The 60948-nt window shown below is 42.6% G+C and overlaps 1 protein-coding gene and 1 pseudogene across 1 annotated transcript; both read right to left on the bottom strand.

Moving 5' to 3' along the window:
* Positions 1-19618: 19618 nt before the first annotated feature.
* LOC136120159 (AP-2 complex subunit mu pseudogene) lies at positions 19619-20930 on the bottom strand (annotated as a pseudogene).
* Positions 20931-31240: 10310 nt separating this feature from the next.
* On the bottom strand, positions 31241-31951 carry HSPB3 (heat shock protein family B (small) member 3). Its single transcript, XM_065875122.1, has one exon. It carries the CDS (start codon positions 31810-31812, stop codon positions 31363-31365), a length of 450 nt encoding a protein of 149 aa, XP_065731194.1. The 5' UTR covers positions 31813-31951; the 3' UTR covers positions 31241-31362.
* Positions 31952-60948: the final 28997 nt, after the last annotated feature.

The following is a 60948-nucleotide window of genomic DNA, read 5'->3' as shown; positions in this document are numbered from 1 at the left end:
AAGCAACTGCTTCCCTACCTGAAGCTTCTATTATGGGTTTCACTTCCCCTTGGGCTTCAGTCATGTCAATCCCCCCACGACCACTGGCCCCAGGGATCCACTTCCTCTCTAAAGCTGTGGCGTAAGCTTGGACAGAAATCCACTCACCCCACCCAACATCGTAACACCAGTGTCACATGTAGGGGTTTCAAATGTCTTTCTTAATTTATCAAACTACTGAAAGAAAATGAAAGAGAAAGTATATGAAACATGTAAACCCTCTGGCTTAAATGGTAGAGGTCTCTATTCCTACCATAACTCAGCCTCCAGCCTACTTGGCCTTGTTCCACTCTGCTCCCCGTCTCAGTATTTTTCTCGCAGCTTCTAAAGGGTGTTGGGAGGTACTCATGGGCTCCTCTCCTTGACCCTTCACTCTCTACTTCTCAGCCCATCTCCCTCCATCTAGGAGAAACCGTGTGGCCTACCACATGAGAGCCACCATTAGGTGTATCGATTCTTCTGGGACTGAGGCTGAAAAATGAGTCTAATTGGTTTCTGGTAGAAATGACTTCACCCTCAGGTGGGCCTTGGCTCTTCTGTACAAGGAAGAGACCGTCCCCATGATGGGTCAAATGTTATAAGAGCACCGATCAGGTCTGATACATGTTTGCCCTCAGGTGCCCCCCTGGCCAGTCCCCTGCTTTGCCCTGTGTCCTGGGGCCTGACCGCTCCTGGGTGCATTTCCCAGGCTCCCCTGTCAGTGAATGTCCAGCTGAACTTGGCCATGGGAGGTGCTGGAGGGAGACTGGAGTGGGCGGAAGGGAAAAGCTAGAGTCTATCTGCCCCGCTATTCCCGGGATGCTCGGGCAGCAGCTGCACCTCTTCCTCAGCCGGTTTTCCCGACAGGCCCACCGTTCCCAGTTTCTACAGGTGAAATTGGCCTCTGAGTTCCAGTGATCTGGCCTCTTCTCTTTGACCCTCTAGACTTGGCAAGGAAGTGGTTTCCTGCTGTTGCTAATTTCTAGGTTGCCTCACGGTCCTCAGTTTGGCTTTTTGACTTTTTCTGTCACCTACATAACAAATTACATGCATTAAATCCCCCTGTTTCAAGTAGTCATAGTGGCTTCTGCTTTGCTGGTGGGAACCGTACTGATACAAAGATCTTAATAACGTAATCACGGCATTTTACAGGACGGATCAAACATGTATGATACCGTGGGCTGTGTGTTCTGTTAAGTTCTATCTTAAAAGACCTTTGAAAAATCTGCTTCCCTTTCCTGATTTCTTTTTATTGCCCAGCCTCTCAAAAGTGTACCCCCTCAGGGCTTCCCTGGCGGCGCAGTGGTTGAGAGTCCGCCTGCCGATGCAGGGGACACGGGTACGTGCTCCGCTCCGGGAAGATCCCACATGCCGCGGAGCGGCTGGGCCCGTGAGCCATGGCCACTGAGCCTGCGCGCCTGGAGCCTGTGCTCCGTAACGGGAGAGGCCACAACAGTGAGAGGCCCGCGTACTGCAAAAGAAAACAAAAAAACAAAAAACTGTACCCCCTCACCACCACCACCACATCATCTTAGCCAACTTAGAAGATGCCCTGTGCCCTGGGAGGGTGGAGAAGTAAGAAGCACGACAGGAACCAGGTGTTCCTTTCCTTACCCAATGTACTAGTGATGGAAGGGAAGAAACCAAGCTTCATTTCCTCTCTTCAGTACTTTTCAGCTCACTGTTTAATCTCCTGGCTTCATACTTGTACTCATCTTCTACCACCCCTTCAGAGTAGCCGACCGGGATCTTCTTACATTGTGCAGATCGGCTGACTTCCACAGCATTGAGTTGCCCAAATTCCCTCTTCCATCGGTATTTCTCTCCATTCTCCTTCAGCAAGTTTTTTTCAGGGAGCTTCACATGTCGTGGTTTCAGCTCTTAAATATATATGAAATCTCAAACTCATACTTCCAGGCTTGCTTGTCTTCTAAGCAGACAGCTGGAAGGCAAGAATGAATGAGGATGTGTTTCACGGGCCCTGCCCATCGGTGGCCCAGCCCATGCACAGAGGGATCAGGTGCTGGTTTTGTTCTGCCATATCCTCATATTTACATAATGTCCATTCAACCAAACTGAAACCCTTGAAGCCTATGATGAGCAATATAGAATTGTTCTTGAGTGGGCGGAGCATGTTAGGGTTAATCCTGCCTTTTCTTTTTATCTCTGCATCCAAACCTCTGGCTTTCCAACCCCTCTATCAACCAGCCCCACCTACCTCTCAGCCTCCCGTTGCAGCCTCCGAAGTCCAAACCTTCGCTCTGGTCAGGCTGGTCTCTTTACTGACCACCTTCACAAGGAAGGCTCACCCCAAACCCCTCCCTTGGACTGAGAAATCACAAAGCAGACTGAGGTGAGAGAATGGATTCTGGGGTCAGACTGCCTGAGTTCAAACCCCTGTTCTATCTCTTACTGATGTTGAACAAATGACCACTCTCTGTGCTCTGGTCTCCTCAGCTGTAAAATGGGGGACATAATAATATCTAGATCGTAGCATTGTTGTAAGGAATAAGTGACTAATATGTGTAAAGCACTTAGAACTTTCCCGGCACTTGGGTCACACGTGATTGGAAAATCAGGCAGCGAGGAACTACGTCACCTATTTCTCTGCCACAGCTTGGCTATGGCACCATGTAGTCGTCAAACAGAAAATGACTTTCTAATTTTAACCAATATTTTATATTTTATTCCAATTGCATAGAAGTGCAAATTGCTGCAAGGTTTAGGAAAAAATTGCTCTGCTTGCAGAAGGCTTCTTTTTTCCTCCCTCCTCCCACCCAAATTCTATCCCATTCTTTAAGAGCCAGCATAAGTCCCGTTTCCATGAAACTCTTCTGTTGCTTCAACCTACACCAAATTCTCAGTTCTGGACAGGTTTATATGGTAGGTCCACACCATACAGGTTAGTACTGAATTGCTTTTATGGATCAGTGTGTTCTGTTGGGGTCTCCAAGGGGGTCCCCTCAATAAATAGCTGTCCAGTTCTCAGACTGAGTTCTGAACAAACGGAGAACTAGACCAAATGGTTGGCTGGCAGAATCCAGTCATCACCTGTATTGTTGACCAAGCTAAGTTGGAGGATGTGCTATAGAGTGAGGGTCAAATGAGGCTGTACCTGCGTTAAAAAGATGCACCTCTTCCTCATGGGGTTGTCCCCAAGGTCACCCCACTCCAACTGAGTCACTCCACTTCTCGCGGGGAGGACAAGAATGTGAGGGGCCCTGGATATGTTTCAGGAAAAGTCCTCCCGTTGCAAATCAAGAAGTGGGGAAAGACCCAGCCCTCTAACAAGGTCTTCCCATGTAAATCATAAACTCTTTGTGGGCAGGGCCTGGATCTTAAGCTTCTGCTGCATTCTCTGTAATACTGAGAAGGATGGGCACATAAGAGCTGTGCAATAATAGTAATTCCACGATCTGTTCTAATCACTTCCCACATATGAACTTAATCAATCCTACGAAGCAGCTGGTATTAACACTGCTGTTTTCTTGATGAGAAAACTGAGCCATAGAGCTGAACCCAGTCTGGCCTCAGAGTTCTTGCTTTTAACTACTAGCTGACACTGCCCTGATTGAACTTCAAGGGCAATAGTGCTGGTAGAAGTGGAGATTCTGAGAGTTCAGGAGCTAGATGGGAGCAGCTTCGTTAATGTCCAGTTAAGGGAAGTTCTGTATCAACTAATGCTTAGAGAGAATCATTGGAGAAGATTATATAGCCCAATTCCTGTTTTCTAAACTGTCAGAGACTACCAGAAATCCTGTGAAACGATCAGTGAACTTGGAAGGAAGTCTGTTAATTCATCCTACTGAACTAATTTCTTTATGTAATACTTAGTCATGAGTGCAAAAATGAATCAAAGTGGTCACCTTTGATTGAAAAAGAAAATAGTTTCTGGCTCTGATTCTTTTGTCACTCATATGATTAAACTGCAATTTGTTTTATAATAGGTAAGGAGGTTTTCCTTCATTTCATTGTTTTATAGGATGGTGTGAAAGTTAAAGCCCTATCCAAATATTAATTATATTTGACCCCATGATTTTACATTCTAGGTATTTCTGTGACTTCAGTCTGAATCCAAGTAAAAAAATAAATGTCCTTCAGACGTTTTACCCGTTTACCACTAGAGGGCATTATCTAGTCTTTTATCTCTGAAACAAGCCCTAAGTGTTCTGCTTTGTTTCCCACATGTTTCTCACATATAGGAGGAGCCATAAAAGGCTGTTATCAATCTGTCTCAGGTTTATTATGGGGAAATCATTTAAAGTAGGAATAAATTTCAAGTCAAGCCCGCTGATTCGCTTTATTTGGTGGAGACACCTATTGATTTGGGCCTATTATGGCCTAGCACAGAAGTGCTAGGTGCTTTAGATACATTACTTCTGAATCTCACATTACCCTCCTTTTACAGATGAGGAAATCGAAGCTCAGGAAAGTCATATAACTTCCCCAAGGTCACACAATTGCACAGCAATGACTTAATTTAGGCTCTGAACCTAAATCAGGATTGAATACAAAAGGGAAATTTCCATGATGCCACTGACTGATTTCCTGAACTGAGAAGAGGCCCAGAGAGTTTGGTCCACCTGGTGGTTCACTCTGATGATGGGAAGTTATAAGGAGTTGAAGATAAATGATAGTAACAACTCTAAATGTAATTTATAGCTAACAGATTCTAACAAAACAGCCATAGAGATGCACTAGACCCTTTGTTTTAAATTCCATATAATCTAATCTGTTCCCACCCTGCTTGCTTGAATGTAATTAGTGGGATCGTTTAAGGGGCCAGATAAAACAAGGCAGTTTATTTCATAAAGGAATCGTGTATTCTGTCTTAGGCCTGACCTTCTGCTGACCTTCCTCAGCTACTCTTTCTTGGGTGATCAAGATACAAGTGGGGGCTTCCCTGGTGGCACAGTGGTTGAGAGTCCGCCTGCCGATGCAGGGGACACGGGTTCGTGCCCCGGTCCGGGAAGATCCCACATGCCGCGGAGCGGCTGGGCCTGTGAGCCATGGCCGCTGAGCCTGCGCATCTGGAGCCTGTGCTCCGCAACGGGAGAGGCCACAACGGTGAGAGGCCCGCGTACCGCAAAAAAAAAAAGATACAAGTATAAATGCCTAGGAAAGGGACCATATTTAGTGGTGCCATCTATGGGTCTTGATAGTACGATTTCTGTTATGAAGCGATACTGTAATGACTTCCTATATTTCCACAAACATGGCTGCATTTGACAGTGATGGGCATAAATTTACTCATAAACTCACACTGAGTAATGACTCCATTGAAATTGATCAGGCATGCACTTTATAATCATCTCCGGTATTGTCCTGAATCTAAACCTGTTCACTAAGATCATAATGAGCTTAGAAGTGTTAGAACGCCCTTGCATTTCTTGGTCTAGGTGCTGTTTAATAAGGTGCTTGTATTATTTTCTATGAGGAGAGAGAAAATAAAATTTCAGTCCTGACTGTACCAATTATATATAGAAAAAGGAATCCAGAATCATCCTGTATGAAGCACATCCTACCGAGAGATAAAACTACTTAAACCTTAATCTTCAAGGAAAAGAATAAAGAGCACACACTATCAGTGAGAGTTGTTTTGTATACAGGGCCAAGAATTATCATTTTTGCTCTGTAATCTTAGGCTACCAAGCCATTCCATATTTAGCCTGTGAAATGTAACATCATAGAGCTAAAAAATCTGAAGAAAAAACGTACAAGGAAACTTTATACATTCCACACATATTCCAAACACATTTCAATGGAGTTAGACATCAGGCACTTTCAGTATAGAAATGTCTTCAGCTGGGATCAGGTTTTTAATTCCCCCCTCCTCTGGAATCTTGGAGCAGCTGTTTCCCAAATGAGCTTGTTCGTGTAGATTTGTTTTTTAAATTACTACTTTATTCTAATGATAAATAAGCTAGTTAATTCCATTAACTAAGAGCCTCTGAAAGGAAGCAATAGCATCTAAGGATTTTTTATTATTGAAATATAGTTGATGTACAATACTGTTAGTTTCAGATGTACTACATAGCGATTTGACATTTGCATATATTACAAAACGATCACCATGATAAGCCTAGTAACCCTCTGTCCCCATACAAAATTATTACAATATTATTGATCATATTCCTTATGCTGTATATGATATCCCTGTGGCTTATTTATTTTATAACTGCAGGTGTGTTCTTCTTAATCCCCTTCACCCTCTGGCAATCTAAAAAACAAACAAAAACAGACTCATAAATACAGCATCTAAGGATTTTAAGATCTGTCTGTAGAAGCATGGCCTGCCGTGCAGAGCTGTTCTATCACAATATCAGTGCAAGAAGTAGACCCAAGTGTGCATGTGAAACAGACCCAATTATGGTCTATTTTGGTCACTGGCATTCCAAGGCCTCAGGCCCCTCTCCTGGGCCTGAGATTCATTCTTCCTTATTCAAGGCAGCAACAGCTGCGTTCGACAGAAGCAAGATCTAAATCATAGCAGATCAGGTGACTCAAAGTTTTCATTCTGATGAGATGAGAATGCAAACTAGCTCAGCGATTCCTGGGGAACTCTGCATCACTTTTAAAGCTTCAGGTTCAATTATCATAAGTGGAATGAGTGGAATATGAATAAGGGAATGTGATTTTAATTGCATGTTTTATTTGGAAATGATTGAAGGTTCACATGCAGTTGTAAAAAGTAGTTTTCCTGTACCCTTTTCCTGTTTACCTCTGGACATCTTGCCAGACTCTAGTACAATGCCACAGTCAAGATACAGAGCTGAATATAATTTCCTAGGAAAGCAATACTCCGGGGATCAGACCTGTGGCCTCTTTATCTACGATCTGTCAGTGGCATCAGGGACACTGTGGGAGAAGAGAGGAGTAGTTTCTCTCAGATATCATCCTTAAAACTTAAGTATACCCCAACCTTTGCAGTTATTTTAAATCGCTTCTAAGAGGGAGCTGGTCATGAGCACATCTAATTCTTGTCTGCTGAACACCTTTCACTTTTGCCCTCGCAGAGCCCCTTTCCAACCTCCTCCGCCCTGCCTTGTGCCGCCAGGGCAGCCAGCAGGGAGCTGACTTGTGCGGGCTGCACCAACGACTCCTGGACCGTCTGGCTCCCAGGTGGGTTTGGCGGAAACCCAGAGGGCAGGAGGAGAGTGAAGCCAGCGGGTATGCCCTTGGCCCTGCCAAGCATCCTCGGATCGCTGGGTCCCCCTCGGAAGGCCATGGCTCCTGATAGCCAGCCTTTTCCACAAAGAACCTCCCCTGCGTGCCCTCCCTGTCCTCACCCCTGCAGGCCTGGTGGCAGGTGGTGCCTCAAGGTCCCTCTGGTGCTCGCCCCATCCCTGACCACAATTCTGTCAAAAGAGTCCCTTCATCAAGCGTTTTCTCTCTCTCCCCTTCAGTCTGTCGTCTGTTTTCTCCCGAGACCCCAACCGTTACATTCAGTGACCACCACCTTCTTCCTATTTCTCTCCTCCTCCTTGCTTTATGGGCACCAATCTCCCTGGTTTTTCTACTCAGACATGGAGAGGAAGTCAAGAATGACACCCCAGGAAACCCCAACATTTAAAAGGAGAGCAGTGGTAACGAAGAGAATAGGATGCATGGCGGATACTCCCAGACTCTCAAACTCTTGAGTCCTAGCTTACCAGCACCTTTTTTGTGCTCCAGAAGCTTCTTTCTGGAGGCCCATAGAAGCCCCAAACTAAACACTTCATGGTGAATGCTGTGATGAGCTGCCCAGATCCCTCCTGAGGAATAAAGGACAGGATCACCCAGCTGGTGAGAATATTGTTGGTAAATAGCCTTCAGCGGACCGCCCTCTTCGGGGGCTGCCTTAACTGAAGGAAGCGGCCTTATCCAAATCATCCTCCTCGAGGAGCGGCCTGCACCCCATGACTAGTCAGCGAGTCAGATATAAAGGCCTGGCCTCCTTGGCCCAACTCAGGACAACTCTTATTCCTTATCTATGGCCACATGACCTCAAAACTAGCAACTTAAAGCAACATTTATTATCTCACATTTCTGGAGGCTGGGAATGCAGGAGTGCCTTAGGTTCTGTCTCAGGATTTCCCATGGGGCCGCAATCATCTGAGAAGGGCCCACTTCACTGTTGGCAGAAGGCTTCGGTTTCTCACTACCTGGGTCCCTCCTCTGGGTTGCTCACATAGCAGTGACTGCTGCGTCAAAATCCCCTTTCCCGTGGAAAGTGGGCTTCCTTAGTGATTTCAGCCCATTGCTCTAACTTTCTGGCCCTCTCAGTTCTTAGAACTGTTACTTCCAGCTGTTAAAACAATGACTTCCTACCCCCAAGATTCAGTGTCTCAAAGCTCTAGTTTCATCCCCAATCACTGTCTCTCTTCTCTCCCATCTCCTCTCCTGACCCCGCAGCAGAACAGGGCTGTGGATGCGGTCTGGCCCACACAGACCTGCCCATGTCTTTCCATCACATACCCCTCTGATAGAGCTCAGGAAGGAGGGTTAAGGAAGGGAGAGGGGACTTGCGGGACCCAGCTTACTGTCCTTGTGCTCAGTGTGGGCAGATGGAGGCTGACAAACTCATCTGACAAGGAATTTGCTCCCAAGCAGCAGCTCTGGGTGTTAGGGGTCCCTCACGAGAGAGCTTCATTCTCAGCTTCAGGCCCAGCCCCTGAGCTGGCAGCCATATATCCCATTCCTCTTTGCTGTGGCTTTCCCAGGTAAGGACAATGTTCCAAATATGATCTACTCACCACAGCCAACTCCTGCGCCTTCAGGCACATGTGGGATCCATCTTCCAAACTGCTTGGGGTTTCAGTGGGGATACTCAAACCTGCTTCAGGTGAACCTGCTTCACCCAGCAGTCCCGCACCATAGCATCTCTCCCCCATGTGCATTTCCTCTACCCTGGTAGCACGGGGGCTGCACAGTGAGCCTGTGCCCTCTAACTGTCCAGACAGGGACCGGCACAGGTGGAGACCCACACACCTGTGAGCAGTTCTCTTGTCAGCTCCTCCCTCTGGCTCTGAGGATGAGAGGTAGCCCAGAGCCACCCTGCCCTGTTCTGGAAAATAAGTAGTTCCACATGAGTAACATACTTCTACAAAAGGCGACAGCCTTCTCCCTTTCAGCCTCATATTAGGGTGAGATGTGGTGGTGCTTGTTCTGCTTCCTGGTTTCTCTTAGCAAGCCCTGCTGAGGATGTATGGCCCTAACAGCTGTGATTCTAGGAATTTAGAATGTAGGGTATTTAGCTCATTTGATCCTCAGCTGTGAGCTTTAGGACAGCCTTAATCACCAATACTTAGCAGCTGTCACCCATGTTTAAAATTAATCATCTTTCTCCCAACCACACTCTGATGCCTATTACTTATTTTGGTAAAAGCTTTCACTATCCTTCCTGTAGGGTGATCAACTGCCCTGGGATGACGGAACATCCGTACTGAAAGCATGATACTCCAGAGAAATTAGAAAGGTCAGTCACCTTACTTCCCATGTCAATGACTCCAGCCAGAGGCTGTAATTCAATTCCTCCCTGTCTTCATGGCCCCTGCTCTGTTATTTAGTGATGGCATTCCTCTACCTTTAATAGCCCGAGTATCTATGCCCCCTTTTTCCATTCTGCAACTATCTTATGCTACTCAACTTCATGTCTCACAGGAATCACCTGGGAAAATTTATAACTACTGATATCTGGATTCCATCTCCAGAGATTCTGGTTCAAATGGTCTGGGGTGGGCCCTGGACAGTTACCAGGCAATTCTTGTGTGCATTCTCCCAACTGAATGACTGCTAATCTGAATGATCTTCCCTACTCCAGAGTTTCCCCCTCTAATCCATCCTTCACACTGCAGCCAGAATTATCTTTCTAAAACACAAAGCTGACCATGTTAGAGCCCGACATAAAACTACGCTCTGGGCCCCCCCCTCCCCATTGCTTTCAGGATAAAGCCTTAACTGCTCAGCATGACGGAAGGGGAGCAGAGCATGGGAGATGGCAGCTGGAGAGGGAGGCAGGGCCCGATCATGCAGTACCTGGACCCTTTGGCTGAACTGCTTGCATCGTTTCTGTGCACATCCACCATGCTTTATGGCAACACCATCTTTTGCTCATTGAAAAACTATTTACTGAGCACCTACTAAGTGTGAGGCAGTAGAGATCAATGATGAATAAATCAATCACAGTCACAGACCTTCTCCTCCAGAGCTGGTAGGCTAGATCTCTACAGGGACCACAGCCCAGGGAGAACGGACTACACCCTTACCTTGTAACGTGAATATGCTTTGACTCTAGCACCTGTCACCTTTATTATTCACATGTATGTAACTTTCTAAAAACCATAGCGTCTGTGCCTTGAGGTCAAGAATTACACTATTTTCATTGTTTTATCTACAACACCAAGCAGAGTGCTCAGTATGTACTAAATGCTCAATAAACGGTTTGCTGAATGAAAACAAGGAACAATGGTTGAGTCAGACTTCCCCCCGAAGTACTTGAGAGTCTTGGATTTCACTCCCTTCATCTGTTAAGAATCTCAGAGTTCTGTGCTTTCCGCTAGAATGAATTAATTACGGAAGAATAAGTCATGTATTCAAAATTGTCTAATTTGTCAGATAGGCATCGTGTGCACCTGGAAGCAGGAATCCTCTCTCACAGGGGAAGTGAAGAGGTGACAGAGCTGCTCTTCCTATGGCTCCTAAAAGTAAAACAAACCCTGGGTCATCAGTTAGCATCGCAGTGGGGCTGAGTTATACTTTAGTATGGCCTTTGACTAAGGATATTGGCACATACAAAGACAATCTGAAGGTAAAAGAGGAATGGTCCTTTACATGGTAGAACGACACGGGTGGTGAAGCTTGTTTTCGGTCAGACATTTTAGCCCCTAACTACTCTATTTTGCTCTGAGCCAGAACACTGGAGAAAGCCACAGAAGGCTGTTCGGGGCTCCACTGAGCCCCTGAGAGAACGCCCACTCAGCTCGCCGGTGAGAAGTCGCTGATCCTGCAACTCAGACTGGTAAGACTCAGCCTCCACAATGCTTCCCAGAAGCAGGAAGAGCCATTTCTGCCTCTTCAATGTGTCCTCCTGATTAGTCGGTTACTCTGGAATACACTACGTCATCAGTGGTTTTTACTCGGCTCAAACATCTCAGTGCCAAAACTATCCTCTTTTCTCCACAGGCAGGGCTACACATCAGCTTCACAGCCTTCAGCTCTAATGACCAACTCAGTCTCTCACACTGATCTTCCAAGTCTCTTTTAGTCACATACTTGGTTTCTCTGGTCCTTCACAGAAAGGACCAGAGAAACTCTTGCTAATAATTGGTTCTGACCTTTATTTGGTTTATTTGCATTTGCATGCTCTTCCAACAATCACTAATTAAAAAACTACAGCCACCCAGCAGGGTACTACCAATAACAGAGTTACTCCTCCCTCCACCTGGTGTCAGTGTATTATTTCCCCAGGTTACTGGTTAAGTGGAGTGATCAGCCATCCTGGTTGCCCTGGGACAGAGGGGTCTTAGTACAGGGCAAACTGGGACAGCTGGTCATCCCACATCAGGCAGCTGGCCTGTAACATCCAAGGAATGATACAGGCACTAAAGGTTCTAGATCATAAGGCAGGAGGGACTAAATGCTAGAGAGAAAATGAAAGAAAGAGAAGTAGATGGACAGAAAGTAAGCACGGGAAATAAAGGCACTTGGGGGAGAAGAAAATACAAGAAGAAAACTTAAAATAGGAGAAGACAGAACCCTAGGAAAATTAAACCTTCCAGGTATAGAGAACTATACTTGAGAACCACTGCAGAAAGAATAAAAAGGTAAATAGGAGGACAAGCATTATGCATGCCATGTTGATGAGCAGTAAGTAGGAAGGAAATGATGAACAAGACTTGTTAAAGAATATCTTTTTACACATGGTTATTTCTTTTCTTTCAGAATGTCCCTTCTGAAAGGAACAGTACTCTCTCTCCTGGTGTTACATATAAAACATAGCATTATATAATCTTTGAAGAAAATAAGAACAGGAATAAATCTGTTTAAAAATAATTGCTTGTATGAAAGTAATTTTCCCTTATCCCTCAAGAGGGAGATGTTATCTGCAGGTCAGCCTATATTTAGTCTAGCTCCTTGGGATACTGATAATTTTGTTAAATTAACAAACGTTAATGGAGTGTCTAAATGAAGTGTAGAGTTCCATTTAAAATTCTATACAGTGGTTGTCCTGTTTCCAGGGTTTGTTTTGTGTCTTGTGTTGGCTCAAGCACTGTGGGATGTTTATCATCCTTGGTTCCATGGCATTAAGTGCTTGGAGACCCCCAGGCATAATGGCAATCCCTGGTTGAGAACCATTTCCAAACTTGCCCCATCATAAGCGTCTCAGGGGACACCAATCAATTACAGGTTCAAGGGCTCTCCACCCCCTCTCTGAATCAGTATCTCTATTGGAGGAACCCAGAAATCTGTATGTTTAATAAGAGCCCCAGGTGACTCTTAAAACCAGACAAACTTAGAAAACAATGGCTCTGCATCCCTTTCCCCTGATTTGTCAATGTGATCCCAAGAACTTTTGGTCAGCCACGAGTTTGCCAGGATCTGAGGTCACCTGATAAGCTCCCTCCTAGTCTCTGCAATGCCTGAGAATAAGGACAAAAGAGAAATTTATGTTGTTAAATAGGACTGACAGGTAGGAGAGGACTGATAAAGAAATATGCTCAGTAGGCCGTCTTAACTAGAAATATTTCACATGGAAATATTGTATCCAAAAGCTTGATGTCCCCTAAATGACTTTTTATTCATTGTACTAAAAAGATTATTCTACAAGTCATTTCTTATTGTGACAAAGCTTCTTATCTTGCCACAGTGCACTTTTGAAGAAATGTGTACTTACATTCTACTTCACAGAGCAATGTGAGGTTTTTCAAGACTTGAAGTCAGTAAGCAAAAACATAGACTTGTAGAATTTTAGAAATAACCAAGTAGACCTTAAAAATGGACAGTGATGCTGATCTACTAATGAAGCATTTTTTCTTGTTATATGTTTTCGTCTTTTTATAAAGCATAAAGTCGAGATGTGTCTAATTAACCTATGTAGAAAACATGTCCATGGGAATATGCTTAAAGATATCTGTAATACATAAAATAATGGCTATCATTTATGGATACCAGGCATTATTATATAAGTACCTGACCTCTTATAGGGTGACCAGCCATCCTAGTCTGCGAATATCTCAGCTTTAGCACTGAAAGTCTTGTGTCCCAAGAAACCCCTCAGGCCTGGGCAAAAACCAGGCCTGTTGGTCACCCTATATCTTCATCTCATTTAATCTTCAAAACACATGTGATCAAGTACTATAATTATCCCCATTTTACAGGTGAGGAAACTGAAGCATAGAGGGGTTAAGCAAACTGACCAAAATGACCAGATTAGAAAGTTACAAAGTTAGTACTCAAACCCCCGTCTGTCTATATTTGTTTGCTTTCAAAGTCTACTTTCCTAATTACTCTGTTTTTTTGCCATGAAGTTTCAATCCTTAGAGGTTTTTTATTTTTTAAGAGATATTTCTTCCTTGCCCTAAGAATAAAGTTTATTCATAGACTTAGCACCGAAAGAGCCTATTTAGAAATTCCTGGCAAATTAAAAAAAATCAGTTCCACAAGAAATTAATTGTATCCCATTTGATAGCAACTGAAAATTAAAGCCACACTGAGTTCTCCAAGACTTTGAGCGTTGCTTGGAGAATTTGAGAATACTAGGCTTGGGGAGATGAAACAAGAGCACAAGGACATTCCACCCTTTCGAAGAGTAGTGTTTCAGGAGAATGGTATGTATGTGCTTGGCAACCTCAGTGTAGCATTTCACAGAGGGACATGATGGTGGCTGTCCCATCCAGTCAAATCCACCAGGGGAAGTGAGGAAAGGAGACATGGCCTGCCTTTCCTGGCCTGCCTTTCAGCCAAGACAGCTCATTTGATCTCCCCCACTAATAAACTCTGAGCTTAAATGAAGTTCTGGGCTGCGTCTACAGTTCAAATTGGAAAATAATTTGCAATGCACTGAAAACTAGGCTTTTAGAAATAAAAGTGATCTGTGCTTATTGCATTTTATAGCTCATAACCTCTTAGGATTTTGGGTCCTAAAAATGCTGATTTTTTCAGAATAATCCAATAGAATAGAGATGGGACATGTTCATTGAATGAGTAAAACACTTTTGCCTGTGCTGAACCATCCTTGTGACTCTGGAATAAATCCACCTTGATCATGGTGTATGATCCTTTTTATGTATTGTTGGATTTGGTTTGCTAATATTTTGTTGAGGATTTTTGCATCTATATTCATTAAAGATATTGGCCTGTAATTTTCTTTTTTTGTGATGTCCTTGTCTGGTTTTAGTTTCAGGGTAATGGCCTTGTGAAATGAATTTGGGAGTGTTCCTTCCTCTTCAATTTTTTTGAACAGTTTGAGAAGGATAGTATAAGCTCTTCTTTATATGCTTGGTAGAATTCTCCTGTGAAGCCGTCTGGTCCTGAACTTTTGTTTGCTGGGAGTTTTTCTTATTACAGTTTCGAGTTAGCTTCTAATGATCAGTCTGTTCAAATTGTCTGTTTCTTCTTGACTCCTTCTTGGTAGGCTGTATTTTTTCTAGAAATTTGTCCATTTCTTCCTGGTTGTTCATTTTATTGGCAAATACTTGTTCATAGTAATCTCTTGTGATCCTTTGTATTCCTGTGATGTTGGTTCTAGCTTCTCCTTTTTCATTTCTGATTTTACTGATTTGGGCTCTCTTTTTTTCTTGATGAATCTGACTGAAAGTTTATCAATTTTGTTTATCTTTTCAAAGAGAAGCTCTTGGTTTCATTGATACTTTCTATTTTTTTATCTGTATTTTATTTATTTCCTCACCTTATTATTTCTTTCCTTCTGCTGATTTTGGGCTTTGTTTGTTCTTCTTTTTCTAATTCTTTTAGGTGACAGGTTAGGTTGTTTATTTGAGATTTTTCTTTTTTCTTGAGGAAGGCCTGTATCACTATGAATTTCCCTCTTAGAACTGCTTTTGCTGCATCCCATAGATTTTGTAAGGTTGTGTTTTCATTGTTGTTTGTCTTGAGGTATTGTCTGATTTCCTCTTTGATTTCATCGTTGACCCACTGGTTTTTTAGCAGCATGTTATTTAGTCTCCTTGTGATTATTTGTTTTCCCCTGTTTTTCTTTCTGTGGCTGATTTCTAGTTTCACACCATTGTGGTCAGAAAAGATGCTTGAAATAATTTCTATCCTCTTAAATTTGTTGAGGCTTGTTTGGTATACTAGTATGTGGTCAATCCTAGAAAATGTTCCATGCATGCTTGAAAAGAGTGTGTATTCTGCTTTTTTTGTTTTTCAGATGTACTATCCTATAGATATCAACTCAGTCCAACTATTCTATTGTGTCATTTAGGATCTCTGTTGCCTTATTGATTTTCTGTCTGGGAAAGCTGTCCATTGATATCAGAGGAGTACTAAAGTCTCCTATTATAATTGTATTCCTGTCAATTTCTCCCTTTATGTCTGTTAGTATTTGTTTTGCTCCTATACTGGGTGCATGTATGTCAATGAGTGTAATACCCTCTTCTTGTATTGATCACTTTTATTATGTAATGCCCTTCTTTGTCTTTTGTTATAGCTTTCCTTTTAAAGTCGATTTTGTCTGATACAAGTATTGCTACTCCTGCTTTCTTTTTGTTTCCATTTGCATGAAATATCTTTTTCCATCCCCTCACTTTCAGTCTGTGTGTGTCTTTTACCCTGAAGTGAGTCTCTCATAGGCAGCATATTGGAGTATCTTGTTTTTCTATCCAGTCAGCCATCCTATGTCTATAGATTGGAACATTTAGTTCATTGACATTTAAAGTAATTATCAATAGGTATGCATTTATTTACTCAGCTGGAACTGGGGATCCCAGTATATATGGGGGAATCTTTCTTGCAGCCTTGGTTGTGTAGGAGTTCTGCCAGTTTCCAGTTAGTTTTCCGTGAGAATTGTTCCTCATGCAGATATATCTTTGATATGTTTATGGTGGGAGGTGAGCTCCATGTCTTCTTACTCCACCATCTTGATCCCTCTCCTCTTTTGACATTTTTAAACTTAACCTTTGATTCTTCTCGGCGTACAATAAGTTTTGGCATATCCATATTATGAAGTACAATACTGCCATTAGAATCACGTCCTAAACAAAAACTTATTGACATGCCCACTGAAAATAAAGGTGGGAATTTTATATACCTTTTGTAACTTGCTTTCCCTCCTTAAATTTAGTGAGCATTTTTCCACTTCAGTCAGTATTTTTCTGGAAGATGATTTTTATTGACAGTATAGTGTTTTATAATATGGATAGACTTTAGTTCGTTTAACAAATTTCTTACATTTTCAATACTTCAAAGTAAAGAATGCCCCACAAATTTTTGTGCAAGTTTTTATTGTATCATTAGAGTAAATTCTTTAATTCTTACTCTTCTACTTCTAAAATTATACTGAGCCTTAACATACTATCTGGCAGAAAGATTGTGCTAATTTATGGTACAAATCAGCAGCAAAGAGGTATTGTTTACCATACTCAGCAACACTGAATATCATCATACTTTTTAGTCTCAAACATAGACTAGAAAAAATCCCAAAAATTGCAAATATTCCTTAATTTATAAAAATTTCCTTTTATGTTCTCCTATTTTTTTGTTTTCTTTCTGTTTATTTGTTTAAAGATGCCTTTTTTGTGCCAAATGAAGAATATATAGGTGGATACATCATTCAGAGTTCCGAGGGGAAACAAGAAGCATACTTAGCTTGGATTTTTAAAAAATATATAATAAAGTGATTATTTACAGAGATGTGGGCAGGGCTGAGGGACCAACAAAAATGTTGAGGCACTGTGATATTGGGATTTCTAGTAAGAAATATATAGTTGGTCTTAGTCTCCATTTCTGTTACAAAGCTCCTAAAATCCTTGGAGTTTCCTAGGTGGGGAGAGTCACAGAGTTGTCTTTTGTTAGGTTAATGGTGACTTTTGGAAAGCCCCTTGGTAACCTAGGATGGGGGCTGATGCCAGGGGAGCCAATCATGTGGTTAGAGGTTTGGAAAATTTTCAGTCCTCATCCCTGGAAGAGGAAAGGGGCTAGAAATTGAATTCAATCACCAATGGCCAAGGATTTAATTAATCATACCTATGTAATGAAACCTCCATAAAAACCCAAAAGAAAGGGGTTCAGAGAGTTTCCACGTTGGTGAACGTGTGAAGATTCAAGGAGAGAGGCAAGAGAAAGTATGGAGGCTCCTCACCCTTTCCCCATACCTTGTCCTATGCATCTCTTCCATCTGCCTCTTCCTGAGTTATATACCCTTTTATAATAAACTAGTAATCTAATAAGTAAAATGTTTCTCTGAGTTATCTGAGCTGCTCCAACAAATTAATCCAACACAAGGAAGGGGTCATTGGAATCGCCAGTCTATAGCCAGTTGATCAGAAACACAGGTAATAACTTGGGATTGCAACTGATGTCTGAAGTTGGGTTTAGAGGAGCAATCTTGTTGGGCTGACCCCTTAACTTGTAGGATCTATGGGTAGATAGTGTCAGAACTGAGTTGAATTTTAGTATACCCAGCTGGCATGGCAGAATTGCTTGGTGATATGGGAGAAACTCCCACACATCAGAATTGATGCAGACTTATAGGCACCCAGAGACCAGTAACAATGGGAAGTCATTACCCCCTTGAGCCTGAGGAACAGGGAAAAGGAAACAGAACTATTGGTCCATTGTGGGCTGGAGCCAGAGGAGAGAGGGAAGCCTCATCAGAGCTGCTGACAGACGGAGGCAACCTCTGCCAGAACCTGGAATAGAAACAGCAAGAGTCAAAGATCAAAAATACTCCAATCTGTCTGTCATTCCACAGGCTGCTGTCTTGCTGGTGCTGTCAGTTGGGTAAACCCAACTTGAAACCAGAGAGCTGTCCCCTGGGGGCACAGAATAGGGCAGTGAAAGGCGAGAGAATAAAGAATAACCAGCACAGTGGATATTTATGGGATTTTTTTGTGTTTTATATTTAGTACTTTTAAAATTCATTTGTAATTTTTCTTTTTGATTGTAGTGTGTAATAGAGATAAGCTTTTAATTTAATTTTTCTAGATAACTACAGTTATCTTAGGTGCTTATATTGAATCATACTCTTATTTATCAGCTACCATTATCAAACTAAATTTTTATAGTGGGATTCTGTTCATTGTTTCCTACTCTGTCCCATTGATTAATTTATTTTTGTGCAATAACACAGTGTTTTAATTATCGTAGCGTGACAATATGTTTTAACATTTGGTAGAGCAGCTCCCAAGTGTTCTTAAGTTCTGATGAAAATTATTGGGAAAGAATAGCTTTGAAAACTGAGGGGAAATGTCAAATATAAAAAGCTTTGTTATTCAGATATGTTTTGAAATGGATACTGCTAAGTGGTATGTGCAAATTCTAATTCTCTAATATGGGATCTTAATATATATTACTAGATAATACAAGGAGATTTTTTTTTCTGTTTCGTTATATTCATTAGTTTGTTTTATTTTTTAGATTCCACATATAAGTGATAACATACAGTATTTGTCTTTCTCTGTCTGACTTATTTCACTAAGAATAGTACCCTCCAGGTCTATCCATGTTGTAAATTGCAAAATTTCATTCTTTTTTATGGCTGAGTAGTATTCCACTGTGCATATATACCACTTCTTCTCTATCCTCTCATCTGTTGACTGACACTTAGATTGCTACCATATCTTGGCTATTGTAAATAATGCTGCTATGAACATTAGGGTGCATGTATCTTTTCAAACTAGTGTTTTTGCTTTTGTTGAATATATACCCAGAAGTAGAATCGCTGTAGCATATAATTCTATTTTTAGTTTTTTGAGGAACATCTGTACTGTTTTCCACAGTAGCTGAACCAATTTGCATTCCCACCAACAGTGTACACATCCTCGCCAACATTTTTTATTTGTGATCTTTTTGATGATAGACATTCTGACAGGTGTGAGGTGATATCCCTTTGTGGTTTTGATTTGCATTTCCCTGATGATTAGCGATGTTAAGCATCTTTTCATGTGCCTGTTGGCCATCTGTATGTCTTCTTTGGAAAAGTGTCTATTCAGGTGTTGTTGTTTTTTTTCCATTCTACAGAGTTTATTAGGTTTATAACTGGATGAAGTCACACATGTACAAAATGAAGCTCACCCTATCCCAAAGCAGAGTAGGAACTGAGGGCTGGGGATCCATTTCTGGCCTTTGGGGGAGCTCTAAGGTGAGGGGCAGCCAATCCTCCCACTCCAGAGAGATGTGGCCACAGGGGAGGGGAGCAGATGGGGCCCACCTGGCTTTGGTCGCAGAACTCAGAGCCTGGCATTGGGCTAGGGCAGGCAGATGCATGGAGGAACAGGAGCCTCAGAAACCGCCCTCCCCAGGGAGCCCCGCTTGCAGTGTGGTTGGTCCAGACCTAGACTCGGGCTGGTGCAAATGGAAGGCAGCAAAGCAGGAGGGAGGAGACACTGATGTGTGGTGGTAGAGGGCACCCAGACCTGTGGAACGGGGGTGGTGGGGAGGCAGGCTAGCTGCCACTAGGCAGCTGGTAGTGGGCCTCATAAATGCCACTGTGGCCAATGTAGCGCACCCATTTGATGACATCATGGTCGCTGTAGTCCAGCTTCGGTTCAGACACCTTCAAGTAGCGCACCTTGAGGCCAGAAGGCACGAATGGCACCTCAAATTTCATTGAAATGGGGGGTTGAGCCCATCTCTTCTTGTTGTTGGTGGACAGAAGCTCAATCGTAGCACTGATCTGCTATTTCTTCATGACTGCCATGCACTTGATCTTCCACATGATGGTGTTCTCGCTGGCCTTGTACTTGGCCTTCCCCTTCATACAGATCACCTGCACCCCACTGGTGTTCAATGGGGTTGGGATCCTCACCTTAATCTTCTGAGCCAGTAGTGAGGGCTTGAAGTTGGACTTAATGACCACCTTGACCTTCAGCTTTGTGCGTCCCACTTCCCGAACTAGCAGGATCACTCAGAAAGGAAGGATGATGTCCTTGGTGGTGCTATACCTCATGAGCTCAAATTCTCCGTCTGGTGGGATGAAGCTGATGCTGCGCTCCGAGTCAAACTTGCTGAGTCGCACACACTGGTGGAAGGTGCTGTCGTCAATGGCAATTGATTGCTTCCTGCTCTTGCTTGTTTCATCAGCTGTGCCTGTGCCCTGCTTCTCAATGACAGTCTTGTCATTCATCCCAAACTTGCACTTGGGCATGCCACTCGGGTAGCTCTTCATCACCCAGCCTGACACATGGGCACTCAGCACCTGGCCCTGTGGGAACATGAGGAGGTTCACGCTCTCCAGCACATCCAGGAAGAGCTCGTTCTGGCTATACTTGATGCCCTCCCGCCACCAGACAATCTGCCCAGTGTGATCTGAGACTGCTCTTTTTTGTCTGATGCTGGCTCTTGATGCCCTGCTGGGTGATGAAGGTTTTCAGCGCACCTGTCTCTGAGTTCTCTGGATAGCCAAAGTCTAGGATCTCATCCAGAAGCTGATATATGCACACAAAATTGTTCTTGATGTTCTCTTTGCTGATCTTGCCAAAGTAGGCAGCCATTATGTCACACATCTTACAGAGGAATTCGAAGACCATGGCAGCACTGACATTCTGCTTGGTGACAGTTGCCAGCCAGATGTTGGACCACTTAACATGAAAGAAACTGGTGCGAGCAATGTTGGTGATGGGGCTGCGTACCCGCTGCCCAGCATGAATAACATTGACCCGAAAGGCAACCGCTGCGTTCCTCCCAATGTCATCTCGGTAGACTTGGGTGATGAGCACCTCACCCTTGTGATTATAGACGAATAAGCCTCCAGTCATGGCAGCAGCTCAGTCTCCGCGGCCCATCTCTCTGAGAACAGACCTGGTGTCTGCGGCCCCCTGCTCAGCCGGCCTGGCCACTCTTCGGATCCCAAGATGTCCGCCTGCCCCCTGCTCCCATGCCCGCTGTCTCGGCTTTCACTGCAGTCTCTATTCAGGTCTTCTGCCCATTTTTAATTGGGTTGTTGGGGGGTATTTTTGATATTGAGTTGTATGAGCTGTTTATACATTTTGAATATTAACCCGTTAGTGGTCATATCATTTACAAATATTTTCTCCAATTCATTCGGTTGTCTATTCATTTTGTCAATGATTTCCTTTGCTGTGCAAAAGCTTTTAATTAGCTCCCATTTGTTTATTTTTTCTTTTGTCTCCTTCCTTAGGCGATTGTTCATATATATTCTCAAATAGAAAATATACACATGGATTATTTTCATATATACATAGTGCATTTAAGAAAAGTTACTACATACTGGGTCATGAAGAAGGTCTCGACAAATTACAAAGAATGGTATCATAGAGACCATTTTATCTTACCACAATATGTTTTTTTGTATTTGTCCTTGAAGTTAGAAAACATTAATAAACAGGATTTTATAAACATATACATGCAAACATACATACTCATATTTTAAACAATGCTAAGGAAATATAGAAAAATATAGTTACTTAGAATCATTTACTTTTCAAATTTAAAATACTTCTCTGTTATTTTGTGGAGAACATCTAGCCAACTCAATTGCTAACACAGAGTTATTTTCAAAATATAATGTCTAAGCTATTAGCCAGCATAATGAACCAACATTTTAATTCTTCTTTCCAACTAATTATTTGAGAAGCTCTGAAGAGAACAGTGGTCATTATTGAAAAAAATGATTTTTGTTAAGCTTGAGTGAATGATTATTAGGTATTTTGGATTTTTTTTTACCTGAAGTTGTTATTTGTGTTTTTTGAAATCACTCTTTGGATGTGCTAAGACCCATTAACAGCAATTTCCAGATCATCACAAGTAGGTGAGAAATAAGATAAGGTCAGTTTGGACTTGGGGAGATCAGTGGAATCAAAATCTTCTGGACTTCCAGGATTGGTCCACTATCTTCAGAAAAAGAAAAATCCAGAGAAGTTTAAGAGGACTGACTTTGCACCTAAGCAGATTAAAAATTAGATCAAAATATAAGGTGATATTACAGTCCATAGTTTGAAGGCAGTGTAGATGCTGTAAGACTGTGTGATTTGCCTGGCACCCTCTTCCTGCAGTTCTGGATCTGAGGTTGTTGTGGCTACAGACCCTGTGTACCTTCTCACCTGCCCTCTTTTATTTGAAAATATCCCCTGCCTCCCAGACCGTGATGCTGCCACCTTTGCCAGAGCCTTTGTCTAGCCTCCTTAGGTAGCTGGAGTCCAAGTGGAATCCCTGAGGCTGCACTCCTCACCCTGACCGAGCCCTAATCATGCCGAGTCATCCTTCTGCTCCTAGCCTGGGTGAAATGTCACACCGTGGGGCATGGGGTCTGGTTTTCTGAGCAGCCACTAAGGGGTTGGATGATATAACTCAGAGTGTAGGAAAGTCTACTCCCTGTGAGTTGAACCTTGACTGATGAGATATAGGGGCAAATTCCCTTTCCTTTCTTCCCTGTGGATTGCTCTAAGATTTGATTTCTTCCTGAAAATTTTCTGGAGAAGTTCCAAGTGCTGAGCCAACATCCCTGCCCAGAGCCTGCAGTCTCTTTGTAGTTCATTGTGAAACAGTGGCCACCAGGGCAGCACATCGCATCACTTTGTTTCCCAGTTTTTCTTGCTTCCTTCCCCCTATTTCTTCACCTTTACCATCCTGGGCTTACACGCCCCAAATAAACTGTCGGCTCTTCAATCCTTGTCTCAGGCTGTATTTTGTAGAAAAGCTTCCCTAAGAGAGAGCTATGGCAACAGTCCTCACTTTACTGAAGTGCTGGAGTTTGCCACTGGACCCCAGGAGTCACTCTCCACTTTTCTCTGCCCTGGGAGGTTGTTGAACTGTATTTACAGGAAGCCCGCACCCTCTGGCTACCAGATAAGTCCAGGCAATCGGGTGCCCTGGTAGGAGACTGGAGGGAGAAAGCATTTATTCTCCCGGTGCCTATGAGGTCACCTTGGGCTGGTCCCTCAAATAAAAGTTACAGCTGATGGTCTCCTCTATCTGACTTTCTTTTTGATTTCTGAGACCTGCTTCCTCCTCTCATCCCTTGGACCGGGGGACCTAAGAGCTCCACAATGCTCCCCTCAGGTTATGACACTGCCTTGTAGCTCCTCTCCACCCTGCTCACTCCTTTGTAATTAGTGTCTTTATAACTAAATTATTCTAATTTGAATTATTCCAATTTAACAGTGCCATCTGCTTCCTGTTGGGGCCAGTAGTGAAAAGGAATGGTTAAATTATAATACCGTTTATCTGTGTTGCGATAGTGCATAGCCATTACAAATCAGTTCATGTTTGCTAGCAAAAGAAAGTAATGCACTATTTTTTTTTAATCACTTAAGAAGTAAAGCAGGGGGAAGGGATAAACTGGGAGATTGGGATTGACATATACACACTACTGTATATAAAATAGATAACTAATAAGGACCTACTGTATAGCACAGGGAACTCTACTCAATACTCTGTAATGGCCTATATGGGAAAAAAGTCTAAAAAAGAGTGGATATGTGTATATGTATAACTGATGCTCTTTGCTGTACAGCAGAAATTAACACAACATTGTAAATCAACTCTACTCCAATATAAGTATTTAAAAAAAGAAGAGAAGAAGAAGTCAATCAATCAGGGTTCTGGCAAAAACAAACAAACAAAGAAAACCAGGAAGAATTCCATCTCCTGTGTTGATGAAAACAATCAATAAAAAAAATCTATAATAGGAATAGAAAAGAGTTTTATATGAGCCAAACTGAGGACTATAGCCTGGAAGACAGCTTCTCAGATAACCGCTACAGAGAACTGCTCCAGAGAATCACGTATTTCAACACAGTTTTATATCTTGTCAGAACCAAGAACATCAAATAAGTCAGGAATCCATTCATTCAAGGTTTCAGAAAAACAGATACATAGCGAGTCAGTATGGCCTTGGCCCCTGGGAAGGGAGTCTTATCATCAAAGGAGTTCTAGCACTGGCAGGCCAGGAAGGGAGGCATTTGATCTTTATTTTTAACATGGACATTCTTTTTTTTTTTTTTTTTTGCGGTACACGGGCCTCTCACTGTTGTAGCCTCTCCCATTGCGGAGCACAGGCTCTGGACGCGCAGGCTCAGTGGCCATGGCTCACGGGCCCAGCCGCTCCGCAGCATGTGGGATCTTCCCAGACCGCGGCACGAACCCGTGTCCCCTGCATCGGCAGGCGGACTCTCAACCACTGCGCCACCAGGGAAGCCCGGACATTCTTTACTTCTAGTCAATGTGCCTTTTTCTTTAATAATTAAAGCAGATGTACAGTGTACATTTGATAGGGTACAAACAGGCTGTTTTAGTTAGCAGTTAAAATTCAGGTAAACTCATGTATTAGCCATGACTTCACCATACCTCAATATGTGAAAATTTCTTTTATCTCCTGAAAAGGACTTTAATGAAGGAATCACTTATGGGAGAGCAGGCAAAGTAAAGGGAATCAATAGAGGTTCTTGAAGCACCAGGAACAAGAAAAGGCAGAGAACATCACCACCCCAAGTGCTGAAGGGGCAAAAGGATTAGAATGCTGGCATCCAAGTCCTGGGGGAAAGGTTGTCTCTCCAGAGCTCCTGTCCTGGGAGGATGCAGGTCCTGCCAGAGCCTCTGTCTGCAGCAGACTGTTAGTGGGGAAAGAAATGCCCTGACATTTCTCCCCTCCTGCCCACTGACCACCTCTCTCCAGCCCCTCTCTGCAGTCAGTGCCTCCCATTGGCTGAACCCAGTTGGAGACTAGAATGACGTGGCTCATAGGGGTCAGCCTGCTTGGGCTCAGACTGGGGCTAAGAAGGGCAGAGGATGGGTCTGGGTTAGTGGGAGGTGGGAAGGGCAACAGACAAGAACGAGTATGATCAGGATATCAAACTCCTTGCAAAGACCCATATATATACTGTCTATAAGAGACCCACTTCAGACCTAGAGCCACATACAGACTGAGAATGAGGGGATGGAAAAATATATTCCATGCAAATGGAAATCAAAAGAAAGCTGGAGTAGCAATTCTCATATCAGACAAAATAGACTTTAAAATAAAGACTATTAAAAGAGACAAAGAAGCACACTACATAATGATCAAGGGATTGATCCAAGAGGAAGATATAACAGTGTAAATATTTATGCACCCAACATAGGAGTACCACAATACATAAGGCAAATGCTAACAGCCATAAAAGGGGACATCGACAGTAACACAATCATAGTAGGGACTTTAACACCCCACTTTCACCAATGGACAGATCATCCAAAATGAAAATAAAAAAGGAAACACAAGCTTTAAGTGATACATTAAAAAAGATGGGCTTAATTGACATTTATAGGACATTCCATCCAAAAACAGCAGAACACACTTCCTTCTCAAGTGCTCATGGAACATTCTCCAAGACAGATCTTATCTTGGGTCACAAATCAAGCCTTAGTAAATTTAAGAAAATTGAAATCGTATCAAGTATCTTTTCTGACCACAACGCTATGAGACTAGATATCAATTACAAGAAAAAATCTGTAAAAAGTACAAACACATGGAGGCTAAACAATGCACTACTAAATAACCAAAATATCACTGAAGAAATCAAAGAGGAAATCAAAAAATACCTAGAAACAAATGACAATGAAAACATAATGACCCAAAACCTATGGGATGCAGCAAAAGCAGTTCTGAGAGGGAAGTTTATAGTAATACAATCCTACCTCAAGAAACAAGAAACATCTCAAATAAACAACCTAACCTTACACCTAAAGCAATTAGAGAAAGAAGAACAAAAAAATAACCCCAGAGTTAGCAGAAGGAAAGAAATCATAAAGATCAGATCAGAAATAAATGAAAAAGAAATGAAGGAAACAATAGCAAAGATTAATAAAACTAAAAGCTGGTTCCTTGAGAAGAACAAAATGGCTAAACCATTAGCCAGACTCATCAAGAAAAAAAGGGAGAGGACTCAAATCAATAGAATTAGCAATGAAAAAGGAGAACTAACAACTGACATGGCAGAAATACAAAGGATCATGAGAGATTACAAACAACTATATGCCAATAAAATGGACAACCTGGAAGAAATGGACAAATTCTTAGAAAAGCACAACCTTCCAAGACAGAACCAGGAAGAAATAGAAAATATAAACAGACCAATCACAAGCACTGAAATTGAAACTGTGATTAAAAATCTTCCAACAAACAAAAGCCCAGTACAGATGGCTTCACAGGTGAATTCTACCAAACATTTAGACAAGAGCTAACACCTATCCTTCTCAAACTCTTCCAAAATATAGCAGAGGGTGGAACACTCCCAAACTCATTCTATGAGGCCATCACCCTGATACCAAAAGCAGACAAAGATGTCACAAAAAAAGAAAACTACAGTCCAATATTACTGATGAACATAAATGCAAAAAACCTCAACAAAATACCAGCAAACAGAATCCAACAGCACATTAAAAGGATCATATACCATGATCACGTGGGGTTTATTCCAGGAATGCAAGGATTCTTCAATATATGCAAATCAATCAATGTGATAAACCATACTAACAAACTGAAGGAGAAAAACCATATGATAATCTCAATAGATGCAGAAAAAGCTTTCGACAGAATTCAACACCCATTTATGATAAAAACCCTCCAGAAAGTGGGCATAGAGGGAACTTACCTCAACATAATAAATGCCATATATGACAAACCCACAGCCAACATCGTTCTCAATGGTGAAAAACTGAAACCATTTCCACTAAGATCAGGAACAAGACAAGGTTGCCCACTCTCACCACTATTATTCAACATAGTTTTGGAAGATTTAGCCACAGCATTCAGAGAAGAAAAAGAAAGAAAAGGAATGCAAATCAGAAAAGAAGAAGTAAAACTGTCACTGTTTGCAGATGACATGATACTATATAAAGATAATCCTATAGATGCTACCAGAAAACTACTAGAGCTAATCAATGCATTTGGTAAAGTATCAGGATACAAAATTAATGCACAGAAATCTCTTGCAATCCTATACACTACTGATGAAAAATTTGAAAGAGAAATTAAGGGAACACTCCTATTTACCATTGCAACAAAAAGAATAAAATACCTAGGAATAAACCTACCTAAGGAGACAAAAGACCTGTATGCAGAAAACTATAAGACACTGATGAAAGAAATCAAAGATGATACAAATAGATGGAGATATATACCATGTTCTTGGATTGGAAGAATCAATATTGTGAAAATGACTATGCTACACAAAGCAATCTGCAGATTCAGTGTAATCCCTGTCAAACTGCCAATGGCATTTTTCACAGAACTAGAACAAAAAATTGCACAATTTGTATGGAAACACAAAAGACCCAGAATAGCCAAAGCAATCTTGAGAAAGAAAAACGGAGCTGGAGGAATCAGGCTCCTGCACTTCAGACTATACCTCAAAGCTACAGTAATCAAGACAGTATGGTACTGGCACAAAAACAGAAATATGGATCAATGGAACAGGATAGAAAGCCCAGAGATAAACCCACGTACATATGGTCACCTTATCTTTGATCAAGGAGGCAAGAATATACAATGGAGAAAAGACAGTCTCTTCAATAAGTGGTGCTGGGAAAACTGGACAGCTACATGGAAAAGAATGAAATTAGAACACTCCCTAACACCATACACAAAAATAAACTCAAAATGGATTAAAGATCTAAATGTTAAGCCAGACACTATAAAACTCTTAGAGGAAAACATAGGCAGAACACTCTATGACATAAACCACAGCCAGATCCTTTTTTTACCAACCTCCTATAGAAATGGAAATAAAAACAAAAATAAACAAATGGGACCTAATGGAACTTGAAAGCTTTTGTACAGCAAAGGAAACCATAAGCAAAATGAAAAGACAACCCTCAGAATGGGAGAAAATATTTGCAAATGAAGCAACTGACAAAGGATTAATCTCCAAGATATACAAACAGCCCATGCAGTTCAATATCCAAAAAACAAACAACCCAATCCAAAAATGGGCAGAAGACCTAAATAGACATTTCTCCAAAGAAGATATACAGATTGCCGACAAACACATGAAAGGACGCTCAACATCACTAATCATTAGAGAAATGCAAATCAAAACTACAGTGAGGTATCACCTCACACCAGTCAGAATGGTCATTATCAAAAAATCTACAAACAGGCTTCCCTGGTGGCGCCGTGGTTGGGAGTCTGCCTGCCGATGCAGGGGACCCGGGTTCGTGCCCCGGTCTGGGGGGATCCCACGTGCCACGGAGCGGCTGGGCCCGTGAGCCATGGCCGCTGAGCCTGCGCATCCAGAGCCTGTGCTCCGCAGTGGGAGAGGCCGCAAAAGTGAGAGGCCTGCGGACCGCAAAAAAAAAAAAAAAAAAAAAAAAAAAATTTACAAACAATAAATGCTGGAGAGGGTGTGAAGAAAAGGGAACCCTCTTGCACTGTTGGTGGGAATGTAAATTGATACAGCCATCTGGAGAACAGTATGGGAGTCCCTTAAAAAACTAAAAATAGAAGTACCATATGACTCAGCAATCCCATTACTTGGCACATACCCTGAGAAAACCATAATTCAAAAAGATACATGTACCACAGTGTTCATAGCAGCTCTATTTACAATAGCCAGGACACGGAAGCAACCTAAGTGTCCATTGACAGATGAATGGATAAAGAAGATGTGGCACATATATAGAACAGAATATTACTCAGCCATAAAAAGAAACGAAATTGAGTTATTTGTAGCAAGGTGGATGGACCTAGAGACTGTCATACAGAGTGAAGTAAGTCAGAAAGAGAAAAACAAATACCATATGCTAACACATATATATGGAATCTAAAAAAAAAAAAATGGTTCTGAAGAATCTAGCGGCATGACAGGAATAAAGACACAGGCATAGAGAATGGACTTGAGGACATGGGGATGGGGAGGTGTAAGCTGGGACGAAGTGAGAGAGTAGCATGGACATATGTACACTACCAAATGTAAAATAGATAGCTAGTGGGAAGCAGCTGCATAGCACAGGGAGATCAGATCTGTGCTTCGTGTCCAACTAGAGGGGTGGGATAGGGAGGGTGGGAGGGAAACGCAAGAGGGAGGAGATATGGGGATATATGTATACATATAGCTGATTCACTTTGTTATACAGTAGAAACTAACACACCATTGTAAAGCAATTATACTCCAATAAAGATGTTAAAAACAAAACAACAAAAAAAAAAAAACTCCTTGCAAATATAGTCCTAATTTTGTGAAGAGTGATACATGTATTTATGTGCAATAGAAGACTGAAGTAGGAATTAAAAGTAGCTATCTCATGGTCGTAGAAGAATATTAATGGTTTTTTTCTTCCTTTTTTTTTCACCATTTCTATCCCCAACCTACAGCCACAAGCATTTGTACGTTAGAGTAGTATTTAAAGTAAGGAATGGTGAAGATTAGTTGAAAATGTTATCAACCAATAAATGGTTTTTATAATATTTGATCTATTTTCCAAATCAAAAAAAATGGCTGTGTATTACTTTAAAATTTGTCTTAGAAAAAATAAATGTTAATTGAATGATGTGTTTATTTTAATTATAATTTTTAAACATTTCCTATCAGTGGCTCCTGGTGGTAAGAATTTCACAGACGATCTCATCTAGAGTAAGATCAAGGCCACATGAGAGGGGTTTTTGCGTTTGTTTCTCAAAGCACTAGTTTGTGTTCACACTATTCTGTCCAGCAACGGGAAAGAATAATGTGGGACCCATGGTATCTCAGTTCTAATCATATTAGTAGATGCAATCCCATTAATTACCATTAACTTTGTTATGTAGCAGAGGTGGTCTGTAATATTCACTTTGTCAAACAAAACTTGTGATCCTAGAGTTGCATGCACAAACATCACTGCATGGGCCATAACCTCATATGAACATGAAGCTTCAAAATCCTTTCAATTTAATTAGACCGTAAACAAACATCTCTGTTTTCAAAACCACTTGCACAACTGTCCGATTTATTTTTCTGTTGTTTCATATCTCTCGTTTTTGCATGTGAACTACGAATAAAGCACCATAGAGGAGTTCATCAGTATTGTCAGCAATCAGTAGCTACCCTGGTGTCTTCCACACCCAAATTCCTCTTCTATTCATAGCACTGTCCTCAGCCTCACATGGGGTATGGGGTAAAAGCAGCTACTTCCTCAAAGAAATATTTCATATGTACAGAATGAGATAGCAAATCTTTGGAATGTCACAGGCCAGCTGTTGAACACAATATTCCTAATCACCAGTGTGTCAGGCGCTCCCTTGGGCCAAAGCAGCAGTTGGGGGAGATAGAAGCAGCCCCTGTGCTGTAAAAACTCAGACTCCCATGTAAACTCCGGCCTCCGAACTTCCACTGCCTGCCAGGCTATTTAAAGCAAAGGATTATGCAGTGAGAACAGATGCAGTACATTTTGCCATCTTCCGAAATCTAAAATTTTAAGTAACATTTAAAAAGCATAGTTTAAAATTTTTTGAATTCAATAATTGTACTTTTTAAAGTGGCTTCCTAAACTCAATTTATGAGTATGAGTTAATACATCTTAATGTTTCATAAATAGCCACAGAACATATGCTGTGCTTTAGAAAACACTGCAGATAAGATCCAGTTTAGCTTAAAAAAAAAAGAGGTACGTATTTGGAACTTTTAAAAATCAGATTTATATCTGAAAATTCCAATGTAAGTTTAAGGCAGTAACAAATGTAGTGAATCATAAACATATTTCAGACCCAGTTTTCAAATACTGTATTTTAACCTTCAGACTCTATGTTTACAAAGCTCCACTCCACTGTAATAAAATATACTGAAAAGAAAAGCTTATCAAGTGAAGGGGATCACAGCTCTTTTCAGCAATATAAACAGTTTTCATAAAATGGATAAGAATTTCTTAAATTAGTGTGGCTCTTTTGCCATCAATTGTTTAAAATGCAGCTTCTCTGGCATTGTTGGAGTAACGAAGAAATAATTCTGAGTCGTCTCTGTTATCAGACTATGGTCTCCTAAACTGTTCATGTTTCTCAGGTGTAAGAATAGCAACAACTTGAGCTGTAGGAACATATTTAATAATTTTCCTTTCTGAGTAAAAGTAACAAAGACAACCTCAATATACCAGGAACTATGTCTATATTTTTAATCTTCATAAAAATCATTTCAAACGTAGGTAATACACACATTCTCGTGATACCATGGGCTGAAACAGAATCTTCCTCGTGCTGTATGAACAGGCACCGATAAGATTTCACTTGGTCCCAACTGAATCCTTTACTTCCACCACCAGAATTCCGTCGTGACAGAGGATGGCAGACAAATCTTTGGTTTCAGTGCCGTCGGGCAGTTTATACTGTCGGGTGAAGCTTCTTGAGATAAAACCGTGCTCGTCCATTCTGGTTCCATGTTGAGCCTTAATCAGCAGCCAGCCTTCGAAGGTCTGAATGATGATATCTTCGGGTTGGAACTGGACCACGTCCAGCAGGACCTGGAAGCGGGATTCGTCTCTCTGGGGCGGCATCTCTACGGTGTCCACGGGGGCAGGCTGGGCCACCCTGGCTTTCCCCAGGTCCACGGTGGTTGGCCCGGGCAGTTCATATAAAGCGTGATCCAGCCTGCAGTCTTCCAGACCTCGAGCTTCAAACTCCTCCTCGTATCGCACTGGAGTCTCTATGAGATGCCTCAAGATGATTTTTGCCATAGTGGAGGCAAAGCCAGCGTCGAACGCCTTCCGCCCCGGCTACGTTGTCCGTGTTGAACCCTCGCAGTTGCCTACTGACTAGAGGATCTGTTGGAGCCGCTCTTCGCTTATAACCCTGCGCAGACGCAACCCTTTAATTAGGCCTGAATCACAGCGCGGCACACTCCCTCTTGTCTTTTCACTCCTGCTGACAATGAACGGCTATTTATAGGGCATGTTTCGAAGTTGCTTTTAGCACACAGCCTGCTCGAGCTGCCGATCAAGGATTGCCCTAACATTCTCAGTTATCCCTGGCAAGTGTGACTGCCTTGCTTACCGCCAGAGAAAAAGAGAATCAGAAACTGTTTGAGAAATATCTGAGGGAGTGCTCCGTCCTTGTGAACTACAGTGATCTAGCGGATCAGAACAGCCCAGAGATGTGCACTCGTCTTATGATATGAGCTAAAACTGCATTAATCCTAGTCTCCAAGTGCAAAGCTGGGGGGAGGTGAATGTAGCTGTAATTGATTAGGAATTAAGATACACAGGCACACACATTCAAATATCAAACATTCAACAAACCCTCAGCCCTCTGTCCTATATATTTACTTTCACTTCATCCTTTAATCTTTTATACTTAAGGGACATCTGAGCCACGCCATCTGGGTTTGTTACATTTGACTCATCAAAAATGAGATCCTAGGACTAAACCAGACAATGATGTCGAACCTCAGATGGGAGTTGGACAGGCATAGAATGGGGCATCTTAGCAAGGAAAATAGAGCCCCGGGGGAGAGAAAAATGTTAAAGCTTTGAACTATTTGATACTAAAGCCCAGAAAACTAAGGATTAATCTAGTTGCAGCTCTGCTGTTTCATTGGCAAAAATAAATAACATATAATTTCTTAATTGTAATACCTTAACATTAAACTTACGCTGAAAAAGCAGGCGGCAACTCTTTATCCACTGCTATAGAAGGATCTCCAAGACATGTTAGGTATGAAAGAAAAGTCCGGAACAGCATATAATACACTACAATTTATCTTTTTTTATAAGTAGGTATTTGCTTGTATAAATAGAATCTCTCTGAAAGCTGTGTCATGGGGAATGGCAGGTACCTCCTGAGAGGGTAACAGAGTGATCAGGAGGTAGGGGCTGGGGGGAGGCTTGCTTACCACTATAAACACATTTGTGCTTTTCATTTCTGCAGTGTTTATGCAATGCGCATACACTCAAGAAGGTTTTAAACATAGAACAATTCCTCTCCACAGAGGTTAGTATTTTCTAGAATGGGTAGACTCCAGAAAACCTTTCCTTAAAACGCATATCCGTTTTCTTAGAATGAAAAAAAAATCTACAAAAAATAAAAAATCTGAACACAGAAGGGAACTATTTCCTTTAGCTCTTTTCCATTACTCTAAAAATCTGTGTGGACATTTTGGTATATATTTAAGAACATGCCCTAATCATGTTCACACTCAGCTTTTTTGACCTTCGTTTCGCAGGTTGGTGACCCTCAAGGGAAAAATGTACTCTTTGAGATGTTAATGTCCTCTAGCTCATAAAATATTGAGAGATGTTTTCCTCAGTGCCTCTCTGAGTGGTAAGTCAAAAACAGAACTCACTGCCAGTGGCAGGAAATAGATAAGGTACTAAGGATTTGGCTTTAAATTCCTAAAGAGAGTCCCAGCAAAACTGAGAAGAAGATACAGATATCTTTCCATATACTCCCTGTCCCTACACGTGCATAACCTCCCCTATGAACATCCCCGCATCCCCGCCAGAGCGGTACATTTGTTACAACTGATGAATCTACATTAACACATTATAATCACCCAAAGACAATAATTTCCATTTGGCTTCACTCTTTGTGTTGCCCGTTCTATGAATTTGCACAAAGGTATAATTGCATATATCCACCAAAATAGTATCATACAGAGTAGTTTCACTGCCCTAAAAATCCTTTGTGCTCCACCTATGCATCTCCCCTCCCCCAACCCCTGTTCTAAAAAACTGCTGTAAAAAAATGTCTATTTAAAAACCTAAAACTAAAACTCCTCTAACAAAATAAACTCTGTTGAAAAATAAATACTGGAAAGATGCTGGTAGGGTGGACAGAGAAAAACATGTCCAGTTAGTCTTATAGTTTCTTGCCTCCAGGGATCTCTAAAATGGGTAAGAAGGAGCAGATAGGAGTGGTGTTTCCATGTTGCTTGTGTGAGTTGCTGAGGTTAAAAAAGAGTATTCACATTTCCCACGCAAACACCTGAGATTTCTATTGTTTTCCCCAAACTGCCCTTTGACCCTAATCCTACACCTGAACTGCCTTCCTTCTCATCAACTCCCTTGACCCTTTTGGAGAATCTCCCAGGTTTCTGATCTGGTCTCCCTGCCCCCACTCTTACCCTACTGTCCATCCTCCCCATTGTAAGCAGAGCCACTGTTCCAAAGCATAGGATAGAGTACGTCACTCCCTTGCTTAAAAATCCCAACCAGAAGCTTCTCCTTGTAACCAGAATGAAATCCAAAATCCTGACCACGGCCTTCAAGAACCTATTTCTTGGCCCCTGCTGACCTCCTCCCTGCCTCTCTCCCCAGATCCTCTATGATTCAGCCTCACTGGCCTCCTGTCTGTCCTCGAATACTCCAACCTTTTTTCTTCCGCAGGCCCTTTGCACTTGGAGTCCCTTTTGCTTTGAAAGCTCCACCCTCAGAATGGCAGAAGCCATTCAGGATTCAGGTCAGTTGTCATCTCTTCAGGCAGGTCTTTCCTGATCATCTAGCCAGAGTCTTCCTCCTGTCACTTCCCTATTTTATCTCCATCGCCATTATCAGCATCTAAAACTATCTTACTTCTGACTTCCCTGGTGGGCCAGAGGTTAAGACTCTGTGCTCTCACTGCAGGGGCCACGGGTTTGGTCCCTGTCTGGGGAACTGAGATCCCATATACAAGCTATGTGGTGGAACCGCACCCCCCCCCCCCGAAAAAAACCAAAATCCAAAGTCTTGGGACTTCCCTGGCTATCCAGTGGTTAAGACTCCGCGCTCGCACTGCAGGGGGCTCGGGTTCGATCCGTGGTCAGGAAACTAAGACCCCACATGCCGCGCAGCCAAAACAAAACCAAAAACAAACAAAAAAACTACCTTACTTCTGGATTTAAATGCCAGCTGGGGAAGACAGCCAATGGCACTTTGAGGTCAGAAACGTAGGGGTCACTGCTGTAGCCCCAGCATCTAAAACAGTGCCTGGAAAGTGTTAGGAAAAAGAAATAATCCAACTGTTACAAATTTTGTGCTTTTCATTCAGCTGGCCCTCGATGTCACTTGGCCATCCTTCTGTGTATTTCGATCAGCTTCTCCTATTTCTCCAGAGTGGAGATGGCAAACTTCTTCCTCTCCTCAGGCCTTCCCTGTGCCCTGGGTCTCTCTCTCCCAGCTGAGGGGACTTGCCTCCACGTTCACGCCCAGACGTCTGAGCAGGGAGAAGCTGGCTGTGCTCGCATCCCCTCTGCTCGGGATTCCCTTGTCCCCTCCATCCTCCTCTGGGCTTCTGTCCAACCACTTAGCCCTTTCTCGATGTTCTCTAGTCTCTCGGTGTCCACAGACTCCTCTCCATCAGCCTAAAGTCCATTGTGCCCCATCTTTCTAAAACAAAACAAGACCTTCTAGACCTTATGTCATCCCCTAGCTAATTATTCTATCCCCTCCCAGCCCAGCTCCTTGAATGGTAGCCTGTATTCAACGGTCACTCTCCACGTTGCTGCAAAATAAGTCTGCCCTCAATGAGGTCAAAGGCAGCCTCGTTGCTAAATCTATACTTTAACCTTATTTACCTTAACCTCTTCAGCATTTGACATAAGCCTCTTGATGGAAAGAATACAAACTAGTTTTGTCTTAGTGCTGTCAAGACGACAAGTAGAGTTTTATCTTATCCTATTCCATGCATTCTCAATGGGGCAAAAATCTGTTCTTATGGAGCATAAAAAAAGAAAAAAAATCCATATTATCTAAGATTTTTTTTGAATTGTATTTTATTTATTTTTTATACAGCAGGTTCCTATCAGTTCTCTATTTTATACATATCATATTATCTAAGATTATACCAAATCTTAGCTATAGATAATGGATTATGACTCTCCAAAGGGCCCAAGTACATAAACAGACATAAAGATATCTGTGGTATTAAAATTTCATCAGGGAGAGGGAGGCGAAATCAGGTGAAAAATGTCTTGAAAGACTCCTGGGGGGTGGAGGGATGGAGCAATAATTTTAAAAAGGTGAGAGACACAGTTCTAGTCAGCTTCATGAATTGCTCATCCAGACCCCAATGGCCCAGGGGCTCATTTGGGGGATTTCAGTACCAACTAGGCTTGGGGTCTGAGAAGGTTCCCTAAAAAGAATGATATCTCAGTCTGGATAAGCTGACAGAGGGGGACAAATGGAGCTTTGGAAAGGGAAGGGGGGATTTGAGTGTTCCCAGCAATAGAATGGCACATTCCAGGGCCTGGAGCCAGAAGAGAACCTGTGATTGGAGGACAAAAGGACAAGGTGTAGCCACAATGCAGACCACAGAGTAGGGAGCGGGAGAAATGAGGCTGGAGAGGTGAGCCTTGTATGGCATTTTTGTTTTCGAATATCTACCAATTGTTCTAAGAGTGACACCAGAATCCTTGTTTTAGAGTAAACACTCTTTCTCCTTGTAATCAAAAGGCCTATTGAAGATTTTGGGGTTTTGTTCCAAATTAAAGTTTAAATTTTATTCTGGAATATAGAAGCTAACTTCATGAAGATCCAGATCAGTGCCTTTTTTACTTTTCTGACTATACGCACAACAAGAAACATACTCAGCATCACCAGTGAACACACGTATACACATACTGGGTACCAAACCCTTAGCTTTACTACATGTGACGCACTCTGATGGGCTCAGTTTAATTCCATTTAGCTTAACAGTGAGCCTTGCAACTCACCAAATGGATTTCACAGCCCACAGTTTGGGCAACACTTAGTTAACTTTTTCCATTATTAAGTAAGGTAGTTTATCATCTTTGTGGGATGAGTTACCCCTCTACGGGGAGACTGTGATGGTCTAGACTGGCGTTTCTTCTGCGGCTGCAGTGAGACATTGAGTAGGTAGGAAAGCAAGAGGTGTAGTGAGACCAGACAGCATGGCTTGTGTCAAGTGCTGAGAGGTTAAGGAAGATAAGGATGGAAGCACAGACTTAGCAGTGAGGGTGCCTTTGACTTAAGGAGAGTCAGAGGCAAAGTCGGGCAGAGGTTGGACTGCAGTTGGTTGGGTAGTGCATATTGCAATTTCAAGGAGCTGGGTGGGAGGGAATGGAAAGGATTCACTAGAGGCTGACATGAGGTCTGGAAGGCTTGTTTTGTTTTGATAAGATGTTTTTAAGAAAAGTGACTGTTAGTTTGATGGAAAGGAGAGAACTGGTTAGCAAGGGGCCCTGAGGGGCCATGGTTGATCGAGTCTGAGAGCTCGATGGCCAATATCCTGCTCTAAATATTCCTTTTAAGCAAAGTAATTTCCTTATGTCATCCTCAAATCATGAATAAGATTTTTGTTCAGCATTTCAGCTTGGTGTCAACTAGTCTTTGGGGGAATTAAGCAAGGGATTGTACCAGGCTTTAGGGAAACAAGTGCAAAGGGCCTCCAGTACCTGAGGAAAAAATAATGAGACAGAAGCAGATGATAGCAGCAGTCTGGAAAGAGATAAAAGTGACAACCAAGTTAGAACATAGACATCTGCCTAAGGGAATCCTAAAAATATTTGAATGGTAATTTGATTGGACCTTGCTGCAATCTTGGAGACCAGAGTCAGCTCTGGAATGTTAGCCTTACGGCCATGAAGGAGATCACATTTTAGATAGAAGCCATAAGTGCAAACACATTTTAACAGGGTTGAGAGGATGGAGGAGGTCATCTTCCCGAGACACCACTTCCATCACATCACCCTTCCTTAGATCAAGTACTAGCAGTGGTTCTAGGCTTTCTCACATGAAAACTGTTTGGTTGTACATTCTGATCTCGACTATTCTTTCTAAATCTACCTTTATGGAATTTCCTCCATCATATATTCCTAACTCTTTGGTCTGGGAGTCATATTCCCCACCAATATGACCAAAAAGGTAGATGTGGAAGCCATATTTTCTGGGGCTACAGTATATGATCCCTGTCCTCTAGACTCACTGTTCTGCTGTCCTCCAAACACTCCTGCTTCTCTCTTTTTCCCCCTCATGCTATTTCTTGTAGTCAGGATGCTATAGTAGGCTGAAGAATATCCCCCCTCCGCAAAAAAAAAAAAAAAAAAGATGTCCGTGTCCTAAACCCTGAAATCTATAAATGTTCCCTTATATGGCAAAGACTTTACAGATGTGATTAAATTAAGGATTTTGAGATGAGATTTCCCTGGATTATCTGGACGAGCCCCAAATGTCATCACAAGAGAAAGGAGGCAGAGGGAGATTTAACACACACAGAGGAGAAGGCAGTATGAAGACAGAGCAAAGAGAGATTTGAAGATGCTGGTCTTGAAGGCTGGAGTGATGGGGCCGCAAACCAAGGAATTCTAGCAGCCACTCTAAACTGGAAGAGGCAAGATTCTCCCGTGGAGCCTCCAGATGGAGCTCGTCCTGTTGACTCCTTGATTTTGGACTGCTGGCCTCCAGAACTGTGAGAGAATAACAGTCCATTGGGTCAAGTCATGCAGTTTGTGGTAACTTGTTACCACAGTCGTGAAACAAATACAGATGCCCTCATCCTACTTCTGGTGCTCAAAATCTGTCCTTCCCTTAAGGCTCAACTCCACACTCCTTCTGCCTGTGAGTGCCCGTATTTCTTCAGTTGAAAGCAATTTTCCTCTACTTGCTGTGTATGAGGTTCACCTGGCACCTTATAGACCCTGGATCTAATTTTATGCATTATTAAGCAAGGCATGCTGCTAGGAATCCTGGGAGATAGAGCAGGTGTTCAACAAGTGGTGAATGAGAAAAGCTTTGAAAGATTCTACTAGTTCAATTGATTCATAACGTACTTGTGAAGCTTCAGGTCCACAACTCTGAACTTGTAAGTTGCTTCCTGATGGCAGTGTTGTGGTCAGGTTCATCTGGCACTGCTCATGGGGGACCAGGAGTGAGCACACACTGTGTTCACTCTGCCTTCCCTGAGTCCTTCCTGTGGGGTTTACCAAGCCACCCACATTCAGGATTGGCTCTGCTTCTGCTCCCGAGTCCATTATAACCAACAACTCATTAACAGCCTCAGCTACTATCACAGGGATCCACATCAAAGCTGACCTTCCCAGAGCCTGTAGCATAGCCAACAACCAGGAGTCTGCCTGTCCTCCTGAGTCTCCAACCAGATTCAAATTAGAGCTGGAATTGGCCAGCTCTTTGAGTTGGCCCAATTCGTAAAGCTGAACATTGGCCAAGATTTTCTCCTCCCTTTGCTTTCTTCCCTGCCAAGTTCCACAGGCCCTCTTAAGGCCTGGATCCTGTTCTGAATCTCAGCCGGTGTCTGGGTCCAGGGGACCCATGGAGAACCCACCCTGTTTGTCCTGTAGGCATTGGTCCTAGTTCCTATACCCTCACCTGCTAGCTAGACTCATACCAGGCTGTCTAAATTCTGGTTTAAAACAGCACACGGGATCCTCACCTACCATGGAAAGATGGTCTGTAACCATCACTCAAGCCGCTATGCTTTTTGACTTAGTAGTGGAGCCTGCAGTACAGCCGTGAGAGCAACCAGGTAGCTTCCTATTTAATCTGCCTCACCCTCCTTTTCCTGACATGGATTTTCTGAGCACCAGTGGACCTCACTCCTGAACTTGGTGCCAAGTCTCTGTAATTGGGCCCAACACATCTCCAACAGATCCACTGCTTCATGGTGCTTAAGAATATAAACTAAGCATGTATTCTTTGGCACATTGCTTCACCTGAGTATGTTTCAATTTCCTCATCTCTAAAATGGGCAAAATTAACAGAACCTACCTGCCAGGGACGTTTGGAAAATTGGATCTGATTCCGGCCATAAAGCATTTTCACTATAAGGCATTGTGCAACGTGATCAATAAATAGAAGTGTTTCTGGTGGTCTCTCCAAATCATAAGCAGACTGGACACTTGAAGTTATTTGCTGTCTATCGAAAACTTTAATCCTTTTTCTCAGCTACTCTTTGGAATCCTCATGAAAAAGCATATAAATCTAATTTTCTAGGGCAATACAGGTTACTGAAACCCAGATGGTATTTAAATGGAATACATTATAAAATCTTGGAAACAGAAGAATGCTTTTGACTGTCCCTCAGTGTTTGGTGCAAGGTTTCTCCTTCCAAAATAGGACCAATCCAAGCAGCTATCTTGGCTTATGTTAACACTAGGAGTGGTTTCATATTTTCATGTGATAACTGCCCTCTGGTGGGAGAGATTAGAATTATACTCATAAGAGACTAATAATAACTAAAATTCTAAATGAGCAACTCTTAGTCCTCTTGCCTTTTGACTCTATTCCAAATAAAGGTCCTCATACACTAAGCCCATTTATTTGTCCTAACCCTTGCAGCTTTTAGATCATTTGTATTGGGGTAGGGGGCGGGATAAGGATTGGGAAACTTTTGAAGAATAAATTTTAAACACTTGCTTTCCGACTGAAAACTACCAAGTGTAAACTATGCTAGTTCTATATAAAAGTACCTAAAGAGGCATCATAACGGTGTGATTAAAGGAACGGTTTTCTTTTAAATGAATTTATTTATTTGTTTGTTTGTTTGTTTATTTATCGCCGCAGTGGGTCTTCGTTACTGTGCACGGGCTTTCTCTAGTTGCAGCGAGCGGGGGCTACTCTTCGTTTTGGTGCGCAGGCTTCTCATTGCGGTGGCTTCTCTTGTTGCAGAGCATGGGCTGCAGGTGTGCAGGCTTCAGTAGTTGTGGCACGTGGGCTCAGTAGTTGCAGCTCATGGCCTCTAGAGCGCAGGCTCAATAGTTGTGGTTCACGGGCTTAGATGCTCCACAGCATGTGGTATCTTCCTGGACCAGGGATCGAATCCGTGTCCCCTGCATTGGCAGGCAGATTCTTAACCACTGTGCCACCAGGGAAGTCCTGAAGGAACAGTTTTTAGGGACATAAAGACCTAAATTTGAATCCTCACTCTGCCCTTTACTATCTGCCTGATATAGGGCAAGTCACAACCTCTCTGAGGCTTAATTTCTCCTTTGCCAGGAAAATGGGGAAAATACATACGTCTCTTAGGGTTGTTGTGAGGATTAGAAAAGAGATATAAGACACTTAGACTAGAACCTGTCACATAGAAAGTGTTCAGTAAATATTAGATATTATTATTTGTAATACTCAATAGGATTACAGTTCTTTGGAGAAAAAACTGACCCATTTCAACTCAGTAGTGGCTCTTTTAAAAGAATAGCATGTGGCATTGCCCATGTTTCTTTAAACATTAATCAAGGCCTTGGCAAATGTGAGATGTTACTGGGTAACTATACAAGCCACTAATTCTGTGCAGGTAAGGTTCAGACCAAGCCAGACCCGGGGAGGAATGTACTAAAGCTTCCCTGTCATGCCAGAGTGTCTTTATCAGCTATGATCAAATGATTTTTTTTCTTTTTCCACAATTTGCTTTTAAGCCCTTTGGTGGTATTGACATTACTTTTTAGTTGCTGAACTACTAAGCTTGAGAACCCCAAGTCTGCTTCTTTAACCTGAGGGAAATTCCAAGGAAATATACTTTGCTCACAACTGGTTCTTAGCAGGGGGTGGGGGAGTGGGTGAGGGTGTATGAGTTCTTTCTTCCACAACATAGTTTAACTGAGAGGTCAGATAAGGATGTCAGGTTAGAGAAAATGCAGGATTAGAGACAGTGGGGCAGAGGGTAGAGTGAAAGACCAGCAGTCAGGGGCAGAGATAGAAGCTAGGAGTCCTAACCAGCTCTGTAACCCCAGGTAGGTCACCATCACATCCATGAACCTCAGTTCTCAGCTGGAAAAGTGAAAAAAAAGGACTGAACTAAATTTATAAGGTCCCTTTCGAGTTAAAAAGGAAAAAGATGGAGAAGAAAAGAAGACACACTTAGGTATGATGCTGATTCCATACAGCCTGCCGAAGCGTGCTCCAAAACATTATCATCTTCTTTTTTGTGTGCATCCACTTCCCAGCCCTGGCAGCTCCCTTTCTGTCCATTTCACACTCATGACCTGGCAGCTACCATGTGGCCCCATTCCCAGGCCAGGTGAGTGGACCCAGGGTGGACACCTGACAAGAGCTGAGCCAATCTAATTTTTTAGGGGACGGGGAATTGGGATTCTGAGACATCAGGCCCTGTTGGCCCTTGGACTGAGGTGTGCACGGCGTTGAAATGGCATTTCCTGCCATGACAGGGCCAAAGCAGAGAGGGCCAGTCCTCGTGTTCGCCTCACTCTCCTTTCCCTGTGGGGAATTGCACTGAAGGGTGCTCACGCAGCCTCAGTGAGAATATTTGTCTTGGAATTAGGAATTCCCTAGAAACCAAAAAATTGCTTAGAACCAATTCCCAAGCCACTTTCTGCCCTTGTACTTTGACAAACAACATTTGTATCGTTTGGATAACATTCTCTTTATTTCTAGAGCTAGTGTGAGTAGGTTTCTGTTAGCCTTTAGAAAGCAGATTCCTATTTTTATTTTATTTTTTTATTTTTTTGCGGTACGCGGGCCTCTCACTGTTGTGGCCTCTCCCGTTGTGGAGCACAGGCTCCAGACGCGCAGGCTCAGCGGCCATGGCTCACTGGCCCAGCTGCTCCGCGGCATGTGGGATCCTCCCGGACCGGGGCATGAATCTGTGTCCCCTGCCTCGGCAGGCGGACTCTCAGCCACTGCGCCACCAGGGAAGCCCAGCAGATACCTATTGGCAAAGGAGCTTCGAGGAATTTATTCTGGGGCTCAAGATCCCAATGAATCCATGACTTGAAGGACTAACTCCAAGAAGGGGCATTTCAGACACAATCCAAGCTACTAGAGACATATTTGGGGACAGAAGGATCTTCTTGTTCCTCAAATCCATAAGCAGCTTCCTGTGCTATTTTCCTGGCCTTGATGGGAATTCTAGAGGCACATACTTGACTAGACTTTCTGTTTTGCTTGCAAAACAAACAACAACTAAGATGTAAGGTGAAAGATCTTGCAGGTGAAAAAAAAAAACTGAGGTTGGTATTTTTATAGCCTAGACTCAGAAAGTCCTCTTTGGAGGCCCTTTTGGAGGAAGAATGAAGGCTTACCCAACTGGTGCAATCTGCTCACATTCACATGTGGCCCACCCATTCAAACCTCAGGAGAGGCCCTGTTGCATGACCGTCAAGAGCATAAGCTACAGAGCCAGTTGCCTGAGTTCAAATCCTGAGTCCACCTCTGACCTGGACACGTAACTTAGTATCCACCTCACTGAGTTCTTTGAACACCAATTGAGTTCATATATAGAGCATCTAGTACCAGACACTGTTCTAAGTAGTTTTACATAAAGTAAAAGGTGGCCTGTGTGCATATAAAGTGCTCAGTTTGTTGGTCACGGGAGGAACTAGAGAGACAGCTAAGAAACTGGGCGCGTGGATTGTCTACATGTGCGGAAGCCATGCTTAGTGTTTTGATAGTAAGACCCAGTGGGAATTAATTAAAATTCATATTAGAAACCCACCACCCACAGCAATTGGTCAGTAATAGTCAAAAGGCAGAAAAAAACCCCAGTGGTTTCTTTACCTCTATATATGTCAGCGGGAATCCTCACAGCGGACACCATTCTGAAGATGTCTTTTTCTAAGCCCCAGAGCAAGATACACTGTCTCATGGCCAGCTCATGGGCTTCATAGCCTGAAGGAAACAAAGTCAATAGGCTTGTCTCCTTGAGTGAAATGTTATGTCAGGACACCAGCACAGGGCAAATACTCAACGGTTCATTTCTTTCTTTCCTTCTACAAAACATTAACTTTACTGTGTCCCCACATCTCATTGCAACAATCTAGCCATCTCTTAAGCAACTCCTTGTGATACATCATGGTAGTTACAGGATGTGCTTTTATGGAATGTATTACTTTCATTTCTCACAACACTATACGATACTTTTCCCAACCCCTGAAAAGTGTAGACTTTGATACTCTACTGCCTTCAAGACTGTAACCTCCAAGGAACCTATCTTTACAACTTCACTGCCTGCATCTCCTCCTTCCTACCCTTCCCACAAACACACACACACACACACACACACACACACACACACCGCTTGACATTTACCCACTGAAACTTTTTCCCAGATTTCCAAAACACTGTCCCGGGTCATTGCCTTACGTGTGTCAGTCAAGTTCCCAGCAGGAAATGTGGCATCTGCAAGCTGAGTTATTTAAGGAGAGTTCAAAAAACAGACTGCTACAGAGGTGGGCAGAATTGAGGAAAAGTATAGAGTAATGCAATGCCCCCAGGGCTACCGGAGCAGAAAGTTATTACAACCTTTAGGAATAGTCTTAGTTTTGATTTGCAATGACAAGGAAACATTTGATTTCTTGATGGCTGTGGCAGCCACAGAAGTGTACCATTCAATTTCCCCTCCAAGACAGAGCCGGGAGATGCAAGTGTGGAGTTAGCTGATGACTTCCAGAAGTGAGAACTGTGAGAGCCTTCAGCTTTTGAGCTGAGGCCGCACTTGTTCTAGGCAACCCCCCCCCCCCATGACTAAGCATCATGGAGGCTCTAGAGCCTGGATGTTTCTGTTAACACAGATCTCTCACAGATCGTCTTCGCTCTGGAGCCCCCATCATGTCTGCATCCTGGTCTGAGGCTCTCCCTGCCTGATCCTGTTTCCTCCCCACTTTCCTGTGGCAGGGGTCAGATCTACATCATGCTGTGTCTGCTTCCCAGAGGACACAATTAACTCCGTGGCCATACTTGGCCATCCATGGGGGTTGAAGAGAAGAGGAAAACAGTCTATGTAGAGATTGGGGTGGGGGGTATTGTTGGTTTCCCTCTACCTGTTTCCACTCCTTTCCGGAGATCTGACTTCTTTTCATCCATGACTTCCATGGGAACCTATTAATAAATTTCTTATCTTTTCTTGAGTTAACCTAGGCTTTTACTCTTTTGCCACAAGGACAAGTAATTCATAGATTTTTTACATCATCTTCAAAGAGAGGGGAGAGTCAGGGCCACAAAACCACCATCCTAATTATACCCCTTACATAGCTCTACCAATACTCTCCCCCAGCCCACCCGCCATCCACAACGTTAAGTCTGAAAGGGATGGAAAATCACCAAGAAAATTCCCCAAGACAACGTGGAAAAAGGGAGCCAGGGCAGGAGATCATTGACACTAATTGAGAAAATCCTCTTATTCTATGGAGGAAATGGGCATTTCTGCTAAGTTAACCAAAAAAGAAAAAAATGTAAAGGTATAACTTTGAAGCAATTAAAAATAAACTGGTTTTTGTTTTTGTTTGTTTGTTTATTTAATGTGCTTCACTGGCTCTGTAAGCAGCAGAGGGAATAAACTACAGAATATATTTCCATGTTTGGTGACCTCTAATGTTCAAATATATTTTAGCAACATATATTAATTGAATACCTACTGTGTGTCAGGTCTGGAAAAAGCACTGGCTATACAAAGATAAAAGACTCATTTCTTAAAATCTCAGATAAGTGCAGGAGACAAATAATGAAAAAGAAGGCTAGAGATAAACACTCAGAATAAAATTTCCTTGAGTTGGGTTGTACCATTTTTTAGTAAAGAAAGGCAGTAGCCAGGGACAAGAGAAGTTTTCCAGTTACTGAAGCATTGGAGCAATAAGAAAATATAACATTTTTCAAAGAAGAATGGGAATTCTTTGAAAATTAGGCACATTTTGAAATGACGGAGAAGAATCATATACTAAATGTAATTACCGAGATCTATCAAGAGAAGAATGAAAAAGATCGGGCATCAATGTCAGCAGGAAATTATCCTGAGCCGTGTCTCCTAAGAGCACCAGCTCCAAGCCTGGCCTAAATTCCTCCTGAGAAGTGTACGTGAACTGCACCACTGGTCAGGTTACCTTGGAACCTGAGCCCTCTACGGACCTCTCCATATCAATTCCTTCCAGCCTTACTACTGGAGACACAATCTAGCCACCGTGATCTACCTCCTCTGTTTGAATTCCATCTCAATTTCTTTTGATTAGTGTGGTAGTCAGCCACCAAAATGGCTCTCAAGGATCCTTGACTGCTGGTAATGTGTCACATTCAATCCAGCTGCCTTGTGTAACGTTGCAGAAATGACAGTGTGTGATTTCCGAGGCTAGATTACAAGCGGTGATGAGGCTTTCACCTTACTCTCTCTTCAGTTGCTCCCTGTGAGGGAATCCTGCCACTGTCCTACATTGGGAGGAACTGAGGCCTCCTTTCAACAACCATCACCATGTGGATGAACCGTTTTGGAAGAGAATCCGCCAGCCCCAGTGAAGTCTCCAGATGACTGCAGCCCTGATCGCACCTTACCTGCAACCTCATGAGAGAACCTGAGACAGAACCACCCAGCTAAGCCGCTATGGAACTTCTGACCCACAGACACTGGATAATAAGTGTTTTAAACCACTAAGTGTTGAAATAATTTGCTGCAATTAATAATTACAGGAGTCTGGGTGTTTTAGTTTTGTATCATCATTACTTTTGCTTTCCTTCTATCTATCCACCAAATATGCTGTAATAAAAATATTTTTAGAAATCATTCTTCATACAATACTGGAAAGATCTATTCATTTCCTTTTTTAAAAACTTTTTATTGAAGTATAGGTGATTTACAATCTATTCGTTTCTGAGATCACACAAAGTATCTTTCTATTCATGTTTGCCTCAGGAAGATTAAAGAGTCACAGTAGGTAAGCAGCAACTCCACAGAGGGACTCTCAAGTGATCAAAGAAGAATGACAGCTGGAGCCCACCCCAGTCACCTAGAGGAGTGGAAATTAACAAGGCACCTCAGTCAAGGCCAATCTGCAGACAAAACAAAATCTTTCCTGTTTAGCAAAGTCATGTTTCCAGGTTACACTGCCCAGAAGGAACTGGCCTCAAAAATCAGGTTTGGTTTAAGAATTGGCAAATTAAATGAAGGATGCAAAAGCAGGAGATTCATCATATGGGGCAGTCATTATGGAGGCAAGGCCAGACTCTTCCAGCCAAGAGGAAGGTGGCTGTGTTCTACCCAAATTCTGCTTCCACCTCTGCTTGGCCCTACAATATTAGCCCAACCTGGCAGAGATGTCTGTCCCTACTGGACACCCAGCCTAAACTTCTCTAGGCAAGATTCCTCAATTCCAGCCTCATCCTCTGATCCTTATGATACCCTGAATCAGGGATCTCCAATCAGGAAAATCTGTGCTTGTTTCTGAGGCCTAGAGGCCCAGCTTATCTTTTAGCTACTTTTATCAGTAATCTGGCAAATCAGGGTCCTGCCCTGAGCTCCTTTAATGACTCAATCCTGGCTTCTCTGAGCTCTAACTAGGGCTTTGCAGCCCACAGCACAGGAGAAAGTCAGAAATTCTAAGAGCCCATGTTGAGCCCATGCACCTCAAGGCCAGAGCTCTGGGTCATCCCAGACCTTGTAGAAGAGGATCTCTTCACACTTTTCTCACTGTTCTTCATTTTGTCTGATTCTTTGTTCAAATACTTAGGTCAGAGAAACCTCCTGTTCCCTTTGTGGGGTGGGGGTAAAACACTGAAATAATAGAGTTTTTTGCAAAGAATCTGACCTACCAGGTTACATATTATAGTTACACTTATGTGTATAAACAGATCTACATACATGTACACACATATATATCCGAGTGTGTATATATGTATGGGTGTGTGTAAATGCACAGAGGAAGTAAGTTTAAAGAAGAAAATTGGTGTCATTCCTGATACTCTGGGTCTTGGTTTATCTCATCTGTAAAATGGGCATAAAACAGGCCATATCACAGAGGGTTGTTTCGAGAATTCATTGAGATGTCTAGTAACAAAGGGCCTGGCGTATATTGGTTGCAGAGTAAATAAAATCATGTTAGTATTGTTAAAATAAATCTGGCCACCTCTCCTTTCACATCTTGTGTCATGGGAAGGGTTTTTTTGTTGTTGTCCTGAGAGTGCTGAACAAACAAAGCCTGCACAGCCAGCCCCTGACTACCTTCCCAGAATCATCTACTTAAAACGTAAGAGGTTTGTATAATTTGTCTGAGTAACAATAATACCTAATGCTCTGTGGCCCTCAAAATGTCTCTGGCACTGTTCTTAAGATATTATATCAGCTCATTTAATCATCACTCGAATCCTATAAAGACATTTTATTATTACCTAATTTGAGGAAATGAAACAAGGGCACAGAGAGGTTAAGTAATTTGCCCAACACACAGCTGAAAAGGGACAGAGTAGAATTTGGATCCTTACAGACAGGCTTGTCTGTGCTAGAAATAGTATATGATAGGAAACACTCTGCTCTGGAGAAACAGTAGCTCACATGTCCAAAAAGGAGCGTACAATTATGTTCACCACAGTACCGATAAGGGAAATCTTAGAAATCATCTAAGTGCCTATCAGTAGGGAACTGATGATATCTGTCATGGTACATTCATACTGTGGAATAGCATGCTGAATTTTTTGGTTTACTTTGGTTTGGTTTGGTTTTTAATGTGAACGTTGTGGAACAGTGTTCCAGAAATACTGGGTGAAAATTTAAGTTGCAGAATATGTGCAATATGACACCATTTATTTAAGATGTGAAAAAGCTCCACATTTTCAATAGATATTTAACTGTGTAATTATAGATATATAAGATGCAAAGGTATTTTAAAGATCTGAAAATAGAGGCCAAGTTACAGCAAATTTGGTGTTTCTGCATGTTTATATTTTTTTTAACAATGGGAATCCCTTAGTCTCTTACCTGTGTATTTATTTATTTATTATTGAAGTATAAGTTACAGGTGTACAATATAGTGATTCACAATTTTTAAAGGTTATACTCCATTTATCATTATTATAAAATATTGGCTATATTCCCTGTGTTATACAATATATCCCTGTAACTTATTTTATACATAACAGATCGTACCTCTTAATCCCCTACCCCTATCTTGCCCCTCCCCCTTCCCTCTCCCCACTGGTAACCACTAGCTTGTTCTCTATATCTGTGAGTCTGCTTCCTTTTTATTATATTTACTAGTTTGTTGTATTTTTTACATTCCACATATAAGTTATTCGTGTACTTAAATGATATATGTATATACTTTTATTTAATAATATGAAATAGGCATTTCTCTTCACTTCTTTTTACATCTTTCAGTTTGTCCATCTTGGAAAAATGGGTTCCCCTGTGCTGTGCTTCCATCTATCATCCCTGGAACATTGGCTATCTGTTTCTGCAGTAATCAGCTTTGGAAAATGGGTCCCTGTTCCCACGTCTTCCTGATCCCCCATATTTCAGTCCATATATTTGTGGACTTAACTCTAACATCCTAATTTGTCTTTCTCCCTGGGCTACAGACAAGAAACCCTCTAGGAAAATATGTAGACTTGAGGGAGAGATGAGTAGCTCTGATATCAAACCACTTGAAAACCTGACTTAAAAATTTAACATATATGTTGGTGGACACATACTAAGAATGAAATAAATGTAAATTATGATTATTTGGAACTAATTAAAGATACTTATGTAATAATAAAACCAACAAAATGGTAATTTCCATACTGTTTCTCCTTAGCAACTTCATGTCATTAAAGGGCATGAAACTCTCAAAACAGCCTAAAGACTTAAATATAAGACATGACACCACAAAACTCCTGGAAGAGAACATAGGCAAAATATTCTCTGACATAAATCGTACCAATGTTTTCTTAGGTCAGTCTCCCAAGGCAATAGAAATAAAAGCAAAAATAAACAAATGGGACCTAATCAAACTTATAAGCTTTTGCACAGCAAAGAAAACCATAAAAAAAAAAAAGAGAAAACCTACAGACTGGGAGAAAATATTTACAAATGATACGACCAACAAGGGATTAATTTCCAAAATATACAAACAGCTCATACAACTCAATAACAAAAAAGTAAACAACCCAATCAAAAAATGGGCAGAAGACCTAAATAGACATTTCTCCAAAGAAGACATTCAGATGGCCAATAGGCACATGAAAAGATGCTCAACACTGCCAATTGTTACAGAAATGCAAGTCAAAACTACAATGAGCTACCACCTCACACTAGTCAGAATGGCCATCATTCAAAAGTCTACAAATAACAAATGCCAGAGAGGGTGTGGAGAAAAGGGAACCTTTTGCTCTGTTGGTGGGAATGTAAATTGATACAGCCACTATGGAGAACAGTATGGAGGTTCCTTTAAAAACTGAAAATAGTGTTGCCTTATGATCCAGCAGTTCCACTCCTGAGCATATATCTGGAGAAAACTATAATTCAAAAAATACATGCACCCCTATGTTCACAGCAGCACTATTTACAATAGCCAAGACATGGACAGATGAATAAAGATGCCATATATATATATATATGGAATGGAATATTACTCAGCCATTAAAAAGAATGAAATAGGGACTTTCCTGGTGGCACAGTGATTAAGAATCCGCCTGCCAATGCAGGGGACAGGGGTTCGAGCCAGGTCTGGGAAGATCCCACATGCCACGGAGCAACCAAGCCCATGCGCCACAACTACTGAGCCTGTGCTCTAGAGCCCGCGAGCCACAACTGTTGAAGCCCACACACCTAGAGCCTGTGCTTTGCAACAAGAGAAGCCACCACAATGAGAAGCCTGCGCACTGCAGCAAGGAGTAGCCCCCGCTCACCACAACTAGAGAAAGCCTCACGCAGCAACAAAGACCCAACGCAGCCAAAAAAAAAAATTAATTAATTAATTTTAAAAAAGAATGAAATAATACCATTTGCAGAAATATGGATGGACCTGGAGATTATCATACTAACTGAAGTAAGTCAGACAGAGACAGACAAATATCATATGATATCACTTATATGTGGAATCTAAAATATGACACAAATGAACTTATTTATGAAACAGAAACAGTCTCACAGACATAGAAAACAAGCTCATGGTTACCAAAGGGAAAGAGAGTGGGGGAGGGATAAATTAGGAGTTTGGGATTAGCAGCAGATACAAAAAAAAAAAAAAAAGGCATGAAACCCAATGGCTTTCCTATCTAATTCTATGAATTGTTGATGTCTGCTCCCACTTGGTTGGAGAGTGGGAACATAAGAACATCAGGGAATATTTTTACTGGGCTTTACTTTCTTGATTTAAACACACATGAATGTCCCAAACCCATGAGTGGCTGCTTGCAGGCTGTCTGTCCCTTCCATCCACTCTGGAGTCTTTTGAGATGCTATTCAGGTTGTCCTCTGCTAACTCCGTCCCTTGATATGACCCCTGGGGGGTTTCCTGACCCCATGTCTCTTCACTATCACCTCCCTATTTCCTATGTAGGAGAACCTTGTATGTTTTGATTGTCCTTCTTTTCCTCTTTGGTTAAACTGCTTAGGCTAAAGTTGTATCAGTATGGAGATCTTTCTTTTAGTCCCTTTTCATTTCTACTTCTGGCTTTTCAACTCACATTCTTCCATTTATTTTGTTTCATTTATTATAATGTCAACAAAAAATTAATCTGCAGACAATCTAAAAAGAGAAGGAAATTTTTATTTGATCCAACCTGAGGATTATAACCTGGGAGACAGTCTTTCAGAAAGCTCTGAGGACTATTCCAAAGAGGTAAAGGGAGAGGCCAGTATATATGTGATTTTGACAAAAGGGTACGTGCAATCAGGCACACATCTTGGTAGAAGGTTACTACATTCGCAAGGAACAGATATCTTAGTTAATGGCTTTAGAGCTTTTCTAAGTATGGGAAGATGCAAGAAACTGGATTCCTAACTCTTTTTCCTGAAAACACCTAACTATCTGAGGGCCAGTTCTGCTGTTTTCCTAGAGCACAAAGTGTATCATCCTGATCTTCACCCTTAATCCCTTTCTGGGTTACTGTAGGTCAGCAACTGCATTGGCCAATGACTTGATTCTTATGGAACTGGATGGTGGACAACATTCTTTATTTTACAATCCTTCCCCTGTCAGTCTTAATTTTGACCAAGGTTTGGGAGACATTTTGTTACGGGTTTGTGCCATCGTGCTAAGAATGTTCATTCCCAGGTCAGGCAAGGATTTTATCAGTAGGCCACTCAATGTGCTATCATTGGACTAGGGCCTGTTAACAGTAGCCAAAAGCCTGTGGACTGCCTGTCTTACTAGTCTGTTGTGGTCCAGGAAATTGTTCCCTCTTGTTGCTTCTTCCCATACCTAGAGTTACACTATTACAGTCGTTGATCTTACAGAACTATATATTTGGTCAATCATTTCAAGTTGCCTAGTCATCATTATTTTTATCAGAGACTCAGTCACACATTTGGTAATGCAAGAAACAATAATCTCGTAAAATAGGCAGAATAGGGGCTTCCCTGGTGGTGCAGTGGTTGAGAGTCCGCCTGCTGATGCAGGGGACACAGGTTCCTGCCCCGGTCTGGGAAGATCCCACATGCCGCGGAGCGGCTGGGCTCGTGAGCCATGGCCGCTGAGCCTGCGCGCCCGGAGCCTGTGCTCCACAACGGGAGAGGCCACAACAGTGAGAGGCCCGCGAACCGCAAAAAAACAAAAACAAAAAAAGGCAGAATACAAGCAATATAGCTAGTAACATTAATAAAGTCATAAGTAAGTATTTAAGCTAAGAACTTGCATTAGATGTGGTCCAGTATCTCCCTAGATAGTCTGACAAGTCTTTTCTGCACCAATTGCTGTCTTTAAGGGAAATGATACATTATCATTGTATAAAGTTCACCAAAGATGTGTGCATGTACAAGGCAAGTGGTGGATCATCGTGATCCCTTACAGGATTGAGAAAGGAATGTTTTCTTCTAAGGAGTTACATGGCTGGTGCCGGAAGAAGAAAATGCGATCTTTATGGTTAGATAGGTGTTTCTGCCATGGGAGGCCTGGTTAATGCAGATACACAATGCACACTAGAGGGGAGGAAGGAGGTCCAGATGGGCAAAGAAACATTTTATGTTTAAATTTTTCTTGTCTTGCCTTAAAATATGAATTTTTTCATCACTAACAAGTCGATTATTTTCTTCTTTCTTATTATGGCTATGTTTATTTGTAGCATAGAAGGATTAGAAGTGCCCGAGCCATCAACACGTAATGGGATGAATTGTTTTGAAAATGTCTAGAATTTTTCTTTACATTCTTAAATATTTCTAAGACTCTGAACTCCTTCCAATTAAACCTGCTCTAGTTCAACAGTGGGATCTTTGGCCAATTAGTTGACAGACTTTCCATTAGTTTGAATTTGTTTTATTTAGGTAATAGTATTAACAATTTTGTTGTGAAATAATAATTTCATACACACATATATATGTGTATATGTGTACACTCATCTCTGCTCCTGTTTCCTGACACAGATCTCCTAAAATCCTTGTAAATTTCTAAGTGATAAGAGCCCTAGAACGATCCTTTGTTCTGTTGAGGTGACTCTGGACAGCCTTCTGGATGGCTCCTGGATGGGGCTGGTCACCAGAAACTCCGAGCCATAATTAGAAGCTTGGAATTTTCAGCTCCCCCTCACACATATACTTTTTCAGAGAGGGGTGAGGGGCTGGAAATGGAATTAATAATTGATCATGCCCACATGAGGAAGGCTTCATAAAATTTCAATTGTATGGGGTTCAGCGGGCTTCTAGGTGGGGGAACACAGCCGTGTACCAGGAGGGTGACGCAACTCAGCTCCACAGGGACAGAAGCTCCGGTGTTCACGACCCTCCCAGACCTTGCCCTATGTAGTTCTTCATCAGGCTGTTTATCTGCTCATCCTTTATCACATCCTTTAATAAACTATAAACATAGTTAAATGTTTCCCTGAGTTCTGTGAGCCGCTCTGGCAATTAATCCAATCCAAGGGAAGAGGAAGTCATGGGCACTTTTGATTTGTAGCCAAGTCAGACAGAGTTGTGGGTAACCTGGGAACCTACTACTTGAAACTGACATCTGAAGTGGAGTTGGGGGGCAGCCTCGTGGGACTGAGCCCTTAACCTATGGGGTCTGACACTATCTCTAGGCAGAGAGTATCAGAATTGAGTTAAATTATAAAACACCCAGCTTGTATCGCAGAATTGCTTGGTATGAGGAAAAACCCCACGCATTTGGTGACTAGAAGTGTCAGAAGTGAAGTACTCTGAGTGTAGTAATCATGTGAGAATAAAGGGAAAACTCGAGGGAAGACTGTTTTTGTAACTCATCAGTTTTACTGTATACTTTTACATATGTGAAGTATTTCAGCCACTTTGAGGTAAACAAGTTTTTGTACCCTGGACTTTGTTATATTAGAACTTGAAATATATTGTGAAATACACACATTGCTTCTAATTAATTGTATTAGATAATTGAGTAAATGAATAACATTATAGGAGGTGTTCGATTTATAAATAACCTAGGTACTAAATGCTTGGTTATATGTAATTTAACAAGGTTTAACTCTTCCTACCTTAAAAATTAATAGCATGTCAGTAAAATTGGCATTTAAGGTGTCAGGCTGCTATAACAGAATACCATAGACTGGATGGCTTAAACAATAAACATTTATTTTGCACAATTCTGGAGGCTGGGAAGTCTAAGATCAAGGTGCCAGCAGATTCAATGTCTGGTGAGGACCCAGTTTTCACTTTGCTCTCACATGGTAGAAGGGGCAAAGGAGCTCTCTGGGGTCTTTTATAAGGGCACTAATCCTATTCATGAAGGCTCCACCCTTACGACCTAATCACCTCACAAAGGCCCCACCTCCAAATACTATCACATTGGAGATAGGCTTCAACATTAATTTTGGGGACACAAACATTCTATCCATTGCATAAGGATCCTTGATTCATAAAGTACAGTAATTTCAGGTGTTTTAATCTACATAATGTCAGAGGTTTGGTTTTATAGAAGCAGATGCTGAGACAGAGTCTGGGGTACAAGATGTTGATTGGGGATCAAGACCTGTGAAAGGAAGATGAAACAGCATTGGGCAGAGGGAGAAGTCAAACAATGATGCAGACTTAACAAAGCCTGGACCAACCCACTCAGGAGCTCTGGAGCAAGTATTTACAGTTAGGATTGGACGAGAGGATGGGTCCTTTATACCCACCTTGCTCAGCCACTGGATGGGTTGCTCATGAAAGGGTAAGGAGGCTCTTTGCAGCTGAGGCAGAGTCTGGAGAAGCAGACAGCTGAAGACAGTCTGCTATCACATTCCTTGCATCTGGGCAGCAGGTCTTACCTTAAAAGGGGATCTGGGTGGTGGTGGTCTATAATTCGTGGCATTTTCGAAATTATGTTCTAGAGCACCAGGCTTCTGCAAGATATACTGACAGTATCCCAAATGTATCTATCCATGAAGTGACCATTCATATTCCCTTATCATGGAAATCAGACTACCTACATGAGCATACTAGTCTTTGAGAAGTAATCTTGCAGTAATCAAACCCGTTTGACATTATCTAACACATTGGTTACCACTCATTTAACCATAGAACACTTTTGGGGACACTAATGACTCTTGCAACACCAAAAGAAAAATGCTGTCCAGCACAATAGACTTAGTGAGTATCTAGGCTTTTATTTGGAAAGAAACCTCAATTTTTTCTGATAATGGGAATAATTCCATGGTTAAGAAGAAAGTCAAAGCTTTGTTTTATATATCCTCTAAACCTCTAAAGAGAAGTATGGCTTATATTTTCTCCCATCTGAATTTTTTTTAAGTTAAGTGGTAATGGACTTCCCTGGTGGCACAGTGGTTGAGAATCTGCCTGCCAATGTAGGGGACAGGGGTTCAATCCCTGGTCCAGGAAGATCCCACATGCTGCGGAGCAACTAAGCCCATGCACCACAACTACTGAGCCTGTGCTTTAGAGCCCATGCACCACAACTACTGAGCCTGTGCTTTAGAGCCCATGCACCACAACTACTGAGCCTGTGCTTTAGAGCCTGTGAGTCACAAGTACTGAGCCCACATGCCACAACTACTGAGCCCCCATGCCACAACTACTGAGCCCACATGCCACAACTACTAAGCTCCCACGCCACAACTACTGAGCCCACACGCCGCAACTACTGAAGCCCGCACGCTCTAGGGCCCACGTGCTGCAACTACTGAGCCTGTGTGCTGCAACTACTGAAGTCTGCACGCCTGGAGCCCATGCTCTGCAACAAGAGAAGCCACCACAATGAGAAGCCCGTGCACTGCAACGAAGAGTAGCCCCCACTTGCTGCAACTAGAGAATGCCCACGCGCAGCAACAAAGACCCAACGCGGCCAAAAAAAAAAAAAAAAGTGATAGTAAATTAAAATGAGTTGGCTAACACCACTTTCTATAATTAATCATCATAATTATAGCTACTGACTAAAACTTGGGGCTCAGGAAGAAAGCCCCCATGAAAATAAACCAGACACCCAGCAGAGCTGCCCAAACCCCCACACAAATGAGTTGGTTCCACCTGGGATCATCATAATCATACATGATATTCACTGCTGTTAGCTAAAGGATTAAAGGGAAGAAGTTAATCACCATTTATTCAGCTTGCTGGAAGTTGGTTTCTTTTTGCCTCTGATCTGCAGTTGGAGAGTGCTAAAAGCAGAAAGAACAGGAGTTAACAGAAAGAGAGACAGATTTTATGATTTTCATTTAGTGAAATTGCTAAGGACATGATATTTTTCTGATTGCAACCGGAATATTCCAGGCCTCCTATATTCAAGTCTCATCCTTATGCTGCCAAGCTTACCCTTCTTCTCACTTGGCTGGCTCACTGGCCCCAACCTACCCCTACAGGACATGAGTCTTGAGCAAACCTAATACCCCTTGGGCTCTCCCACAACACCTCGGAGAAGTGAGTGGTGGTGGGCAGGTTCCCTTTTGCCCTTCCTAGCTCTGTTGGCTGCTTCCAGCTTCTTCAGCGAGGCCTCCCCGCCTGCCAGAGCCCTCCTGAGTTCCCAGAGCTGCAAATCCCTCCACGTGCTAAAGGGACATGTGGCTTCTGGCTCTTCTTTCTCCCTAGACACTGTACAAGGCACTGCACAGAAACAGAGAAAACATCTCTCCAGCTCTGTCACACTTGGCCCTCTAAAGTTAGAGATGCAATGCTTCATACCCCAAGTCTCAGATCCCTAATATCAACAGCTACTTCAACTGCCATTGACTACCTGGAAACACAGGAATCAGAGCTAGTCCCTGATGTCAGGCTGGGAAACAGGGAAATGAAGAAGGTAGTAATCTTGCCCTATTACCCCCTCAGAGAAACTTCTTCTTTCCCTTTCTTTCTCCATGCAAATCACTCATGTAATTTGAGGCTGTGGGACCAGCAGTAGCTCAAGCAGAAGCATAGTGGAAAAGCTGTACCCCTAACCAAGTGGTTCAAAAAGAGTTTTTTCTACCATATGATCCAGCAATCCCTCTTCTGGGTGTACACCAAAAGGAAATGAAATCCGTACCTCATCTGAGCTCCCACGTTCATTGCAGCATTATTCACAATAGCCAAGAAATGGTCGACAATGAATGGATAAAGAAATTGTAGTATGTTACGTGTACAACGGAATATTATTCAGCCTCAGAAAAGAAGGAGATCTCGGCATTTGCAACAACATAGATGAACCTGGAGGGCATTACGCTACATGAAATAAACCAGACACAGAAAGAAAAAAAACTGCCTGACCTCACTTATAAGTAGATTTCAGGTCCTCTCACCATACACACACACATATACACACACACACACACACACACACACACACAATGGTTAACTATGTGAGATAAGTCAATTAGCTTGACTATAGTAATCATTTCACTCTGTATAATAAACCATCATGTTGTACACCTTAAATATATAATTTTGTTTTATTTTTTAAAAAAACAATCTCATCTCAATGGGAAGGAAAATCAAACATTTTTCTTTCCAGAGATTCAGTTGTTTCCAATGTCATTGGGAGCAAGGATGGATATTCCAGGCATGTCAGCCCGATGTTTCCGTTGATGCCGTCCTGCTGAGGTCTGTCCATGAAGAACATGGGAAATTTCAGGGGATGATGAACCACGTGCTTACTGTGGAGAGGATTACAAACCCACACATGGTGACAGCAACTCCAGATGCCCTGATTCCATCTTCCTTCCTATCATGAGACACAGATGGTAGGAAAAGTGGGTGGGGAAAACACATTTATTTTTCAAAGCTCTAAAAGATTAACATGCTACATATTTTTATTTTTTAAAGGTCTTTGTAAGTATTCAAGTCCGTTCAAATCCAAGGAATTTTTATTTATTTATTTGTTTGTTTGTTTGTTTATTTATTTATAATTTATTTCTGGCTGTGTTGGGTCTTCGTTTCTGCGTGCGGGCTTTCTCTAGTTGCGGTGAGCAGGGGCTACTCTTTGCTGCGGTGCATGGGCTTCTCATTTTAGTGGCTTCTCTTGTTGAGCAGCATGGGCTCTAGGAGCACGGGCTTCAGTAGTTGTGGCACATGGGCTCAGTAGTTGTGGCTCGCAGGCTCTAGAGCACAGACCCAGTAGTTGTGGCGCACAGGCTTAGTTGCTCCGCGGAATGTGGGATCTTCCCGGACTAGGGCTCGAACCTGTGTCCCCTGCATTAGCAGGCGGATTCTTAACCACTGCAACACGAGGGAAGTCCCCATATTTTTAAATTGCACTATTCTTAGAAAAGAATATTTGTTTATGCTCCTTCGGAAGAAGAAAATAACTAATGCTGACACTGCCCCGGCCAGAACTCAGCTGCAAACAATTCCCTCAGTGATGATGGGCTCTGCTTCTCTGCCTGAGGGCGTTCTCTGGGTGAGGGGGCACCTTTGTGCAGGGCTGCCTCGAGGTGCAAGGGAATTAACACCCCGGCATCCACCTTCAACCAAAGAGGGGCAGGAGTTTGTACATAAATAGCCCAACTTTCTCTCCTTGGCAGGACAATTCTGCAATTCTGAGGTATGTTCTGTGAAGTTTCTCAGTCACCCCCAAGAGGATTACACTCCAGTGCCCATAGCAGTAACCTGCTCATAAATGCATTGTATATATTTGAGGTTTTTTTCCCATCTCTGTCTCACCCACTCCATCACCATTTTTCCTGGCGTCACCTCTCAAATTAATAACCTCCACCCAAATCTTCATTTCAGGGTCCGCTTTTAGGGGAGCCCAAACACAGAAACCATATACAGAAATCTGGGATTTTATTTCACAAGTTTTATATGCAGTCCTGCCGACCTCCTGCTTCTGAAAGGTTTTAATGCATCAGCAGTAGATTTACCAACCTCTGGGAAAATTCCTATGTCCTTTCACAGACCAGGAAAAAGTAGTGGGTTGACTAGCTCAGAATGACCTTCAGCTGACAGTAGTGGGGAAAGATGGTAAGACCTCTCTCTAAGGAGAGGGAGGGGGTTTAAAAAAATGCCCTTAGGCAGTACAACCCTGGAGATCCTGGCCAGGGCAGGAGGAGAGGGGACCTTCTGCTATAGTCCTCATGGATGAATCCAATTCAGCTAATGTCTTGTAGTTTATGGGCAATTGCTTAACATCATGGGAAGATATGGAAAAAAGAATTCAGCAGTCATTAAAAAGAGAGGAAGGGGCTTCCCTGGTGGCACAGTGGTTGAGAATCTGCCTGCCAATGCAGGGGACACGGGTTTGAGCCCTGGTCTGGGAGGATCCCACATGCCGCGGAGCAACTAGGCCTGTGAGCCACGCGTCTGGAGCTTGTGCTCCACAGCAAGAGAGGCCGCGACAGTGAGAGGCCTGCGCACCGCGATGAAGAGTGGCCCCCGCTCGCCACAATTAGAGAGAGCCCTCGCACAGAAATGAAGACCCAACACAGCCATAAATAAATAAATAAAATTTAAAAAAAAAAAGAGAGAGGAAGGTTGCCTTTTGCAAACCTGTTGCAGAAAGCAGCAGAGGAGGGAGCAATAGAAAAGGATCAGACAAACCAGGCCACGTGGGAGCACCTTGGAGAAGCTATCTATAGTCACTGTGGGATCTCCTCCTGAGAATGCAGACTGCAAATCCTCACTATTCAGTGTAACCAAGAGAGGAGGCGCCCCTGGAATCAGAAGGCCACTGGAGGAAGACCTAGGGGTTAGTGTTTTGCCACCAGAGCTATGAAGATGGGCTTAAGAACATCAGCTGTAGCTGCTTAGGTGATCCACTTGCAGGACTTGAAGACACCAAAGAAAGATGGGGCAGATCTGGAAGAGAACCCAGAGCTTGAGCAGGCAGAGCTGCAGCTACCTTTGCAAAGGGAATCAGAAGCCTCAGCATACGCCCTGCTCTGAGCCTGGGGTCCTGGAAGTCTAGAGGAGCCATCACCCAGTCCTGAAAGGGGAAAGCCCCAAGACTGAGGGCAGTAGACCCGGCCACAATTATTTTTTTAACTGTCATTGAGAGGAAGACCACTATGTGGGAAAATCAGTGCTGCCCTGGGTGATCCAGAAGCTAAAATCTTCTCAGTCGGCATGAAGAATACCAGGTAGGGCCAAAACACAGCCATCTGCTCAACTTTAAATAAGATGCTAAAATTGATACCTGTTGCTTTGTTCTTCCTCATGAGCTGCGAGGGCCCTGAATGTGCCAGATATCTTTGGTTTGTCCCTCCATCCTGCTCCTGCCATGGGACTGAGCAGTAGGGATTACATCAACAGGCATCCAGGCTCTCTGGCTTCCATCTGGGTTCAGCCAATGGGAGCCGCTGGCAGGAGATCAGAGAGAGAGAAAGGAGCAGGGAGGAAGGCTGGGTTCTTGGTTCCCTGGCTCCCTCTCTGCAAGGTCACCCAGGCTGGCTGCACACCTCACCGAACATCCCTGCCTCTTCGAAGGGGGCCTGCTCAGAAGGACTCCCTCCTTCCAGGTTTGAATCTCCTCTCCCTCCCCTGGGAGGGGTGGGGCCTCGGGGTGGGGTGGGGGAAACGACCCTGTTGCTGCTGGTACTGTGGTTCTCATGCATCCCGCCCACTCCTATGTATTTGGTCCTTTTGTGAACAAGTCCTCTTTGGATTATCTTAATTTGATATACCATCTGTGTCCCGTTGGGGCC

This window comes from Phocoena phocoena, chromosome 3 (assembly GCF_963924675.1).
Source record: "Phocoena phocoena chromosome 3, mPhoPho1.1, whole genome shotgun sequence".
NCBI lineage: Eukaryota > Metazoa > Chordata > Mammalia > Artiodactyla > Phocoenidae > Phocoena > Phocoena phocoena.
This window is presented reverse-complemented; position numbering and strand designations above follow the sequence as displayed.

Coding starts and splice junctions, on each gene's coding strand:
- HSPB3 (XM_065875122.1), bottom strand. CDS start 31,812: ATGGCAAAAATCATCTTGAGGCATCTCATAGAGACTCCAGTGCGATAC.